Raw genomic sequence first — 72,089 nt, forward strand, 5'->3', positions numbered from 1 at the left:
GAAGGGTCTATCCGGCAACACACCGCCGGGCAGCTCACCGTTTCTTTGTTTCCAGGTCAGACGTCGTTACGTAAAGCTTGAGTTCTAGGAGTACGGAAAGCAAAAGATATTTCACCCCCGTACAACTAACAACATAATAGTTAATAACTAACAACACAATTGCCATAACTAAATGTGCATATGATATACATCCCAAAAGAATTTCCCCCTAATTATGGAGTAATAAATCTTTTTCTTTTTTAAAAAAGAAAAAGATAAAAAAGCGGTAATTTCAATAGCTCATTTGTATTTTTTCACAACCATCCTTTTACATGGTGTGAGCTATTGTTGCTCTCAAAAAGGGTAAATTGTGTTTTGCGAAAATGATAAAAGAATTTTTTGGGTTTGATCTTTGTAATAAACCCTAAATTTTAATTTGTTTAATTTAAATCTTAATATTCTAAACTAGTAATAAATTTAACCATTTATCCATCTATGTTAATTTTTTTAATATAAAATAACTGTGGCATTCCATCCTTTGATATTTCAATTAGTATTAACATCAACTTCTACTTCGTACGTAGTGCCAACCTACTCTTCCCCCACTATCATTGTCTCCTTAACTAAGATTGTAAACGAGATGAATCGAGCTGAGCTGAGCCAAGCTAAAAGAAAAGGTGTTTGAGCTCGGCTCGCAAAGAATTAGTTGAGCTCAAATCGAGCTTACGCTTAACTTGTCAAGCATTTAAGAAACTCAACTCAAGTTTACTCCATTACACATCTGAATCGAACTTGAGCTCAAACTTCAAAAAAAAAAAATTCCAACTTTAATTAATTTGAATATTTAAAGAAAGGGTATGGTTTCTGTCTAGTCCGGGATCAGACTGAACCGTGCTGTTGGACCCGTGGGGGCCCACCACGGGTCCCATTTTGATAATCTGAACCGACAATGTGTAGAACTCGTCAAGTACTATATGCCTGTAAAAAATCACGTTGATCGGATATCGATAGATATATGATCAAATCAGTTTCGTATTAAAAAAAATTAAACGGTGAACAAATTAACGGTTGACAAAAAACTGTTTTGATCACATAGTTATCGATATCCGATCAACGTGATTTTTTACAGGTATATAGTACTCGACGATTTCTACACATTCTACAGTTCAGATTATCAAAACGGAATCTGTGATGAACCCCACAGACCCAACAACACAGTTTAATTCGATCCCGGACTGAACAGAAGCCATACCCTAAAGAAAAAGGCCACAAGCCAGGCGTTCAGAAGTTCGGACCACAGGCAGCTTTGAAGCTTTGAGAGCAACCACTGAGACCTGTCAGCCTGGACATTTTGCTCCAGGTTATCAGGTGTGACTGTCTCATTGGCTGAAAAAGGCATGGTTGTTGTTTGAAGTGTTTAAGTAAAAATTTATCGATTGTAAAGGTTAGGTGTGGTGGGTAATTTGCAAGGCCAACAAAGAATTATTCAACCTGTTTGATTTTGTTTTTTGGGGGGCTATTTGGATTATTATAATCAGGTATATTATTCTACAATTTTAGAATTTAGTATATTTTAATTGTAATGCAACTTTTTATTTTATTTTAGGTAGATTGGTTAGTCTTGTTTGCAAATATTTTTAAAATTAAAATATGTCTGATAGACAATTTGAATATTGGTATTCCAAAAAAGAAAGTAGAAAATTAACGCACACTTGAAAAGAAATAAAATAAAATTTTGTTACAAACACAAAAAAGATACAATAAAAAATTTAAATGAATATGATATAAAAATTATAAATATTTAATATCAATAAACCTTCTTGTCACAAAAATAAATAAATAAATAAAAGGGTTGGGCCAACCCCGGATAGATAATATAGTATAGATAGATAGGTCATATGCCTATCAAATAATGGCGCTGTTTGGGAAGAGCAATTGGAGGCTATTATAGCCTCAAATAAAAAATAAGTCAAAAAGTCCTACTATTCACCTCTTTTTATTAAAAATAAAAAAAATAGCCTCAGTTGCCATGACAGTGTAGGCTACACTGTCAAAGTGTCAAATTATTACATCACTTGGGAAATTACAATTTTGCCCATTTACATCAATTTAAAAAATCATAATATTAGGGACAAATTAGTCATTTTAAATTCAAATATCATTTCAACACACTTTTCAATACAATAACTCAAATAAAAATCAATCCATCTTCTCAAACACAAAATTAAAATAGTCTACTAAAATAACTAAAAAGTCAAAAAGTCTCTAAAATAGCCACTTCCCAACCGAAGCCAATGTCTTTTGCCATTTCTTTTTTTTTTAATTTATTTTAATTTTTAAAAGTATATAATTATTAAGCCACCAAAATTGTTTAAAAAATTTCGAAATATACCCATTGAATAATGTCTTGTCATTTTTTAAAATTTAAAATTATATATAATAATTTTTGGAAAAATTTCATGGGAGTTTTGTCTCTCTCTCTCTCTCTGTCTGAACAGCCGCCCCTCACAACTGGCCACTTCTACGCAACTGCCTAAACTCTCTCTCTCTCTCTCTCTCTCTCTCTCTCTCACTTGTACACTTGTTTATGTTGGTTTTCGTCGGATTTCAAAATCACTATAAAAACTGGCAATCTCTCTCTCTCTCTCTCTCTTCTCTCACCAACTCCTTGCGGAATCCAGCTCCTCTTTTTTTGTCTCCTACTGTAAATGGCATTAGCAAGTTGTTTCCTGCTGCAGGCCTCACCAAGCATTGCTTTCAGACATCGATTTGTGGGACTTCATTGTTCATCGGATTCGGCTTGCTTCCGATCACTCTCTTTTTCCTCTTCCCTCCGCAATTTCTCCCCCAAGTAACCATCTAATGCCTATCTCTCTCTCTCTGTTTCTTTCTTTTTTTTTTTTTTTTGGCTTCAATTTGTACTTCACACTCACACCCTGTGACAAGAAAGAAAAGATGAAAAAATATATGTATATATATATATACATATATACAAGTTTGAAATATTGAATCCTATGAATTTTTTTTTCTTTTTTTTTAACAGCAAAGAAAATAAATTTTATTAATGAAACAGAGAGGTATGACATAAATATGTAAGTGTTTAAAAAGGAGTTTATTTGCTTGATACATGGGATTTTTTGAGATCTGGTTAACTTGTTTAATAATATGTAAGTGTTTAAAAAGGAGTTTATTTGCTTGATACATGGAATTTTTTGAGATCTGGTTAACTTGTTTAAATCAATTATTATTACTAGTGGTAACTCGTGTATATAAATTTTAAAAAAAATTATTCTAACTATCTTGAAATATTTTAATATTTTGTCTTGCGATATATATAAAATTTATAAATTAATTTTTATATTTATAACTTTCTAAATTATTAGTTTAAAAAATTAAAAAATATATATAAGTCTAATTAGTGCAATTTTGATAATTTTTATTAAAAAAAAGTTAAATCTGATTAAATGAGATTAAATGAGTTATGATATATATTTTCTTGTTATGAAAATATACAAATTTAAAAGTTATAATTAAGACAAATATACAATTTTATTATTAAATGCGAAGTGAAGTGATATTTAACAATAATTAATATGATGTTTCTATTATTAATCTAATAATTTAAGTTACATTTCTTTTGATTTCAATTCCATTAAAAATACAATATAAATATAATACACACATGGATTTATTGTTTTTAATAATAAGAAGGTTTCAAAAATATTTTTAAATTTTCATCATTTTCTTTTAATTTTTTTATCTAATTTTATTTTAAATTTGAATAAGATTTTTGATTTTATATGAATTACTTTAACTTTTTCATTAAATTTTTATCAATTTTTAAAAGAATTCATCTTATCCCATTTTTTTTTTTCTTTTCACCAATTTTGATAGAAAAAACAATAATTTTCAACATTTCATCTTTTTAATTTTTTGTCAAATTATAATTTGATAAAAAAAAATATTAAGAGTTGAAAATTCTCTTAATTGCAATTATAGTGAAATAACATCTTGAAATAGTCAAAATTTGAGTATGTGGTTGGTTGAAATGTATAATTTTATTAATTCTCTTCTCATATTTGTATAAAATTGACACTTATGACTACATCATTATAAGTTAGATTATGGAAAAAAATTTGAGGTGTCAAACATTTTTCATTTGTAAATATTCTATATATTAAAAAAAAAAGTGTAGCTTTTAGATATGTGTTTATTAATTTTGTTTTATGGACATAATCGATTGATGCTTCAATTTAAAAATTAAAAAGTAAAAAAAAAAATAGATTGGGTTTCTTAGAGATAAAATAAGTTATCTAACTCTTCTATATACTATTTAAGATGGACTATTCAATCACATAAAAAAATAGAAATTATATTTAGAGATTATCCCTATATATTATGTTATTATATACAACTATAACTATAACAAATTAACTATAATATATATGAAAAGTTATATTAAGCTTTTATTTTCAATTAATTGAATTATAATTAGCGAACTAACAAATAGTTGTAATTATACAATGAGATAGAAAGAAGATAAAAATAAATAACACAATGATATTTAAAAGTTTTAAATTTACCTAATGTTACAGTAAAATCTTAAATTCTCAATAAATTTTCACATTTCCTATAAAATAAAATGACAATAAAAAATAAAAAATTTTGATACCCATTTTTTTTACTTCAATTTTATGGTCTTTATTGAAGAAAATAAAATCCGATCAAAATCCTTGGCATAGAACAGACAAAGATGCTTCGATTGTAACCGTAATCATCAATAATTCTTTTTTACCGCAAACTTGTAAACAAACATATAACCTCACTAAAATCGAAATAGAAACTGAAACCGAAACCAAAACCAAAACCTAACCAACAGTAGAGAAAGAGAATCACATATGGAAAAAAATAAAATTAAAAAACAAATAAATTTATAGAATGAGAGAATGTTACCTTCAACAATTTAGACTTCACCTAATCCAATCCATTAGCTCATCTGTCAGTGCCCGCAAAGTCTAGGAGTTGAGATAACTAATCAGATTATTCTTTAAGTAAGACTTAAAAATTGATTAATTTATCACATTAAGTGATTTAAAATTTTGATAGATATACATAAGAAAAATAAATAATTATATTATTAAATCATAATTCAAATTTAAATATTGTCATATTTTTTTGAGATACATATCTAAATTCTTATCTTTTTATTTTTTTATTTTTGTGTTGTTTCTATTTGTTTTTTTTTTAAATTTATTTAAGATGGAGTTTTGGGTTTCTATTTTTTTTTTCCATTTTAATTTATCTATGGTTTTTATTTGTTTTTAATTATTATTATTGATGTAAGTTATGATGTGAGTTAGATATGTAATAAATATGTGGGTTTATTGATTTAAAGTATGATGATGGGAGATATTTTCAAATTAGATTTGTTTAGATAAACTTTAAAGATTTTTAAAATTTAAAATTAGATATTGAGATGTAAAAGAAAGATTTTAACTAAATAAATAAAAATCAAATTCATAAATTTTATCTGTTTGTATATTTGATTTTTAGTTTTTTTTTTTTTGTTATGTTATAATATAATATATAAGATACAAATAAATATTCACAATTTTCATGAAAATATTATCTAATTTTTTGGAGAAGAGAGAAGGTAGGTAAGTTTTCACTATGCTTGGTCATCATTTTTCAAAAATACTTTTCAAAAAATTTTAATTTCTTATTTTTCGTGTTTTTTTGTTTTTACTGATTTTTTTTAATATTTTGAGCAATTTTTAAAATTTTTAGACATACCTAACATAAATATACTTAAAAAGTAAAAAAAAATTTGAAAAAAATCTTTTAAAAATTCACTAAATACCAAAAATATAAAAAAATACGAGAATTTAGTATATTTTTTGTATTTTTATATATTTATTAATTTTTTAAAATATTTTTTCACAAATTTTTTACTTTTTAGATATATTTAAGTAAGGTGCATCTAAAAAAGTAAAAAAAAATGTTTAAAATTTTAAAAATATTTGCTAAAAACAAAAAAACACGAAAAAAAAAACTCAGTTTTCAAAAAACTTAATTCAAAAAACTCAAACCAAACATACTATTTTTTTTTTTTTTTGGAAATCGGTGAGAGAGATTGGGATGAAGAGATTATGAAATTTCTTTGTTATCTTTCTATTTGAAATTCATAAATTAAAGGATAATTATCATATCTAAAATAATTAAATGAATAAATCAGCCAATAGTTTTTTTTTAAATCTTTTTTATAAATTGAAAAATCAATAATTTTAGAAAATTAATTAATTTGTCCTATTAAGTGATTTAAAATTTTGATAGATATATATAAAAAAAATAGATAATTATATTGTTAAATCATAATTTAAAATTTTGTGTGTGGTTTCTATTCTTTTTTTCAATTTATTTTAGATGGAATTGTGGGTTTTTATTTATTTTTTTAAATTTAATTTATCTATGATTTCTATTTGTTTTTAATCATTATTATTTAGGTAAGTTATGATACGAGTTAAATATGTGATAGATATATGAATTTTATTGATTTAAAGTATGATAGTGGAAGATATTTTCAAATCAGATTTGTTTAGATAGACTTTATAGATTTTTAAAATTTAAAATTAGATATTGAGAGGCAAAAGAAATATTTTAGCTGAATAAATAAAAATCTAATTTATCAATTTCATCTGTTTGTACATTTAATTTTTTTTTTGATTACGTTATAATATAATATATATGATATAGACAGATACTCATAACTTTCATGAAAAATATTATTTGATTTTTTGGAGGAGAGAAAAGGAATGAAAGTTTTATTATTATTTTTTTTTAAAAAAAATTGGCGAGAGAGATTATAATGGAGAGATTATGAAATATTTTTGTTATCTTCCCATTATTATTTCTAAAATAATTAAATAAATAAATCAGTCAATAAGTTTTTTTAATCTATTTTATAAATTGAAAAATCAATAATTTTAGAATGAGAGTTTGGAGCTCTTAGGAGGTTTCTTATTAGAAATCTCATTTTTCTTATATAATATATAGATATAGATATTAATATTTTTTTAGATTTTTTTAATATAAAAATTATTTTTTTTAGATTTTTTATAAAAATAATTTGACAATCTCATCACTAACCCCAGTGTATGGAAAAAGTTAGAAAGGATGTTGCAGTAACTATAAGAAAAGTCAAAAAGGTTTGTGGGTTGGGAGAAGTCAATAAATGTTGAGGTTATTTATTTTTTTATATAAAAAAATTAAAAAATTAGGATTAAAATATTGGAGCTTCCACAAAACTTGTGGATTAAAAACCCCCTTTTTCTTATAATATACTAGTATATCACCCGTGCTATGCACGGATTGTGTTTACAATTATCTATATATGTGAATTGATATTTTTAAATGTCTTCTTTTAAAAAAAAAAATATCTTCTTTTTTTTCTTTTTTATATTATATTAAAGTTTAACATTTTGGTAATAATCATATGTGTTAGACTTTTCAAGGAATTAAATGTTTTTTTATTATTATTATATTATATTAAAGTTTAATATTTTGATAATAATCATATGTGTTGGACTTTTTAAGAAATTATTTTTATGCTTGTTTTTAATGCATTAAAGTGTTATTATGAGGGATAATAATCATATGTGTTGAGACTTTTCAAGAAATTCATATGTGTTGGATTTCAAATAATTTTTTTTATGCTTGTTCTTAATGCATTAAAGTGTTATTATGAGGGTAAGACTTGAGGGTCGAGAGAAGTTAATAAATGCTAAGGTTTTTTTTTTTTTTTAAATCAAAAAATCAGAAAATTTAGATTGAGATATTCTTTGTTAATTATGAAACATAAATCTTTTATTTTTTAACAAATTACAAATATACCATAAAATTTATTTAAAATATGAATTGGTCATATAATAGTAGAAATTACAACTATCGTTTGTGATAAATTTTAATTTAATACAATACTCAAGGAAAAGAAAGAAATAAAGAAAAAAAAAACTATTATCCTATGCAATAATAAATTATCAAAATGGTTTATTGAAAAATATTTCTCATATCATTAAAAAATTATTAATTGACTTAATAATTTATTTATTAACAAAATGGTTAACTGAAATCTTTTTTCATATCATTAAAAATTATTAATTTACTTAATGATTTACTTATTAATAAAATTGATCAGTTGTTGTGAGAGTATGATTTATGTATTAATAAAATTAGTCATTTGTATATGTATATATTTTCTTCTGCTTCTTTATTAGTTCAGTGACTTATTTTAGTATTTTTTTAGATGAGAGAATTATCTTAATATTTGTTTTATATTTATCTGTTGAAAACAATTACACATTGTAATTTTTTTTTTAATGAATTCGGAAGAAATATTTAAAACTCATAAATTCACCCAAAATGATATGATAATAAAATTGGAGTAGACATTATTGGTTGTATAACAAATCAAAAAATCATACATATCATAACACATAATTCTATTATATATCTAAATGTCTTCTTTTTTTCCTTTTTTATATTATATTAAAGTTTAATATTTTGATAATAATCATATGTGTTAGACTTTTTGAGGAATTAAATGTCTTTTTTTATATTATATTATATTAAAATTTAATATTTTGATAATAATCATATGTGTTGGATTTTTTAAGAATTTTTTTTATGCTTGTTCTTAATGCATTAAAGTGTTATTATGAGGGATAATAATCATATGTGTTGGCATTTTTCAAGGAATTCATGTGTGTTTGATTTCAAAGAATTTTTTTTATGCTTGTTCTTAATGCATTAAAGTGTTATTATGAGGATAAGACTTGGGGGTTGGGAGAAGTTAATAAATGCTAAGTTTTTTTTTTTTTAAATCAAAAAATCAAGAAATTTAAATTGGGAGATTGAACCTCTCACAAGACTTGGGGTTAAAAACCCCATTTTACTTAATATATAGTATAGATAGATAGATTATTATTATTATTATTATTATTATTATTATTATTATTTGCTCCTACTTCAATTGGGAATATCTCCATTTGTATGTCAATAATTTTATTTTGGATAAATTACAAACACACCACTTAAGGTTTACTTAATTACAAATTATCCTCTATAATTTTAGAAATTACATTATACCCTTAAGGTTTTTAATTTCATAATAAATCGGTCCTTTTATTAATAAATTAAGTCAATTAACAGTTTTTAATAATGTTAAAATTTTATTTCAATTAATAATTCAAATAATTTTATTATTGTATAGGTAAACAATTAGAAATTTCACTTTTTTGATTAATTCTGTTAAATAAAAAATTCTGACAATAAAATATTTATAATTTTTTAAATTATAAGGGACAATTCATATTTTAAACAAATCTTAAAGAGTGTATTTATAATTTACCTTTTTATTTTAGCTGATAAGAATTGACTCATTTCAATGCGCCCGCGACACCCAAATTGCCTGTCTTGGTATCTGGGGATGGACACATGATTTTAGCATAGAGGGGTGACTGTATATACATATATGTATAATATATATAAAAAAAGAAGTTATAATGAAGCGCGAAATGTAATATCAATTTTTATTAATACAAACTGTATATGTTATTAAATATATTTATTCATGGTATATAATTACAAAAATATGATCAATAGGATATCTGATCAGATAACTTGCTATAAAATCATTCTATATCATGTTTTTACCAATAATTGGCATAATTTAGAATTATTGACAACCTTTAAAATTTGGAATGCTTAAGGATTTCAATTCCTTAGTTTTGCAATTGAAATTTATTTATAAGTTCTCAAATATTTTCAATTTTGAAAGACTTATAACTATTGTGGATCATAAACAAAACTAAGAAACTAACTCCATCACATTCTCCCTAGTTCAATTGTTAAAAGATTAACTCGTTTGAGAACTGTCTGTTTTAGCTCAAAAGCCAAAAAATTATTAAAAAAACCAAAATGTTTATAACTTATACAAAAAAGTCAAAAATTTTATTTTCTCTCTATTTTTTGCACATCTTTATGTAAAAAATTAAAAATTCATTCTAAACATGCTAGTTTTTTTTACCTCATATTTTAGCTAAAAAGTCACTAAAAAGGCATATTTCCAAACGAGGCCTAAATATAGAAAAGAGAAAATCAAAACAAAGAAACAAGAAAAAGGTAAAGAAAGGAAACAAGGAAAATTTGAAATAAATATGGAAAAGATGAAAAAGAAACCAAAAATGAAGATTGAGTTGAAGATAGAACCAAAAAATCAAAAATCAAAATCAAAATCAAAACAAAAGAAAATTAGATGAAACAAGGGAGAACTGAAACAGATAAGAAGAGTAACATAGAGATAGAGAGAAAGGAGCACACAAAGAGTTGGAATGTGACGATGACAACTTGAAAACAAAGGCTGAGTTGAAGATCCAAGTTGATAATAGTCTTTTGTTTTTTAAATATTCCCTCTAAATTATTTTTTCAAATGGGTAACTATGGATATTCGACTATAGATATGAGAAAATCTTAGGGAGGCGAGTATTAAATTTTTCAATAAAATCTTGGGGTGGCAAACCTATACAATATAGGCATATTCTTAACTAATATATTCAAGGAGTTTTTTCAAAACATTGGGGTAGCAGTCTCCCCTACCAGCCCCTCCTCGGTCCATCCTTGTTTGTATCAAGAGGCAAAAACAAAAAGAGATGAGGGTTTGATGGTGCATATTGACAATAATTGTTCTAAAACAGATAACAAAAAAAGAAAAGAAAAGAAAAGAAAAGAAACGAAAAAGTGTTTAAAGCGGAAGCAAAAGGTTTGGTGTGTTTGTTCCTCCTCCTATGCGCATGTGCTGTAACAATCAAGTTGCTATTTTTATTGCCAATAATCCTATGTTTCATGAGTGCACAAAACATCTTGAGGTAGATCGTCAATTTATTGGGGATTTACTACTGTGAAAACAATTTCTGAAGTTGCGACTCATTATATTCGGTTTGATGATCAATTAAGCAATATTTTCACTAAGCTGTTAAGCTTGTCTGTCTTTTAAGTGTTTATCTATCAAGGTGTACATGTTTGATTTGTATGTGCTATCTTGAGGGGAGTGTTAGAATAGTCACGTGTTGTTTATTATTTTATATTGATGGTACTCATGTCATATTGCTACATTATGGTTTTAATATAAATATATAGTAAGGTAACCCCAAGGGGTTGGCCTGGTGGCAAGGCCTTGAGTTTTGGGGTTGTGCTCCCTCCAAGATTCAAGGATTGAAATCTTTTAGGTGCTAATAATTGCTTAGGGCCATCGGATTGGGGAAAAAACTCTTGAATTAACCATGGCACACTTGTAAAAAACTCCTTACCAAGGGCTTGTGCACCTCTGAGGATTAGTCGGTGTAACAACCTTGAACTATGATTAGCCACTAAACCATGATTAAGAATTCTTAATGAGTAATTAAGATAAAATTATGAATTTATTTGCATGTGTATTGCATTATTTATGTTTATATCTGTCTGCTGTAGGAATATTTGTTTGCGTTTTTGTTCTGTTTTGCGAATTGAAAGCCATATCGACATCCAACTATGAAATTGACACAATATATGTGTTATTTAAAAATTTTAGAAAATTATGGTAGGTTTAATTGAAATTCGATTCGGAATGGATTAAATTTAAATAATTAATGTCAATTTGATTAGTTTAAAGATGAGTTTAACTAATTCCCTAATCAAGCCTATATAAGGCTTATACATCGCATGAGTCATCTTTCTTCATCATTTTTGAGCCTACAAAAAAAAAACGTGAGAGAGAGAAAGAAGAGACCAAGAGGGTTTGAGATCAAAACTTGAGGTTGGAAGGAATTTGCTAGAGAATTAAAGGGAATTGGCTTAGAAGCTTGAAGACATAGCAATCTAGAGCCTAATTAAAGAGTTTAGGTAAGGATTAAAGCCTTTACTTGTGTAATTGCGACTTAACACATGAATTCAAGAAGAATTAGAACAAGAATTAAGCTTTGAGAGGTTAATTAGAAGTTAAATCATACATGGACGTTCATTTCCTCAAATGTTGAGTTTGATTCCTAAGAAATTCTCACATGCATGCATTGATCATAGCTTGGCTTTGGAAATTCGCCAAGTTTCATACCATTTTACCTTTTTTGATCATGTTTTTAAAGCTTTGAAGTCAAGAAATTGCATGCATGTTATGTTTTCAACATTTCAAGTTTGATTTTACACAATTAACATGTTTTTGGGCTTTGATTTTGTGAACTAATCTTGAATTCACATGTTTTAGAAGTTTAAATATATTTTCTCAAGTTTTGGGCCCAAAAAGGATGTGTTTTGCTAGTTTGAATTTGAGTTTTGAAGCTGAAGAGCAATATGGAAATTCTAGAATTTTGCATCTCCACTCGAGCGACATAACCTACGCTTGAGCGACCACTCATAGTTTTGCACCTCAGCTTGAGCAAGGAAAAGTTGGCTTGAACATAAAATTCATGCTCTCGGAAGTTTTACAAAATTTTGTAGACCGCTCGAGCGACAAGAGCTACTCTCGAGCGAGGACCCTGTTACTCGGTCATATGCTCGAGCGACCATCGAGTGTGCGTTGAGCGGAAAAATCAAGCAACCAGTACTTTTGCAGAGTTTACAGTCCGCTCGAGTGACGGAAGTTGTGCTCGAGTAACCACCCTTATTTTTGACCCTCTGCTTGAGCAAAGGAAGCTACGCTCGAGTGAGGACCCTATTTTCAACAAATTTGAATAAGTGTTAAACAACATGTTTTGACATCATCATTACATCCTAGGCATTCTTAAACTCTAATTAAGACATAATAAGGAGAAGACTTAGAAACACACAAAGAACGAAACATAATATGTTAAGTATTATTCGAGTGTGTGTTTCAATGTGTGTATTTGTTATGTTATGTAAATCACGCGCCACAAGTTAATTGATTTGTCTGCTCTATCTGTCTGCTTTGGAGCCATCTGTGAGTAATAACTTAGTAAAACTATGTTCAACTTTATTTATTTTCTGTATGATGAAATAAGATCTGTTTTCTGAAATGATATGTTCCATAGAATGAATGATGGCCCAATATCTGACAATGTATTTGTGGTATCCTTAACATCATGTGATATTTGTTAGCTGTTACCTAGTATCAGAGGTTCTATCATGGAACTTACTATGTCTGCAATCTGTTACCCGTACTGGAGGCCCTATAATAAGGTTTAGCATATCTGTCCTCTGTTACCTGGATCCGAAGGTTCCTGTATAGTACTGGTTACTTATGACCCCCATCTGTTCTGTAGCTGTTTTATTAGCGCTAATGGATGTACCACGTATGATGAAGTATGAACTCTGATTTCAGTATATGATTTGAATAAGAATATGAATATGAATACGTTTTTTATATGAATTTTGATTTCTGAATCTATTATGGGACATCATTCAATTAAAACCCTTTACTTTGTTATTATTTACTGGGCTCCCGCTCACTTTATTATCTATGTATGTAGGTGACCAAATGCGTGACCAGGCTCAGTGATGATTGCCTGGACTCCTGTTTTGTTGGCCACTGTACGGGGAGCAAATATTCCGGCGTGCCCGTATTCCTTTCTTCTGAGTTCCGTCGTTATCCGATCACCTGCGAGCCAATAGGGGTGAGCTACCCGGCGGTGTGTGGCCGGAAAAACCCTCCGACGATCAAGTTAGCACACACCTTAGAAGGAATATAGAGAAGGGGGAGAGTTTGTGTGTAAGAATTTCTTACAGAGATGTTCGTGTGTCGCGTATGGGGGGCGCAGACATGCTTATATACCTTCTGTGCCCCATATCCACTCCCTGTCATCTCCTGACACGTGGCTCTGCTATCCCATCTGTCAGCATAAACCATGCCGTTCATCACCTGCTCTCAACTGCCTGCCAGCATAGCTGGAGCTCGGCAGCCGAGCTGCCCTACCTCGGTCATACCATGCTTCATACCTTAAGCGCCTGACCGGATAACAGAATGAAGGACCGGGCTAGGCGGCATCTCGGCAAAGCTTAGCCCGGGCTCCTCCTTTGGTCGGTCTTCTCGCCGGTCAGTCAACTACCTCGGCTGACCGCGCCTTTCCGAGCGCCTGCCTCTCGGTCTGTCTGGTCTCGACAATCCTCGGACCGAGCATCCCGGTATGACCGGTCACTTCCTGGCCGAGCATCTTCTGCACGGTTCGGGGCAGCACACAGTCCAAACTCTGCCCGGCCCAAGTTCTGGTAGCCCATCTCCGGGTGAACAGTCGATCATCTCGGCCCAATGCTCTGCTGGGCCCTCAACCTGTTCGGTTTATACCTCGGCCCAACGCCGGAGCATAAATCACCCTCTCAATTGCCCCTTAATTCCGTCCGCGGAAGCGTGACTGGGATTATTCACCTCGTCCGAGATAACGTTTCTCCGGTCGTCAAGATGCCAAGACTCGACCGAGCTAGTTGACGTAATCGTCCGCAGATTTGACCGGTTATATTCCTCGGCTGACCTATTCTTATTGAAAGTAGCTCGGTTGGCTCTTCGTCTTTTCAACCCGTCGCTTCAGTCCTGCCAAAGCCATAAATGGGGACACGTGGTGTGCTCCCATTGGTTATCGAGAAGCAACCCGCCGTTCTTGTCAGATTTTAAATTTGGGCGGTCTCTTTCGCCTGTACAAACTCGCCCTCCATCGTTCCATTTTTTCCCTACTGCTGCCTCCATCTCTGTCGATTCTCAAGCCCAAGCTCGACTGCCATCCTCCCATTCTTCGTGTTTGGGAAGAACACCTTCAGCCCTTCACAGGTAAGATACCTAATCTCTCTTATGTTGCTATTTGCTCTTATTTTGCACACATTAGGACCCAAAAACGTAGCTTTTAGGGCTTAGACCATAGAAAACGTCCTAAACCTCCCACTGTTCTTGGTGTTCTTCGTCTTCCTGAAGAACATCGAAGAACTGGGGTGAACCGGGCTCTGGGCCTTCTTTTGATCCGAAAAGTTAGCCAAACCGGGCAAACAACGTGTTTGTTCCAATCATGGCAAAAACCGAGATAACCAAAGGACTTGGTCGCTTAACCGGGCTAACATCAGGTCTGCTTGGGCGACCGAGCTCCTTAATCAGACAACCGAGGTAGTTTGGCCCCCTTACCGACCGAGCTGAAGTCTAGCTCTCTTAGCGAAACCCCACACTTACACTTACCATCCTTTTCCTGCAGAGTCCAAGGGGACCCCTGTCATTCCTGAACCTCTCAGGACCGAGCTGCAACAATTTATCACCGTGCCCAACCCATCAACCGGGCTATAGTAAGTCGGCCACAAATGGGGAAGTTCCGCTTCCTTGTGGATACTCCGGCCGCGCTAGCCGCTTTCAGAGAGGACTACGGCGTCCCGGCCGACGTCCATCTCGAGCTGGCCGAAGAAGAGACCACGCCTTGGGGTAGGGAGGAATGCCCCTTCACCGTGCTATCCATCGTTGAAGGGGGTCTTCGTTTCCCACTCAACCCTCTCATAACCGAGTTCCTCCGCCGAACCGGGCTGGCACCCACACAGGTGTCCACCAACACATATAGAATAATCAACGGCGTACACGAATTGAACCAACGGCTAGGCACCAACTTAGGCCTAGCCGAGATATTAAGGCAATACACAATGGGCCACACCGGTGACGGCCTGGCTTACTACTTGAAAATAAGACCGGGCAAGGAAAAAATCGTAACCGGCACCCCGGACAAAGATATGCACGATGATGATTTCTTCTGGGTGTCCGGTAACTACGAAACAGCCGAGGTGCCGGGCTGGTTCATAAGCAAGGACTTCGGTTCTTCATGTAAGCCACTCAAACTTGTTCGGTTAACTTTATTCTTTAGTTTTACTAACCGGTTTCCCTGTTTCTTTTGCAGCTATCCAAGCCTTGCAAGCCAACTACCAATTCCCCAACGTCGAGGCAATTCGGGCCGTGCTTAGGTACCGTCACCGAGACTGCAACGAATTGCTCGGCTACACACCGACTTACAGATATTCTGCTCCGCGCCGGAGTAGAGTAACTGACTTCCTCAGAGCTCCTTCGCCACCTCCAGATCCAACCCTACCAGACGTCCCATTAATCCGGTTAACCGACGAGCAAGAAATGGCCAAAAGATCTCGGATCAAAAACCTTCTAACCGCGACCTCAGCCGAGATACCGAGCGTCACCACCCGTTCCCCGGCTGCCGGTCAATCGAGTGCAGCCGTCGTAGCCCTTGCTTCTCCAGCTCCAGCTGCCGTGCAATCCGCCAGAGAAGCGCGCCGGGCTGGAAAAAGACCAAGGGCAGATCCCTCCGCCGAGCTTGTCACCGAGCTGACAACCGAACATCCTGCTGAAACTCCGGCTCCCGTGCCCGCTTGGCGTCCTCAGCTGAAGCACCGGGGGCAGGACATCCCGGCGACTGCATCGATCAAGGCAGACAAAGAACATTTGCTTGCCTTCGATCTCTCCAAAGCGTTTCTCCTACCGGGCGACGTGGTAGGCAGTGACCACGTCCCTGACACCCGGCTAGTAAAATCTTCCGTGAAGTCGATGGCCAGGGTAAGTCGGCGTTCTTTTTAACATTTAACAAGTGTTTGCTCGGTCCTTCTTGCTCGGTCCCCTTTCTGATGTACTTTGCTTCTTTGTGCAGGCCATTCAAAAACAACATTTGGTCTTGGAGCGCATCCACCGGCTTAGGCAGAAAGCCAACGACACTGCCAGCCATGTTGAAAGCCTTCAAGCCGAGCTCGGCCGGGCTAAAGCTTCTCTCGAGATGGCCAACCATGACAATAATAGGCTGCTCGGTCAACTGAATGCAGCCGAGAAAAAACAAACCGAGCTCCAGGCCGAGGTTGACACTTTGAAGAAGGCGAAGAAGAAGGCTTGCCGGGCTGCCAACAATGCGGGTTTCAACGAGGCCGAGATGAATTACAAGAAGCAAGTCTTTGCAACACAAGACATATACTTCAAGGCTGGCTGGAAATCCGCTTGCGAACAGCTCGGCCAGGGCTCTGACACCGACGTTTTTGCCAATCCTCCCAAAGCTTCACTACCGGTCTACCTCGTGCCATATGCAAATGATGTATTCAGTGCGCTTCAAGCGGAGGCCGAGGAGGGGCTTGAAGAAGGGAGTGATGAGACAGATTCGGAGGCTGAAGACGCCGTAGTGGAAGTGCAGCCCGGTCAAATTGAGCCCGGTGCCCAAGAAGCGAGCCCAACCACCAACCTTGAGACTGCCGAGGATGAATTCACCAATCTATCCCCCCTGATTTAGTTTTCTTTTCTTTGCATTTTTGCTTTCAATACTTTAGATGTAACCGGGCTCTGTCCCCACCTCTTGTAATGAATTTCTTTATCAATGAAAAATTTTGAATTTTCGCCAAGTGTTTGCCCGGTAGTAATTAATTCCGTCTTCAGCAAACTATCTCGGTATGACTTATCATTTGAACACTTGGTCGACCGGAGTCCATAACATGGTCGAAGCACTTGAGCATAACAAAACAAATTCATGCACCGAAATACCCATCTCGGTTGTTGCTAAGTTTGGACAAGATACCATGTTGGACAAGACGCCAACTCTTCCAACCGGAGTACTTCATCACGGTTGGGAATCCCAAGTTGGACAGAACAACTACTCTTCCAACCGGAATACACCATCTCGGTTGGGAATTTTAAGTTGGACAAATCACCAACTCTTCCAACCGGAGTACATCATCTCGGTTGGGGATCCTAAGTTGGACAAAACACCAACTCTTCCAACCGGAATACACCATCTCGGTTGGGAATTTTAAGTTGGACAAATCACCAACTCTTCCAACCGGAGTACATCATCTCGGTTGGGGATCCTAAGTTGGACAAAACACCAACTCTTCCAACCGGAATACACCATCTCGGTTGGGAATTTTAAGTTGGACAAATCACCAACTCTTCCAACCGGAGTACATCATCTCGGTTGGGGATCCTAAGTTGGACAAAACACCAACTCTTCCAACCGGAATACACCATCTCGGTTGGGAATCCTAAGCTGGACAGAACACCAACTCTTCCAACCGAAGCAAATCATCTCGGTTGGGGATTCGAAGTTGGACAAAACACCAACTCTTCCAACCGGAGTACATCATCTCGGTTTTAAACATTGAAAGAACAATCCAAGTGCTAATGCAAAATGACTTCTATAATTTGACAAAAAGAATTACATTCTGCTTTTCAAGCCAAAAAATTGCTTTACAAAAAGAGGAAAGTAAAAAGCTTAAAAATAATACAATTTCAAGTTGGCCGCATTCCATGGCCGGGGTATGGCTCTTCCCTCTAGATCCTCCAAGTGGTAAGCCCCTTGCCCGCCAGACCAGTGATCTTGTAGGGTCCTTCCCAATTTGCCCCTAGTTTGCCTTCTCCTGGCACCAGGGTGTTGCCCAGAATCTTCCTCAAAACCCAATCCCCAACTTTGAACGGTCTGGGGTGCACTGTCTTGTTATACTTCTTGGAGAGCTCTTGTTGGTAAGCGGCAACATGGATGAGGGCTTTCTCCCGGCGCTCTTCCGCTAGATCCAACTCCAAGGCAATAGCCTCGGCATTTAGCTCGGGCTCAAAACTCTCAGTTCTAAGGGTGGGCATTTCAACTTCCAAGGGTATGACCGCCTCCATGCCATAAGCCAAAGCAAATGGAGTTTCCCCGGTCGAACGTCGCGGGGTTGTTCGGTATGCCCAAAGGACGCTCGGTAATTCTTCAGCCCACTTGCCCTTAGCCTTTTCCAACCGTTTCTTCAACCCATCCAATATAGTCTTGTTTGATGCTTCGGCTTGACCATTGGACTGCGGGTAGGCCGGGGTGGAGTTGTAGAATTCTATCTTCAGATCTTCACAAAATCCTCTAAATAGGCGACCGTCAAACTGGGTGCCGTTGTCAGAGATCAAAATCTTGGGGACGCCAAATCGCGTGACAATGTTCTGCCAGACAAATCGCTTCACGTCTTTTTCTTTGATGGTTGCCAAGGGCTCAGCTTCAACCCACTTTGTGAAGTAATCTGTGGCCGCGATGAAGAATTTCCGGTTGCCCGGTGCTGTTGGCAATGGTCCCACTATATCTAGCCCCCACATGGCGAAAGGCCAAGGACTGGTGAGGGGAAGAAGTTCCCTGGCAGGCTGGTGGATCTGATGGGCGAATTTCTGGCATTTCTCGCACTTGCGGACATATTTTTGCGCGTCAGCCTGCATGCACGGCCACCAGTATCCCTGCGAAATAGCTCGGTATGCCAAGGACCTGCCCCCGATGTGGCTGCCACAAATGCCTTCATGAATTTCAAACAAGAAGGCCTCCACACTGTTCGGGTGCACGCACTTGAGATACAGACCGGTAAAGGACTTCTTATACAACGCCCCTGATGGAGAGAGCCAAAACCGCTCTGACTTCACCCGGATTTTGTGTGCTTCTTTCTTGGCCGCTAGAAGAATCCGGTCTCGGAGGAACAAGATCAAGGGGTCCATCCATGAAGGACCTAGCTCGGCGCAGAGTACATCCGTCTGCCCGGCGTTTTCAATGCTCGGCCGCGGAAGAAAGTCAATCAACAGAGGGTTTGGAGACGTACTATCGATCATGGAAGCGAGGCCGGCGAGTTCATCAGCCCGGCTGTTTTCTTCTCGGTCAATCCGTTGGACTCTGATTGCCTCAAACTGCTTGATATGGTCTCTGACCAGAGCTTGGTACTTCGCCATCCTGTCGTCCTTTGCTTCATAAATCCCTGAAACTTGGTTAACCACAAGCTGGGAATCACTATATACCAGAAGCTCGGCAGCCTTCATTTGAATTGCGCTCTTGAGCCCAGCAAGAAGCGCCTCGTATTCAGCCGCGTTGTTAGACGCCGGGAAGCCAAGTGTGATAGAATGCTCAATGGTTAGGCCGTCCGGGGATATAAGAACAATACCTAGGACGGCACCATGGCGGTTGGACGCTCCATCAACAAAAAGCTTCCACATGTCTCCCACAAAAAGCTTCCAGCAGTCAGATGGGTCTTGAGAGTTGCGAAGGGCAATGGGATCACAACTGCTCGGCTGTTTGGTGTTGACCGGTTCAAAGTCAGTGCCCCTTGGTGATTCGACACCGGACTCAGCAAGTTGGTCCGTAATGCCCAAGTCCGTAGGCGAAACACCAGGTTGCGGTGTGAAGCCGGCCGCAGGTTCTGAGATGCCTGGAACCATTCCTTCCCCCCTTGAGGATTCGGCACCGGACTCGGCAAGTTGGTTCAGAATGCCCAAGTCCGTAGGCGAATCATCAAGTTCTGAGCTGTGTGGAAACATTCCTTCCCCCCTTGGCGATGCGGTACCGGACAGAGAGGATTTGTTGGTGATACACAACTCCGTCATCGCAGCACCGGGAGGTAGTACCGTGCAAACTGAGGGAATTTCGAGCTGCCCTACCTCGGTCATACCATGCTTCATACCTTAAGCGCCTGACCGGATAACAGAATGAAGGACCGGGCTAGGCGGCATCTCGGCAAAGCTTAGCCCGGGCTCCTCCTTTGGTCGGTCTTCTCGCCGGTCAGTCAACTACCTCGGCTGACCGCGCCTTTCCGAGCGCCTGCCTTTCGGTCTGTCTGGTCTCGACAATCCTCGGACCGAGCATCCCGGTCTGACCGGTCACTTCCTGGCCGAGCATCTTCTGCACGGTTCGGGGCAGCACACAGTCCAAACTCTGCCCGGCCCAAGTTCTGGTAGCCCATCTCCGGGTGAACAGTCGATCATCTCGGCCCAATGCTCTGCTGGGCCCTCAACCTGTTCGGTTTATACCTCGGCCCAACGCCGGAGCATAAATCACCCTCTCAACCACCCTTTATGCCTCCCGTGGAGGTTTCGAAATGAGTCATGTGGTCATGTTTTGTAAGCGTATAAGACTTTGTTTTCTTTTGTGGAATATAAGCAAGTTTTCTGTTTACTTGTATTTTGGGCTAAGTTTCCTTCTAGTTATATCTGTAATGAATGTGACGTAAGACTAATGTAATCATGACGTCACATGTATGTGTATAAGTTTTAAAATTTATGTCCTATGTATGTCTACACAGCTCAATGGATGTTGTATTTTGTGTATTTGCTTCTGCAGCCCCTTTATTTATAAGATTTTCAAGTCAGAGGCCTTCGGTAATCTCAGAATTACTGGCTGGTTACGACGTTAAACCTATATGGGCGGGTTTAGGTCGTGACAGAGTGGTATCAGAGCACGTGTTATATCGCACACACAAGTCTATATGAGCTATAGGATGTCCTAGAAAAAAATTAGGGACATTTCATTTGCATGTGTGAGTGTGTGTTAATTTCTGTAAATGTGAAAGTTGAATCTGAACATGAATATATGAAATTGAAAAGAATGAACTGGAACTGAATACTCTGAACATTGTGAAAAAGAACTATTTGCGTATGTTTACAATTGCTTTGTTTACCTATAACAAATGGAAAATTCAAGAAGTGACGGTACAAGTAAATCTTTAGAGGCTCACAAGAGCCGAATGGAACAAATGCTTGAAGCCCTAACTGAATCTATGAGACAACAACAAAGACAACAACCTCTACCTCCTTCGCCTCCTCCGGTCCAAGTAGAATCAGATAACAATGATATTATCAATCTAATTCAGAAGTTCATGAATTTAGATACGAGTATCGGGTGCAGATGTGTATTCAAGTATTAGACCTTCATAAATTTAAATTTTATGATCTTGGTGTACATTTCAAAATTAGATATGGATACGGGGACATGTCAAATGCAAATATATATTGCATATTATGTAATATTCTCGGATGAAATGTTGTAAATTATGTAGAAATATATAATTTCTATATCTAATTTATGTAGGAGCCTAAAAATATTACTTTACTTCTTCATGTATTGTCACAAATTAAAGGATTTGAGTGTTTGAATTGAGTACGAGGGTGGTCAGTCATATATTTCACACCCTTACTCATGTATTGTCACAAATTAAAGGATTTGAGTGTTTGAATTGAGTACGAGGGTGGTCAGTCATATATTTCACACCCTTACTCATATCGTATCCGATGGACATGGGATACTATGGAAGAAATAGAAGAGTCCATATGACACAATCATGTTATATTTCTGCAGTCTTACTTTAAATGTATGTTTATGAATTATTCTGTGTAAATATATGGTAATTTTCTTATTATTCTGTTTAGAATCATCTTACTTGCCCCTGGTTCTATATGGGAAAATGTTGTAGCCTATTAAGTAAAGTCAATCCTGTAATTCTAAAGAGCAATTTTTTTCTTCTTCTCTAAATTGCTTTGGAAAACACGATTCCTTTCTCTAATTCTGATTCTATTTCTGTTTTTGCCTAGATCTTTGGAGAACATAAAATCACTACAGACACACAGGGTGAATACAGTTTTGAGAGTTGCGAGCAGCTTTGAGCAAATAGAGGTTGATATCTCTGTAAGTCCCAGAGTGAATTCGGTGAAGCCCTCAACGACGTTGGCTATATCTGACCAGGCAACGGCTTTAGTACAAGCTGGTGTGCCTGTTATCCGATTAACAATTGGAGAATCTGACTTCAATACCCCAGCTGTAATAGCAGAGGTAATTTTTGACAATATGATTCATTTATTTTTAAAAATAAAAATGTTTCCTAGTTCTTGCATCGCTATTATTGTTGGTCATGTCTTTATTTTTGTGATCTTATAAAAGTAGGCTGGGATTGATGCAATTCGTGAAGGTTACACAAGGTACACTCCAAATGCGGGAACCCTAGAGCTCCGATCAGCTATTTGTCAAAAGTTGAAGGGTTAGTTTATTTGCTATTTGTTCAATGCTTTTCTCCAACTAAACTAACTGTTATTCTGGGTAAGAGATTATTTTGACATTTTTATTTTTGCTTTTTATGGAAGAGGAGAATGGGATCTCTTATACACCTGATCAGGTCTTGGTGAGCAATGGAGCAAAGCAGAGCAGCATTCAAGCAGTGCTAGCTGTTTGTTCTCCCGGAGATGAGGTGCAGTGTAGTCCATACTTTCACAATCATCACTATGTCTATAAATATGTTGTTTGATTACCATGTGCTGTGAAATGAATATTAGATTTATTGTTCCCTGTTGACTGGTATGGAGTGTGTACTCTTTCTGTTCTGTATTCAACTCTCATTGCAAATAAATCACGTTAGGGTTTGAAACAATTACATCTCAGTTGACTGTACCATTTCTGTCAGAACTCTTGTTTGTTAACATTGTCAGTTTACAACAAACAGGAAACAAGTTTAAGTTTTTTTGTTTTTTTTTTATAAAAAACAAAAACAAAAACAAAAACAAAAAACTTAAATGGTGTACAAAAATGTTTTGTAAAGAAATAAAAGCAAAAATTAGAGAAACATGTTTAGTGAGTTGCCCATGGTGGTGGCGGCCGATGGTGGAGGGTGGAGGAATATGGTGGCCGGCTCAGAAGCGCGGACACAAACACGTGACATGACATGACATGGACAAGCCGACACACTAATTTTCAAAAAATATAGGACACGACACGTGGGCGACACTGACACGCATGAAATATATAATTTTATATATTATATATGTAAATATATTATTCAAAGATAATAAAAAATGCAATATGATACAAATTCTTATAAATTTATATAGTTTTTGCTTTATTATTGTAGCTTAAGTTGTTTTGTTTAAACTTATAATTAGTTTCATATGTGTCTAATCGATAGACATATGTGTTTAAGTGATAGATATGTGTGTCTTCCAAGTGTCCAAAGAATGCTTGAGTTTTTAAAAAAAATTAAAAATAGGACACGTTTTGAAGAGCGTTGGACACATGTCAAGGAAGTGTCCAAAGAGTGTCGGTGTACAACATAGACACGACACGGATACATCACCTTCTTAGAAGTGTCCGTGCTTCTTAGGTGACCGGCTGTGGTTGCTGGAGTTAGTGGTTAGAGTGTTGTCGAAGGTCACGACGGTGACTGATTGGTTGCTGAAGAGTCACTGGAAGGTGGTCGGAGTTCTCTGATAGAGAGCCAGTGTTGATGGTGCGGGGATGGCTGGAGGTGGCCGCCAAAATTAGTTATTGAAGTGTCGCCGGAGGTCACGGAAGTGACTGGCTGGTCGCCAAAGAATTACCAGAAGGTGGTCAGAGGTCGGCAGTGGGTGGTGACTGAAGGTGGTGGGGGACAGAGGAGACAATGGAAATTTATTTTGAAAAAATGTGAAAACACATATTTTTTCATTTCAAAAAATTTTGAAAACTTTGGAATCAATTCCATTTTTTTGAAAACAAAAACAATATACTAAACATGTTTTCGTTTCCATTTTCCAAAAAAAAAAGAAAAAAGAAAAAGAAAAAGAAACAAAAATGTTAACAAACGACCCCTAAGATATCATTGAATTGCTGAGGATAATGATCTTTTTCTGATTGGTGTGGTAATTTGACATGTTGATTCAGTTGGGTGGGTGTCTATACTGGTAGGACTTTCCTCTAAATAGTACGTTGGTGTTATCAGAATCTCTCATCCCAAGTAATCTTAATAACTAGGGGAAAAGGCCTGCAGTTGGTCATTGCCTGACGCTTTCTTCATGCTTCAAAAGGATAGCAACTTTATTTGGTTCTCTTGACCACAGCGATCAAGAAAGAATCTAATGGGTCTTAAGTTGCAGATCTAATATAGATAATAACTTTAACTATGGGACTATGGCAGAATAAATGGAATGGTAGGAAGGGTACTACACACAGTTAATTACATTGAAGAGTTGAGGTTCAGAGACATTATTTTGCAGAGAGGATTGTTCACTAGTGCATCTTTTTGGCACAATAATTTTTGGCCGGTTATCACTTTTCCATGAATTTACCTTCCAGAAAGGAAGAGGAAGAAAAAAGAAGAAAACTACATAATAGGCATGTTTTGTTCTGATGTTTTATTGCCCCTTTCAAATGTTTGTGTTATGAAGGTTGACACAATGTGGGCACAATCGTATAATCTGTTGGTTACCTAGATGAGGGGTGCTGATTTTTTGATTGTTAAAGTCAAATGTTTGACCTTTGCATTTGATAGACACTTATTAGCATAGTATTTATTCTTCAGGTTATAATTCCAGCTCCATTTTATGTGAGTTACCCAGAAATGGCAAGGCTGGCTGATGCAACGCCTGTAATTCTTCCAACCCACATCTCCAAAAATTTTCTCTTTGATCCTAAGTTTCTTGAATCCAAAGTGACTGACAAGTCAAGACTGTTGATTCTTTGTTCTCCATCTAACCCAACCGGATCTGTTTACCCGAGGAAACTGCTTGAAGAAATTGCTCAAATTGTGGCGAGGCATCCTCGGCTTCTGGTAATATCACTTGTCATGCAACTTTAGGTGCTTGTACTTGTAGAATTTTCAACTTAGTTAACAATTGAGTTTGGGACTATCTTTGGCTGTTCCTTTCAGGTGCTGTCTGATGAAGTATATGAACACATTATTTATGCACCAGCGACTCATACAAGCTTTGCATCTTTGCCAGGCATGTGGGAGAGGACTCTGACTGTCAATGGGTTTTCTAAGGTGCTCCATCTCTGTTTCTTTTAAGCTTCTTTTCTGCTTTCATGATATGTCTCCCTTATAAATCATTTTGATGTGGTCATAAACATCAACTGATGAATCTCAGAAAATGTGGATATTTGCAGACCTTTGCAATGACTGGTTGGAGACTTGGATACCTAGCTGGTCCTAAACACTATGTTGCAGCATGTGGAAAGATTCAAAGCCAGGTATGCCATTTCTTGGCCTCTCCACACCCTTCATTTGTATTTGTAAACTCTTGCCTAGTTGTATTCTGTAACATCCATCAATGTCTGTTAACAACTTAACATATACTTCATTGAGAATCAAGATTCTTGACTATGCTTAAGCTTTTGATGATACATTGGATTGTTTTGTCATGCTTTGTTATGGAGGTTCTGACCTAAAGATATGGAAGATAAAATAATGCTCCTCTTGTTCTTTCTCACTGATGAATGTCGAGATTTGGAGCAATTGGATAGTTGAAATGGCAGCATATCTTAAGAAAGTTATTCTGACTACGCGATTCGTAATAATTCTATCTGTTGCAGTCATTAGTTGGGCCTTGGTTAATCATGGATCAAAATGATTTGGACGTGATGGGAGGACTCCCCTACATCACAGAAGATGCGGAAGAAATGGTATGTGAAACTCCGGAAACTGCTTGTGAATCCGACGGGTTTCCAAAAGATGTTTCGGTTGCCTCTCTGACTCGTGATGATGAAGCTGTGATGACTTTTGCGGGTGAAGCTTCTGTAAAAGGGGCAGCTAAGAATGCTAGTTAGTCTCTCTTTCAAGTTTAACCTTCTCTTTTGTTTCATTTGTTCTGGACCTTTCTGTTTTCCTTGTTTGCCAGTGGTGTGAACTGTGTCCGTTGCTGCAATTGCCTGGGGATCGCCTCTTCTTGCTGCCATGAGTGCCCTTTTCTCAAACTTTTCTCTAATATAAGTACTGCCCTTTGCTGCTATTACATGAGCTGGAAAGAGCTTTCTTTATTTAGACCATATTTAAAAAATACCAAAGGACCCAAAAACTTTTCTTTTGAGGACCTTCAAATTAAAGTCCAAAGCTCCTTTTATAAGGCCAAACCAACAAGGCTTTGATTTCCACCAGCTTAGGCCATTCAAGACTTTAAAAATAATGGTCACTGTTATTTCACTCTGTACTCGTGGCTTTGCAAATGCAATATAGAAGTTTAAAATTCATGATAATTTATAATGGTCACTATTGAAATATAGAAGTTTAAAATTCATGATAATTTATATGATATATCTATGTTATATGGGATAGATTTTGTCACGATATATTGCAATATTTATTGATATTTTAAAAATTGTTAAAAAAATTGATGCAATATATCAATATGTGATATATCGCGATATTAGACAATGCTTTGGTAATAAGTTGGTAGTGGTAAATGTTCAGTAAAAACTGCTTGAAAGCTATTGCAGACTGCAGTGTTGATCATTAGCGCTTCATTGCGATTGGTTATTTTAACATGTCAATTTTAATTTGTTTTTACATTCATGGAAGCATGTTCTCGCCTTATAATCAACAAGTTCAATCTAATTTGTGCATGTATCATTCCAGTTCGCTTCAGGTGCCAGTAGCATATCCCAAAAAGCAGGTGTTGCTGCTTTGGGACTGGGTTATGCTGGTGGGGAATCAGCTTCTACTATGGTTAAAGCATTTCAGGAGCGGCGAGATTATTTAGTTAAGAGTTTTGGAGAATTGGAAGGTGTTAAAATATCAATACCCCAGGTATGGACTTTATTTATTTTGCATACATATTTGGTGTTTAAAACCAATGGTTAAGATTTGGCTTAATTGTAACATTCTTGAAAGCTTTTTTGTATATTCAATTGTATCAAAGATTACAATCAGACCTTAGATTATATAGCCCTAAATCCTAAACCAAAAAGGAAAATACAAATACTACAAATACAATTATAATTATGTCTTTAACAGGACTCTAACACAATCATGCCTCTAATAGGACTCTAATTTGTAAAACACAGGATAATATATTCTATATTCTCACACCTCCGCTCAAACTCAAGGTGTTTTAGCAGAAAACACTGAGAGTTTGCTAAGAAGAAACTGAAACCGAGCGGTAGTGTGAGTCTTGGTGAAGAAGTTCGCAAGTTGCAAAGCCGAAGGAATGAAAGGAAGCGAGATAGAGGCAGACTGCAGATGCTGGCGAACAAAGTGACAATCAATCTCAATATGTTTCGTCCGCTCATGAAAGACAGTATTGTGGGCAATCTGAACAGCACTGCGGTTGTTACAATAGAGAGATGCCGGAGAAGACTGAGAGACACCCAAATCAGACAAGAGACAACGAAGCTAAACAATTTCAGCAGTGGCATGAGCCATAGCACGATACTCAGCTTCAGCAGTAGAGCGAGCAACGACTGATTGTTTCTTGCTTTTTCAAGAGATCAAGGAATCTCCAAGAAACATACAGAAACCAAATGTAGACTTACGATCAGTAACATCACCGGCCCAATCAGAGTCAGCATAAGCCACCAAGTCCAAAGAGGAAGTAGAGGACAACAATAAGCCCTGAAAGATGGTACTCCTGAGATAGCGAAGAATGCGAATCAAAGCAGCCTAATGGGTAAAGCGAGGAGCAGAAATGAACTGACTAACCACATGAACAGCATAAGCAAGATCAGGGCGAGTGACAGTCAAATAAACTAAACAACCCACAAGCTCGCAATATAAAGTGGGATCCTCCAAAGGGACACCATCAATAGAGTTAAGCTTCACGTTAAGCTCAATAGGTGTATCAGAAACCTTAGTATCAGTAAGACCAGCACGATGAATGACTTCATTAGCATACTTAGCTTGAGACAAAAAATAGCCTTTGGGAGAAGAAGCAACCTCAATACCAAGAAAATACCGTAATGGACCTAGATCCTTCATTTCAAAGGTGCGAAAGAGATGCTGCTTGACCTCAGAGATAGCAGAAGAGTTTGAGCCAGTGATAATCATATCATCCGCATAGAGTAAGAGAGCAACAAAACCAGCCGAGGTATGTCGCAGAAATAAAGCAGAGTTGGAAGTAGAAGGATGAAACCCGAACTCGGTAACAACAGTCTGAAATTGATCATACCAAGCACGAGGAGACTGCTTTAGACCATACAGAGCACGCCGAAGACGACAAACTTGACCAGAGGGATGGTGAAGGCCAGGGGGAGGACGCATGTAAACCTCCTCAGTGAGATGGCCATTAAGAAAAGCATTATTAACATCTATTTGATAAAGAGGCCAAGAACGAACAGCAGCAACAAAGATCAAAGTACGAACAGTAGTCATTTTGGTAATAGGAGCAAATGTCTCCTCATAATCAATACTATACTTTTGAGAGAAACCTTTGGCAACTAGACGAGCTTTGTAACGCTCAAGAGAACCATCAGAATGAGTCTTGACTTTATAGACCCATTTGCAACCAACCAGGTTCTTATCAGCAGGCAAAGGAACCAACTCCCAAGTACTAGTTTTTTGTAAAGCAGACAACTCATCCTCCATAGCTTGAACCCAATGAGGATCTTGATAGGCCTCCTTGTAAGACTGAGGTTCTACAAAAGGGTGAATAGCAGACAAAAAGGTACGATAGGAAGTAGAAAAACAAGTATTAGACCAACCCAACCTGTTTGGAGGATGACGTGCTCGAGAAGGATATCGGTGTGCAGTAGGATCAGGGTCGTTAGAAGTAGAGGGAGCAGCAGCAGGGGCAGAGGCAACTGGTGGAGGAGGAGTCTTGCGACGAGAATAAACTAACAACGGAGGAGGAGAAGAAGCCGAGGGAAGAGAAGAAACCGAAGAAGGAGAAGCAGCTAGAGGTATAGGAGGAGAAGATGGAACAAGCTCAGAAGGAACAGTGGAGATGTACTCATCGGACGAGACCTCTGAAGGAAATGGGTCAATGTGAACCAAATCCTCTTTGGAAACTGGAGCAGTGAGAGGGGGAAGCTGGAAGTAAGATAGACGTTCAAGAAAGGCAACATGACGGGAGACATAAAGACGACGGGAAACAGGGTCGTAACACCGATAACCTTTATGAGTAGGACTATAACCCAAAAAGACACAGAGGACAGACCGGGCACTAAGTTTGGTCCTATCTTTGCGGGAAAGAAGAACAAAAAAGGCAGACCCAAACACACGAAGGAGGGAATAGTTAGGAATTTGGGAGAACAAAGCCTCATAAGGAGACCGACCGGAAAGAAGGAGAGTAGGCATGTGGTTGAGAAGAAAAGCAGCAGTAAGAACTGCCTCCCCCCAGAATGGAGTCGGAACTGAGGCAGAGAGAAGAAAAGACCTAGCGGTCTCAAGAAGATGACGGTGTTTACGTTCGGCTCGACCATTTTGGGCAGGTGTATCTGTACAGGAAGTTTGGTGAATGGTACCCAAATTGGCCAAATACTCACAGAACTCGTTTTTAAAATATTCCCCACCCAAGTCAGACCGTAACACTTTAATTGTAGACCCAAACTGAGTAGTAATCATAGATTGAAAAGTACGGTATATCTGATAGAAATCGGACTTATGAGTCATAAGATAAACCCAAGTGTAACGGGTGCAGTCATCAGCAAATGACACAGTATGCAGAATCCCCTTTGGTGAGAACAGGAGAAGGGCCCCAAACATCAGTATGAACTAAAGAAAACGGTGTATCAGATATAGAAGTATTTTTATGAAAAGGTAAGGCTGACATTTTGGCAAGTTTACACCCCCGATATTCATCAATTTGACTAGGAGAAACTTTACTCAACAATCCTGACTGAGCTAAAGACCGTAAGCGGTCAACAGACAAATGACTGAGACGAGAATGCCATAAGTAAAACTGACTCGACTGAGAATCTAATTGAAACGAGGAAAGTGCAGCTGGAGAGGTGGATAAGGAGAGATGCAAACTTTCAACCACATAGAGATCTCCAATTCTACGGCTGGTCCCAATCTGCTTCTTGGACACTCGATCCTGCACACAACAGACAGAAGAGGAAAAGAGAACATCAAAACCACAAACGCATCAAGTTGACTGATAGATAACAAACTGACAGATAACTGAGGAACATAAAAAACAGAAGGAATAGTAATAGCAGACATGGCAGAGGGTAAGACAGACCTAACAGACAGAACAGACATACCAGATCCATTAGCAGCATTGACAGTAATAAGAAAGGAAGGAGGAGTACAATTTTGAAGTAAGGAGAGATGGGGAGTCATATGATGAGAAGCACCAGAGTAAAAAATCCAAACAGACGAAGAAATACCTGAAAAAGAACCAAGCAAACCTGAATGAAGAGAGGAAATAATTGAGGCAAATGGGGACGGCTGGGAGGTAGACAATATATGCTGAAGCTGACTAATCTGAGTAGTTAAGGAAGCCAAGTCAGGATCAGGAGCTGGAGCGGATGTAGTATAGGCAACGGGATCAGGAGCTGGAGACATCGTAATAACCAGAGAGAAAAGTGAAAGGGACTGATGGGGCAAAGTGTAATAATCAAAATCTGAGGGGTCAAACTATAATAACATGGAACTTGTTTGGGCCAAACAAGAATAAACAACTGGGTCAAGAGTCGATCCACACAGACAGAGAGACAAGAGTCGAAGTCGACTCTGGAGCAAACAAGAGTCGAAGTCAACTGAGAGACAAGAGTCGAAGTCGAAGCCGATCAAGAGGAACATGGGCAGACAACTCTTCGATCGTGTGAATCGATGCAGGAAAGAACTCGGGATGTCGACTGCAGAGGGGTTACGAACCAGACTGGAGAACCCACGACTCACGACTTCAGAGACGAAGTTGAGAGAGACCGAACCTGAGGTTGCGAATCAAAAGACGACTCGATCAGAGAGACTGAACGAACCATACCCAATCTCAAACCAGATGGGTCGCATGAATTCGGAAGGCTGAAACAAAGAACTCAACGAGGCAGAGAAGCTTTGACAATGGCTGCTAGGGTTTCGAACCATGCTCTGATACTATGTAAAATTCCTGAAAGTTTTTCTCTATATTCAATTGTATCAAAGATTACAATCAGACCTTAGATTATATAGCCCTAAATCCTAAACCAAAAAGGAAAATACAAATACTATAAATACAATTATAATTATGGTCTCGTTTGGGAAGTGGCTATTTTAGTAGGCTATTTGGCTTTTTGGCTATTTTAGTAAGCTATTTTAGTTTTTGTGTTTGGGAAGTTGAGATGAATTTTATTTGAGTTGTTGTATTGAAAAATGTGTTGAAATGATGTTTGAAATTAGAATGACAAATTTGTCCCTAAAAATATATTTTTTTAAATTGTTGTCAAGGGATAAAACCGTAATTTACCATTGATGGAACAAATTTTGTAGCTGACAGTGTAGGCACACAGTCTACACTGCCGGCTGTGCAGCCTCTTTTTTTTTTTTTTTTTTTTTGAAAAACAAGCAACAGTGGGCTTTTTGGCTACAAGGCTATTTTAGGCTATAATAGCCGCCCAAACCACTTCCCAAACAGCCCCTATGTCTCTAACAGGATTCTAACACAATCATGCCTCTAATAGGACTCTAATTTGTAAAACACAGGATAATAAACACAGGATAATATATTCTATATTCTCACATTAATAACCTTGAGGTTATGATTTCAAGTTTTGGAACCACCACTTTGTGTATTATGCCAAAGATTAGGTGTGTACTCAATCTTTTCCCCTTCAAACACACATTAATGTGTACTAATTGGGCGTTATTTTTTATTTGGTGTTTAAAACCATGTGCTAGCTTGCTTTGTCCTGTCCTTTTTCTTCTCTTTCCTTTTTTTAATTTTTTATATTATTCTGTCCCCATGCTATTGCAATATTGATTTTGAGTGTTATTACACTTCTCATTTGCAGGGAGCTTTCTATCTCTTCCTTGATTTCAGCTCCTACTACGGAGCAGAGGCTGAAGGCTTTGGTATGATCAAAGATTCAGAATCTCTATGCCGCTATTTGCTGGACAAGGCCCAGGTAATCTTTCAAGGGTTGCCGTGTCATAATCAAATGAAAAGAAAGTAGAAAGAGATGTAAATTGAATAACATTTAAGGGAATGTAGAAAGTAGGTCAGGAAGAACTCACAAGTAGATGAATTAGACCTAAGCGCTGGACAGTGCTATAAACTCTCTTTTCGCATCTACTCATTAATTTATCTGGGTATAAAAACATGGTCGAAAGCGGTGAAGTTCATTTCTTGCTTTTACTTCACATTATTATTATTATTATTTATAATAATGACTTAAGGTTACGATTCTCAGGTGGCTCTTGTCCCAGGAGATGCATTTGGGGATGACAGCTGCATTCGCATCTCGTATGCAGCATCTCTTTCCAGCCTAGAGGCTGCAGTGGACCGAATTAAGAAAGCATTAATCACTCTTTGACCTGCTATCCCTGTTTAACTTAGAGACTAGCTATCATAAGTTATTCTTCTTGTACTCATTTTCAGATCCAAAATGTGTATTTTGTGGTTAATTCATATTATATAATGAATAAAACTTGGGGATAGTTAATGTCATTCCATGAATAAAAGTCCGGGACCTCATATTCCATAACCTATTTCAATCAATCCGCGCTTGCTATTGTACTCGTTATAATCAAGTAGAGACGTTGGAAGACTAGTACACTGGTAAAAGTGGGGTATATTTTTAAAATACTTTTTGTAATTTGATGATTAAAAATTTGTTTTTCTCTCTTTTAGATGAACATTATTATTAGATATTTAAATTTATTTATTTTTATATATATTTAGGGGTCTTTTTTGCAGATGATATCATGCTAGTGGATGAGACTAGAGAAGGAGTTAACACAAAATTAGAGATTTGAAGAAAACCTCTTGAATCTAAAGGATTTCGGATAAGTAGAACTAAGACAGAGTACATGGAGTGTAAATTTAGTAATAGTAACAATGAAAGCAGGGGAGAAGTAAAAATTGAGAACCAAGAACTGTCTATGAGTAAACATTTTCTTTATTTAGGGTCGATTATCACAAGAGTGAGGGAGATTGATGCGGATGTGGCCCATAGGATTAATTTGAGATGGTGCAAGTAGAGAAGTGTGTCTGGGGTACTATACTATAAACGAATACCCACTAGACTAAAAAGTAAGTTTTATAGAACGATTATTAGACCAATGATGTTGTATGGGACGCAGTGTTGGGCTTCCAAGAAATAACATGTAGATAAGATGAGTGTTGCTGAAATGAGGATGCTAAGGTGGATGTGTGGCAAGACTAGACAAGACAAGATAGAATTATGAATGAGTGTATTCGAGAATGGGTACGAGTAGTACCGATAGAAGATAAGTTAAGGGAGAATTGATTGAGATGATTTGGTTATGCTCAACGGAGACCAACAGAGGTAGTAGTGAAGAGATGCGATACTGTAACGGTAGATGGAAGTGTTAGGGGACGGGGTATGCGTAGATTAACGTTGGCTAGCGTTTTAAATAGAGACATGGATATACTTAATTTGACTAACGAAATGATCTTTGATAGGGTCGTGTGGAGAAGAAGGATTCATGTATCTGAGCTCATTTGATGGGACTTAAGGCTTGGTTTGGTTTATGTATTTAGGAGTCTAATTGATATTTTGAGCATAGTTTGGAAAATAAATTGAAATTTCAATTGAAGTTTCGGTGCCATATATAACTAATAGTTGGGGTAAAATTGATCTAAGAATGAATAATTTTAAGTATAAAATTGATATTATTAAAAGAACAGATGTCGAATTAGTTTTTAAGTGATAATTTGAATGATAAAATGGAATTTTCTCATAAAGATTTGATCTTCACCAAGTCTTTCTGACTCACAAGTTATGAGTCGCTTGGCAGAAAGAAGCTACCTAATTATTTTTTATTTTTATGGTATACCTCAATGAAAGCAATTTTACTATTTCTTTAGGTGTGAGTGTAGTAAAAAGAGAAATCTAAAATATGAAGGACAATGTTGAATAAAATGACAACGATAATGATTTGTTATTAATGAAAAGTGACAATTAACACAGCAAAAATTAGTTAAGATGTTGAATTGAATGATAATGATAATGATTTTTATTAATGAAAAGTGACAATTAAAACAGAGTACAAATTAGTTAAGATAAAATTATTTGCTACCTTTTTAGAACACCAAGTGACTATTTTGTTCACAAATTACTAAACAATATATATTCTTATTTTTTATTATTATTATTTTTTTTGTGTCAACAGAAAATTGTGAGTCTCACTTTTGCATCATGACAACTCTCCTAAAACCACTTGTTCATTTCTAGTTAAGAGTTAGAAAGAAATTGAAATTGAAATTGAAATTTGAAATTTGAACATGTGCTTGGACATAAAACAATTGGAAATGATTTTTTTATTGAATTGGTTGTGTTGTGTCGCGTGGTTTATCATTGGCCATTTTCTTGATTGGCTTGGAGTCTGTTTTTATTATTATTATTATTATTATTATTTTATTTTTTTTTAATTTTTAATACTAAGTTCTATTACAAGATCAAGATGTGTTCAACATATTAGTCATTGTCCTTTTTTTTAATTTATTTTTTATTTTTTAGAACCAGTAAAACAGATTATATATTAATAAAAAGGATATAAGTTTAGATACAAAACAATCACAAAACGCAAAAGAACTAAGCCACGAACATATAACTAACCTGAGCTATTAATTATTAATTATATGCAAGAGTTTGTACTTAATTAATTCAGAATAAAGGCAATTTGGAAGCTGTGATATATATGTAGGGAAATGTTATAGTACACACCTTTAAAGGGAGTACCACATGTAAGATATATTATTTGTGAGTTTGATTATCACAAATGGTATAATTAAATACTATGAGAGTTATACTAAAAAAAAAACTGAGTTATAAACAAACATCACATGAGATAAAATCAATTACTCTTTGATCATAACCAAAATAATATTATAACCAATATCACAATATGTCATAACTAACAACACGATAGTTCATAACTAACAACACAAATGCCGTAACTGAATGTGCATACGATACACATCCCAAAAGAATTTCCCCCTGATCAAGAAGTAATAGATTTTTTTTTTTTTTTTTTTTAAAAGAAAGGGCTAAGTTGTAATTTCAATAGCTCATTTTTATTTTTTCACAACCATCCTTTTACACGGAGTGAGCTATTATAGCTCCCAAAAAGGATAAATTGTGTTTTGCAAAATGGATATAGAAGAATTATTTGGGTTTGATCTGTGCAATAAACTTTAAATTTTAATTTGTTTAATTTAAATCTTAATATTCTAAACTAGTAATAAGTTTAACCATCTATCCATCTCCGTTAATTTTTTTAATATAAAATAAATGTGACATTCCATCATTTGATATTTCAACTTAGTATTAAAATCAACCTCTACTCTTCCCCCACTAGTACTACCATCATCTCCTTACCCACAACTAGGATTGCAAACGAGATGAATCAAGCCAAGCCAAGAGAAGATGTGTTTGAGCTTGGCTAGCAAAGAATTAGTTGAGCTCAAATCGAGCTTACACTTAGCTCATCAAGCATTTAAGAAACTCGACTCAAGTTTACTCCATTACACATCCGAGTTGAACTTGAGCTCAAACTTGAAAAAAAAAAAAATTCAAACTTTAATTAATTTGAATATTTAAAAAAAAAGAAAAAAAAGAAGAGAAAATCAATTTACAATTTACATGCCTTTAGGCGAAAATCTCACTTTTTTTTTTTTGATCGGCAAAAAGAATACTTTATTGATGGAAAAACAAAGATTACATCAATAAAGGGGAGCTTGGAGCTAAAAACAAGCTCCAACCTCCAAGTTGGTGAGGAACCAACGAGCCAACAAAACAAAGGAAAAAAAACAAGGAAAACCAAAACAGAACAGATAGCCCACATTTGAAGCACCAATAACACCAAAACCAGAGCAGACAACACAGCCCACAGTTGAAGCACCAATCAGATGAGGACCTGCAGTTAGTTAGCAACCAAGACAGAACAGATAGCCATGCTTTAAACCAACATTGCAGCAGGATAGATCAGAAACAGCAGCATTCCTACAAACTGATTAAGTACAGCAGCATCAGCAGTTCACCCACCAAGATTGTTAGCTCAACACATCTGCAGTTCACTACTACAGCCCTACAAAACAGATCATCCTCTGCAACAGTTGCACCAAAACAGAATCAGTCAGAAACAGCAGTACACAGGTTATAACCTCAGGGCAGTAGGCAGAATTTCACATTTTGCAAATTATACACCAGATCATCAACAGAATAGCAAAAAGAAGGACTAAAGGCCCTGAACCACATTGCAACCCGTGTTTTGATAAGATCACACAACTTTCCAAAATCCAACTGTGACTCGTTAAAGATGATTTCATTCCGTAGCTTCCATAACGACCAAAGCACTGCCAGTGGAATTATCTTCCAAATTACCTTCAATCTGTTTTTGCATCTAAACCCAGCCCACCAATGAATAAGACCCACCACTGACCCTGGCTGTACCCATGATACGCCCCACCATCCAATAATATTAGACCAAACTCTCCAACTAAATGAACAACACAGCAGCACATGGGATATAGTTTCCCTTTCCTTTCTGCAGAATACACAATTAACATCAGAGTTGGGACTTAGGATTCGAATACTTTGCAGATATGTAGAAGTCTTGATCCTCCCTTTCCATGCTAGCCAAGCAAAAATTGCGCTTTCGGAGGTGCTGCATTCTTCCAAATGAGCTCCACCACTTGTGTAGGCATGGTAGTTGTTAACTCACTCCACTTGTACACAGACGAAACGGTAAATATTCCAGATCTGTCCGCAGCCCAAGACAACCCATCTACCACCCCGTACCTAAGCTCTGGAGCAGTTTGTAACAACTCCTTCATTTTCCTCAATTCTTCAACTTCCTATTGAAACAATGCTCTTCTGAAAGACAAGTCCCACCCCCCACTACCAGTACTCGTACTCTTAATTACTGCCACTGATACCCCTTGCTGCATAGACACAGAGTATAATCTAGGGAATAGGTTCTTTAAACAGTCACCACCAACCCATTGATCCAGCCAAAAACTTATGAGCCTCCCATCCCCAATGGTGATCTTTGAGTTGGCCTTAAGTACCTCCAACAGCTGTGGACACTTAAGAGCCACCTTCAAAATATCCCTCCATACCATAGAATATCTGGAATTTACATCTTGAGCTGGCCACCTAGATCCACCATTATGTGGGTACTTGCTGATAATCACTTTTTTCCAAATAGATTCAGATTCACTCCCAAACCTCCACCACCATTTGAGAAGAAGACATTCATTCATGGTTCTCACCTTTCTAATACCTAGACCCCCGTTACTCTTGCTTTGAGTAATTTCTTCCCATTTTACCATATGTATTTTCCTTCTAAGTTCATCACCCCCCCACAAAAATCTGGACTGAATTTTATCAATTTCTTTGGCTACCCCTTCAGGCATTCTAAACAAGGATAAATAAAACACTGGTAGTGAAGATAGCACAGACTTGATCATTGTCAACCGACCAGCGAAGGAAAGAAGCCTACGCTTCCATGAAGCAAGCTTTGATTTGAATTGATCTATGATAGGTTGCCAAGACCTTCTCCTCCTTGGATTAGCCCCCAATGGCATCCCTAAATACTTCAAAGGTAATTTGTGATGCAGACAATTCAGTATGGCAGCAAAATCTTTGGTAAGGTCTTCATTAATACCAACACCGCACACTACACTTTTGTGATAGTTTATCTTCAACCCAGACAAGATTTCAAAGCATCTCAATATTCTTTTGATATTAAGCACCTCCTCCCTCCTTGCCTCACAAAACAAGATTGTGTCATCGGCAAATTGTAGGTGGGTAATAGTAAGATCATTAGAACCAACTGATGCACCCTTGATTAGTCCAGCCTGGACAGCTCTATGCAACAGAATATTAAGACCCTCAGCTACAATGTTAAATAAAAAGGGGGATAAAGGATCACCTTGTCTGAGACCCCTTTGAGGACTAAACTCAGCTGTAGGTGATCCATTCACCAGAATAGAGATTTTGGCAGTTGAGACACATTCCTTCATCCATCTGATCCATTTTGCACCAAAACCAAAATTTGATAATATGGAGAATAGAAACCCCCAATTTATTGAATCATATGCTTTCTCGAAGTCAAGCTTTAATACAACACCTTTCTTTTGCTTCTTCTTCCAATCATCAACAATCTCATTAGCAATCAGAATACCATCAAGGATGCTTCTACCCCCTATAAAAGCTGATTGAGACTCACTAATGATCCTTGTTAAAACATTTTTGAGTCTACTAGATAACACTTTGGAGAGCACTTTGTACAATGATCCAATAAGACTGATTGGCCTAAAATCACTAAGAGAATAGGGATTTTCATTCTTAGGAATCAAGGCAACAAAGGAGCTATTAATACCAAAGACCAGCTTAGAGTTAGTATGAAACTCACTCATGAACTTCATCACATCCCCTTTAATTATATGCCAACATTTCTGGAACATCAAAAGGTTAAATCCATCCGGGCCAGGGGCCTTATTTCCATCACAACTCTTAATAGCTGCCATAACTTCATTTTCTGTGAACTCAGCTTCCAAAGCAACACGCTCCTCTTCTTCCCCAATCGACTTAAAAGGACCATTTAAACTTGGCCTATCAAACCATGATTCTGAAAACTGCCTCTGAAAGTGATTAAGCACTTCTGTTCTAATTTCCTTAGGGTCTTCAGTGAAGACCCCATTAACCTCAATTGAGCAAAGTGCATTCCGATTCCTTCTCGTGGAGGCCATGATATGGAAAAATTTAGTATTTCTATCGCCTTTTAGTGACCAGTTAGCTCTCGACTTTTGTAACCATACCCATTCAACCATTTTACTCAAATTCCATGCTTCGCCTTTTAATTCCCTAAATTTAGATCTCTCTGTCTCAGTGAGTACTCTTTGCTCAGTTAACAAATCCAAGTCATGTATCTCCTCCTCCAGTTGCTTTAGCTTTGAATCCACCTTACCAAACACCTCCAGGTTCCATTTTTTCAATGCTGCTTTAAGTAATCTCAATTTCTATAGGCATTTGAATCCAGCCCAACCACTGACATGAGATTCAGTCCAAACTTTCTGCACAAAGTTCTTAAACTTCGGATGAAGACACCATGCATTTAGAGACCTAAAAGGCTTTGGACCCCAATCTCTTTCATCTTCCATCATTAAAATAGGACAGTGGTCCGAGAGACTTCTTGGTAAACCCCACAGTTTAAAATTAAATTTTTGCAACCACTCTGGGCTGAGTAAAAATCTGTCCAGCCTGCTCCATTTGACACCATTCTGAGAATTACACCAAGTAAACTTTCTCCCCAACATTGGTAAGTCACACACTTCCAGGTTTTCGATTAGCTCATTAAAATCCTTCATACCGCCACATCTTTGGGAACAACCGACCCTCTCAGAATAAAACCGAATCTCATTAAAATCCCCCCCCCAAGCACCAAGGGTTAATAAAATTTCTCTTTAAATTCTTCAGAGTTTCCCATAGTCCCTTCCTCTTAACACCATCGGTCGGGCCATAGACATTGACAATAACACAAGCTATACTAGAAAATAGAGTGCCAGACAAAATGATAAAATACCTGTTACAGCAACAGTCCAGCATTTGAAAAGCTTGTGGATTCCAGACACACAGTAGTCCACCAGCTGCACCCTCTGAGTCCACCGCCATATACTCCATCTGATCCCCAGGCCAACAAGATCTGACAAATTCCTCAGTTATATCAGGTCTCTTAGTTTCCTGAAACAGTGCCATATCCACCTTCCTTTCGAAGAGAAGTTTTTTGATTTTTCTCTTTTTCATGGGCTTGCCTAGCCCTCTAACATTCCAAGATAAGATCTTCATTAACACCAATTTGCCCACCAAAAGCTCCACGGCAGATACATATTATTCTGCCTTGCTGCCCCTTTTACCCAGCACCTCCTTATCCTTAACTTCCAGTTCCATCAATTTGCTGATTACTTCCTCATCCTTACCTTTACATTTCAGCCCAAGCAGCTTCCCTATCTTCAGAGATGCTTCTGCCTCATTAAGAAGCAACTGGCTAGAGACTGATTTGCTGGCCATGGACAGTGAAATAGCTGCAGCTGCCGACCGAAAAATAGCTCCCTTCTTGAAATTCAACACTGATCCAACCCCTATTTGTATGTTTCCTTTTCTCTTCCTCTGGTATTTCACCATCCCTTTACCTTTCTCTTTTATGGTAGTCTTCCTCGTTTGATCTGCCACTGCCAGAGAACAAGTTGCTACACCGTAGGTCTCCTTTACCACACTGTCAAGAGCTTCTTTATCTTTGCTATTTTGGACTTCATCCTCCTCTATTAGCTGATCCTTTGGATCACTTAACTCTGAATATCTATGGCCCAGGTTGTTACCACACTGTAGGACATGGGCCTTATGTAATAACACCTCTAAGTTAAGCCCATGTGCATTTTTTTCTGGCCCACTAAGACTCTTCATAAAGCCTGAAGTAGCAACAACATCTGTTACAAGCTGGTTGCCTTCAATTTGAATCTGAATGGGAGTTGGCCCTGATTTGACTGACAGACATCCGCATGCTTCCCCTCCATCTCCAGGTTGCTTCGGCAGACAGTCCAGCTGCCCTATCGACATGATGGACTCCTCAACCCTAGATGTACTTAGCTCCCTCTGTTGACCATCAGTAGCCGTATGATCATCATTTCCTACCCTTAGCCCCTTTGCCCCCACAACATCTGTGTTATCCAGCTCACCACCACCGTGGCCCTCCACATCAGCTACATCTTCACCCTCTTTGCTCCCTACAACGGATCTCTGCTCTTGATCCTGCTCCTCACCATTTGAATTTGAATTTGCCATTTGGGTGATATACAAGTGAAGAACAGGTGGTAATCTCAGAGGTGATATACAAGCAATGTAAAGGCGAAAATCTCACTTGATTTTGTGTTTGGCCTATTTACTAAATAAACGAGTTGCTTTAACTAGTTTATTTGCAGCTCTACCCACTACCACCATAAAAGTTGGTTTTCAATGAAGTTGGAATTTGTACAAAACTTGAAGTTGATATTTTAAAGCTCAATAAATTGTTTTGTGTGATTTTTTTTAAAATTTATTTTTTATGTGAATTAGAAGGGATGACATTGGAATGGAAGGGAAGAGAAGGGGAGGAGAGGGATGGAGCTGGCATTGGGAAAGATGAGGTGGGGTGGTGCTGGGAATGGAACAGAGGGGGTAGCATACTGGTGATGGTGGATGGGTGGCAATATAGTGGTGGCACCATTGATGTCGGGAGAGGCAGAAAAACAGGTGGACAAAGAAAATAGGTGAAGAGAAACAAGATGAACTGACAGAAGAAAAATATCGTTAAGAATAGAGTTAACAACTTTAATTATTCGTTTACCATTAATTTTAGTAAATTTATCTACACAAATAATTGAGAGTGATATCAATTTTAAAATGTAAGTTTTAAATTGAAAAAAAAAAAACCAAAGGTTAAACCTTTAATTTTAGGAAAATAATATACAAATCCACTTTGAAGTGATATGACTGGTTGATGATTAAAGAAGATATGAGATAGTGTTACTTTTAATATCCTAATTGATTAATCACTGAGTTTAAAAATTAGATCTAATTTTTTATGTTCAATAACAATGCTCTTAATTTTTTTTAGTTTTAGTTTTAGTTTTATTATTATTATTTGTAATTTTTTCTTATGTTCTTTACTCTAGTGATTTGAAGTGAAGTGTTTATTATAATTTTTCATTTAGTTTGAAGTGCATATAAAATAAGCAATTTTCATGTCTTTGTGGTTCTATCAAATTAAAATGAAAAACCTACAAGTTTTTTCAATGTCATAATTAAAAAGAGAAATGTTAGGAATCATGAAATTTTTTTTTATGAAAATGATCATGAAAGATTTGTGACTCTTAGATTACCTTGATTAGTGTGTGGTACACTATTCTAAATGTAATCCAAAGGTCACAAATCTTTCATGATCATTTTCATAAAAGACTTTTCATGATAGTTACCATTATTGAATTAAAAACTACAATGATTAAAAAGATTTTCTCAAGTTATGGGTTAAAAATGTAATTTATACAAAAATAAAATAATGATATTAGCCGTTACGATGCGGCAAAAAGTGTTAATAAAGGTAAGAGTGGTGAGGAATAAAATAGAATATGATATGATGGTTTGTATCTGTGTCTCTTCTCTATGACTTTCTCCATAAGGTTGGATATTCTCAATCTCATCAAATCAACAGTTTTTTAGTTAAAAATAGAAACAATAACATATTAACACGTATACCACAACCCCACGTATACGTGCCCCACATCATTAGTAATACTATTCAATTTACGAAAGGACTCCTTTCTTCCTTGTATGACTTGGCTTCACTTTCTTCCTCCATTGTACCAACTCATTCACCATTTGGTCAAGAAATCTCAAAAACCTCTTCCAAAGGACAATGCTTCACCTCAAAACGCCCCAATAAAAAGCAAGAAAATTTTATTATTTTGTGATAAATTTACGTATTTTTATAATAATATTATATATTTTCTTACTTAAGTAGTTTTTATCTTAAAAATATTACTATGTATAATTTTATTTTTGAATCATAAATTATCATATAACTATCAAAAAAATATTCATCATGATAATCCGTAACATATATCACAAAAAATGAGTAATAAGGATGCATATCACACACCCATAACATTACCCTAAAAAGTATATACCCATATATGTATTTTATTATATAAAATATCAACAATGCTACATACCCCTAAAAAATACCACCCCCCACACCCCTGTGATTTGTTCAGGAAGAAAGAAAGAAAAAAAAAAACATGATTGGTCCACATCATTTTGGGATCAGCGGAGTCCCCAACTTTGAGGTCCTAAGCATTTTTGATAAAATATATGTTTCATTAACTTTTTACTTTTACCTTCTCTTATAATTGTTACATTTAATAATTACTAAACAAATTTTCACATTCATTAAACTGTTCAAAACTTCTGAACTATTTTCCTCATTCAAATTTATCATACCGTCTAAAAATTTAAATTTATTAAATGAATCGCATTGTTTGTGGCAATAAGATTCCTTGCTGTTCTACGTGGAATAGCTTTAGAAAGGTAGGACATCCTCAAGACGCCAAGGACACCTTTGTCCAAAGCCCCAAACATGAAGTTTTAACTTGAACTACAAGACAATCAATCTCTAATCTCTAATTAATGAGCTTAACAAGAATATTCTTCTACCCAGGCCCCATTTCATTTCTCTTTCTCTTCTCCTCCCTCTCCTTTTCTCGGTTTATATAAACATGAACGAGAACGACAAAGCGGACATAACATAACCTGCCAATCTTCTTAACAACAAAGTTGGTACATATTAGAATTTAGTTGCCAATCTCAATCACAACCAGAATATTAATGGCAGTTCCAAAATCAAGAAATGTTACAGCTGAGATTGTTTTCTTCGACTTGGAAACAACGGTGCCCAATAGAGTCGGACAAAGGTTCTGGGTATTGGAGTTTGGTGCAATTGTAGTCTGTCCTCGAAAACTCATTGAGCTGGAGAGCTATTGCACGCTGATTAGACCTGGGGATTTGTCGGTAGTTTCTGTGAAGTCAAGCAGGCCTGATGGCATAACTCAACAAGCAGTCAAGAATGCGCCTTTGTTTGAGGAAGTTGCAGACAAGATATTTAGCATTCTTGATGGGAGGGTTTGGGCTGGTCATAACATACAACGATTCGACTGCGTTCGTATTAGGGAGGCCTTCAAGGAGATTGGTAGGCCTGCACCACTGCCTTCCGGGATGATTGATTCGTTGGGTGTTTTGACAGATAAGTTTGGCAGAAGAGCTGGTAATATGAAGGTATGTACAAATTTTGAAATCTTAACGAGAAATTTCTACTCCTCACCATTGTAATTATTTGTTATTTCTGTTGTGAGGTTTGGCTTCTTTCCAATCATTTCTATTTCGGGTGTGTTTGCTTGAAGCATTTACTGGGTTTGTCTCAGCGATGCTTATTCTTGCACTCCTGTTTCTGATCTTGTAACATTTTCATTTATTAACAAAATGTTAATTCTTTTTCTGATTAAAAGTAAAATAAAATTGCACCTGATTGATCGTGTAGTAAATATCAAAACTTAGCACATACAATAATGCAATATTGTCAGATATTTTTCGAATCAATAATAATCTGAACGAGGTTCTTTAACAATGGCATCCAGGAGATAGCATGGCAGTGTATGTATTATTCTAGAGTTCCAATTTCATAGAGCTGAAATTCCAGTTACTTTTCCAAAATGACAGACTTTTCAAAAATATTTGAATTTCATAATTTCCAATAGGACAATGATAAAGGCAACATATAGACAGTGACGTATGCCTTTGTTTTGTACATAATTTTTAAGAAAAATGTCATTATTTAAGAACAACACTGCTGGGACCCCCAGGACCCCAGGACCCCCCACCTTCACGTGGGGTTGTGATTGCAAGTCAAAAAAAAATAATAATAAAATTTCGACCAATCAAAAAATAGTGGGGTGGTGAGGGTCACCTCCACTGGAGGTCTCAGTCATTATGCATTTAAGAATTTTAATACATAATTTGGTAGAAAATTTTCTAATTGAAAGTATCTTGATGGGTTTTTTGTTTTAAAATGAAAAGCCTACAACTCATCGACTTCATTCTTTCTAAATAAACTTTTGATATATGTTATAACACTGCTCAATTGTTAAGGTCAACAACGGTCGATCTATTTCGTTTTATATATGCACAATTCCGACTTCAAGGGCAAATATAATCTTTCTATCATGCAATGTGACAGATATAATATTTTAATGCAAATGCCATTATGCTGATTACATCTTTCAAAATTGGTTTAGATGGCAACATTGGCTGCTTACTTTGGACTTGGGCAGCAAAAACATAGGTAAGAAATCTCCCTTTGTAGGATTTTCTAATCCCTTGGCTTAGCTTAGCTCAGCTCAGCTCATGTTTCTCAATTCTTTTATAATTCTTGCATACATACAGGAGCCTTGATGATGTGCGCATGAATTTGGAAGTCCTCAAACATTGTGCAACTGTGCTGTTTCTGGTATATAATTATTCATAAACACTCTACTAATTATGCACCACCACCACATAAAGTTAATGCTATGTACTTCCTTATTCCTTAATATACAAAACAATTCATGCAAACATGAAAGTAAACAACTTCAATTTTAATTCTATCTGCTCATACATGGTTGCTTATTCATAGGAATCAAGCCTCCCAAATGTGCTGAACGGGAAATGGCATGGCTCTCCCACGGTGACAACAAGAAGCAGAAGTATGTTGGTACGTATGTAGTGTCACAAACATCAAACATCCTCAGTGTTGTAAGATTAACTCTTTAATTGTCCTTTTAGATCAACAATGCTTGGCTGAGCAAAGAATGAGATACTAAATTTATGTGATCTTTAATTTCTTGAATGTTATGTTATGGGTGGATTTGTAATTAGGAATCAAATCTCCCCAATATGTCGAATGGAAGCTGGGACGGTCATCCAAGCATCACCCCAACAAAAAGCAAGAGTTTTATTGGGAAATTTCCATGCAGAGAAGAAAGTAGCAGCCGCAAATCTCCTCCAACTTCTCTGAGTTATCATAGAGCTGTTCCCTATGCAAGGGGAAGTTTAGGAAAGGTTTTATTACTCAACCGTCTTTTATTCCATAAAATGTGAACAATTCATTATTACATACATATATATCTAATCAATGCCATTCACTAACAATAACCGGTTGTAAATGCAGATGACCGAAAGAGTGGCAAATATACTTTGTAAAGCCCAAAATAAACCTCTCAGTAATTTATTGAAGCATTCCCATTCACTGCTTCGATAAGAAAGAATGAGGTGGCCTCCTATTGTGGCATCTGTCTTTGGATCCTTGTTCCATTTCTGTTCTATCACGAGAAAGGTGGCTGCTGAACCTATGTGAGGGGATGTAAAATCCACACACAAATATGTGATCTGAGACTCTGTTGGGGGGGAAATTCCTGATGACACTGACTAATTTTTCTACAACTTATCATTATTGATGTCCCTTCACAGTGGGAAAATAAACATATTGAGGAAGTTTGATGGTCATATGTTGGCTTGTTTGGTGACACTTTCTTGGGAATTGGACAAATGATTGGAAACCGGGTGCAGATTCCCTCAAAAGCTGACTTTGTAGCCACAGAAATTCACTTGTATATGTCCTTCTAACATATTTATTGATTGATTGATTGTTCATTCTTTGTGGCATTTCTCATCCATGGTCTATATGGATCATTTGCATGAGATTTTGTCTTGTACATGTCGAATAATAAAAAGAAACTTGGAACCTTTGCACCTTTATTTGTGTGTGTGTGTGTGTGTGTGTGTGGCATATAGCTACCACAAGCAGACAATGTGCGCTGAAAATATGCTCTTGTGCAATGATGCTTTTTCCTTGGCCCTTTTATTGATGTAATCTTGATATACTTTCTTTATACTTACTGTGTATCAATAAATTTCTTCCGCGGATCAAATGCATATATTTTGGTGAACTATTCATTTCTTTATATGCAAATGCATATAAAAATGCTCTTGTGCAATGATTTTTTTATTTTATTTTTATAATTTCTCTATAATTTTATTTAGGAGTTTATTTCCGAACCAAAACAGAGCTGTGCACTGGGAGGAAATGATACGTGAAAATAGAAGCTCTCTAATTATTATTATTATTTTTTTGATCAGTAAAGAAAATGAACTTTATTGATGAAATAGACAACTATTACATCAATAGAAGAAAAAGGAGAATGAGTGAGAAAAGTATCATAACGAATCAATTCAATCCCAACTAGGTTGGCATTAATAAGATCGCCCAATCATATGGTAGCACACCATCAAGAATTGATAAGGAACCAACCACAAACACCAAAATCAACCTCACCCAAGTAAAATCTAACCATATCTAAAATAGACCAAATAACCCAGAGCTACCAAACAACCAAAAAACAGGACAACAACAAATAATATTAGCTACAACAGCCAGATGAAAAGAGCATTGTCCACACAGACCAGCAGCAACCCATATCTGCAGAAAAAGGATATCAAAGAAAAACATCAGCAGCAGTAGAGTCCAACATTGCTAACAGAGTCTAGCATCAACCAGCAAGAACTGAGCTTCAGCTTCCTTGAGTCCCACTGTCTACACACAGTAGCAGATCTGCTTGAGGTTATAAATCACATCTTGTATTGAGTAGTTAAACTCTTTCAAGAAGAAAATAGCCCACATAACAACTCTAATTTTTATCAGCTCAGCCAAATCATGCAAAGCTGGTTGTGCCTCAATAAATATGCACTCATTCCTGATTTTCCACACTGACCCCATTACTGCTAATGGAATCATCTCCAAATCTCCTTCACCTTTTTCTTCATATTTGAACTTGACCACCAATGTAATACTGCCTCTATTGAACCAGGAATAACCCAACTCAGGTTCCACCAATTCACAATATTGATCCTTATTCTCCATATCATAGGGCAGTGAAGAAGGACATGGTTCAAAGACTCCACCTCAGATTTACAAAACATACATAGTGCATTGACGTTAGATTTCAATACACTAATCCTTTGCAAAAACTCAAAGGACATAATCCTACCTCTCCAAGCCAACCAGATCAGAAACTGTACTTTGGGAGGGGCGAAATTATTCCAAATGCTATTAGTGAATGTAATATTTGGCCCTTTACATGCTACCACCCACTTCTAGATTGATGCCACAGAAAAAAACTCCAGAGGAATGAGCTAACCGTGAGCAAGAGTCTTCGATCCCTTTATTTAGCCAAGGTGCACTCTGCAGCAGGTCATTGAGATTCAGTACTTCCTCATTTTCCTAAGCAAATAGAGGCCTTCTAAAGGCAAGATTCCAATCTGTACCCACTCTTCTTCTATGGAAAAACTCAACCAGAGTGCCATCTTCATCAACTAATAAGATGAATAATCTAGGGGATACCACACTCAAACTTTGATTATTAAACCATCTATCAGTCCAGAACTTCACTCTTCCACCATTTCCAACAACTACCTTAAAATTTTGCAAAAAAAAAAATCTCGCAAATTAGGATTTACTACAGCCACTGATAGTATACCCTAACACATATTAGACATGGACACTGGATCTACTAAAAATGGGCTCCATCTGCCACCTAAACCTTCATACTTACTATAAACCACTTGTTTCCACAAAGCTGACTCCTCTTTGCCATACCTCCACCACCACTTCATTAAAAGGCACTCATTAACTTGCCTTAGATTTCTTACACCTAGCCCACCTTGACTTTTTCTTAGACAAACCTCATTCCACCGAACTAAGTGCACTCTTTTCCTTATTTCTGAACCTCCCCAAAGAAAATTAGCTTGAATTCTGTCTAGTGATTTTGTAATACTGTAGACGTCCCCGAACATCCCGGGAGGATGAATCCCCCGTTCTGTTCATATGGGCTCACTACAGTTCAGGACTCAAAGTTACGGTCCTGTATCTAACCTCGCAAAGTGTAATGCAAGACCGACGAATCATCAAAGAGTCCAAATCCGGCAAATCGTTTTTGAAAACAGATTTTTTTGAAAGAATTGCCAAACATGGACTGCTTTGCTAGATACAGAGTCGCCACATAAATATTTTATTTTTGGGAAAATTTAGGAAACCCTGACTCGTTGCCTAAGGCCACGTGTCCGTCATCACCAAAGTTGCCTCGGCTCGGGAACTTGGGTACGATTGGGGAAGGTCACTTCGTGAGCACCCCCGCTCGCCCGATCAAAGATCGGCCTCTACTAACCATGATATCTAGTTTTGAAAACACTATGCATTCTTATTCCGGTTATTAGCCTAGATTTACTATGTGATGCGCACAGCATACAAGTATAGACTGGATCGCCTGAATTGGAACGAAACATCTCATGTTTGTTTTGAAAACGGTTTGCTACTCGCAAGTAAGCTAAAATGTGGATTTGCCACCCTCAGGTGGGCTTAGAAAATATGGTTTTGCCACTATCTAGTGGGCTTAAAACTCGCAGTCGATAAGTTGTTCCAATCCAAATAACCCAACCTTCACCCACAGGCATTCAGGCAGGTATATCACATAAGCACATAGCCTCATAGTAAGCATGCTATCATGGTAGTCACTCACACACATGCAAGGATGCTAAAGCATAAAACTTACCGAGTACTCCAAGCCAAAACAAAAGCTATGTTAGAAATCCATGCATGAATCCTAACTATGCTGAAATGCCTAATGCAACACATGCAAAATGCAACTATAGTAGGCTCGACTATTCTAAGGATGGCATGTGAAATGCTACAACTAACAAGTATCCAACTCGGAATTGAAATACAATGCAGTTAGTATGATGCGCCGAGCTTGGTGCATGCAATACACATGAATGAATGCAAACATGCGAGCATAAGTATGCTAATTGAAACATGCCCTAATCTAACCATCATAAGCTGGTAAATAAAAGGGAGAAAGACGTGGGGTTGGAAGACATACATCACACACACGCACACTTATTACAACATTGCCCTCGTTCGAAGGGTCCGAATAAATAATACAGTCCGAAAGTAATACAGTCCGAATGAATAACGAATTACAATTAATTATTACACAACCACTAACTAATTAACAAATTAGCTAAGTAAGCAAATAAATGAAATGAATGTGGCTGCCTCGGCTCTGTTTTGGATGATGATGGATGCATGCATGCTCGATGCGCTTTGTCGGTAAATTCCATCGCGATGCCTCGTCTCGCCTTTGTTTGCAGCTGATTTAAGAAACTTACACAAAGCTCCAGAAGGCTGAAGCTCCACCTTGGAAAAGCCACCGACCAGGTATTGGCTTGGAAAACCCTTGCCGACCACCCCTTATGGTGGAAACCAAAAAAGGTGGTCGGCCTACCAGGAAACCTAGTCGGCCGACCACTTTCTGCCCCTGGACTCTGGTTTTTCTGCAACAAAGGCAAGAAGGAGAGAAAGCAAGGTATTTTCAACATATGTGTGCGCGACCACTCCTCCCCGTCCTTGCACAAGCTCTAGGGAGTGTGGCCCTCGGTCCTCGGGCCATCAACCACGCATCTCAATGCATGATGGCCGAGGAGTCGAATTGTACGTTTTAATGTGACATGAATACACAAATACACACTTAAGGCCTAAACTCCATCATGGAAAATTCGGAATGTTGGCGACCGAGAATTGAGGCACGTTTCGTCACTTGGAGTACGAAACGTCCCTCGTTTCCCGTGCTTGGACTAAACTCTACTCCAAACACAATGCAACAAGCATTGCATGGCACGTGTAAATGCGACTAGCATGCAATCCTAAGTGTAATGCAACCAAGTGATGCAAGCATGCAAGGGATAAAACGCAAACATGCACCTAGCATATACAATGCTAACACTACATGGCATGCGCAATGCTCGTGAACTAAGGCATACTCAATGCGACTATCAACCTAGCATACACAATGCAAGGAATGACATATCATGGTATGCACAATGCTTCTAACAACCTAGCATACGCAATGCAAAGGCTAAACATGCAACAACATCAACTATATGGCATGCAAGATGCAAGATGGACTTATACCAATGTGAGTGGACCTCAGCCACACTCACATCAGTGGCCATGTGATGAAAATAAGAGAATCGAAATGCATGCACACATGCACGAATGCCAAGGACTGAACCTAAGGCATGAAATACCACTCTACCAAAGCATGGAAAGGGATGAAAGATGGCATACAAACATGCAATTTGCAGCTCTGAAATATGATGCTCAATGGTCCCGAATCCTGCAAACATGGCACACAATACAAGCTAGGGGGCCCAGGTACCGAAACTAGTGAAATGCGTTACACTAGAGGTACCCAAAGCAATGCACCAAAGGCAAAACCAACCCCAAATAGACACTAGGCAGGTCTGAAATAGTGGAAAATTGGCCTAAAATGATGGCTCAACAAGCATGAAAATGAAGCTCATTCAATGGTCGGTAAACAAGGCATTCAAGCCCGACTCTCAAGCACACTTAAAGAGATGAAAACATGGCAATATGGCATTCATATAGGCTCTAAAATGTGATGTAAAATGGCCTCAAAACATGAACACACCTCAGCACATGCATGCAATGGACCTCAAATCTCAAAGTTAAGTATGGGTATTGAACTACAAGCATGCCAAAAAAACATCATTCAATCATGAGACCTAAAAACAGAGCTAGGGAAGTCCAAAATAAGCACATTATCAGTTTAAGACATGTCCAAAAAGTGCTAAAATCAAGGGCCCACAAAGCATGCAAAGAAAGCTAGTGAACCATGAGTTGTTCTACAACTATATGAAGCATATGAAAGCTCATTAAACCAGCCAAAAATAGATGTATGATATGCCAAAATATGCCCAAATAACCACTGAAAATCAGTCAATGCATGCAAAAATGATGAGCTCCTTTGGAGGGCCATGCAAGGGGTTACTCTACACCTATATGATGGACACATAAAAGGCCAAAACCACCTCTGGAAATGAGTTATGACAACCTTAAAACTCACCAAATAGGCCCTGGAATTAGTCTAGGAAGCATGCAATGAAAGGCCCCTTTGAAAGGCCTTGAATGGAATTGTTCTACACATGCATTATAGACATAAAATATGGCCAAAGGGGCTCTGGACAGAGCTAAGGCAGACCTTGAAATTCACCAAATTAGGCCCAAAAGGTGACTTCACAACATGCAAGTGAGGGGCCCTTTGGAAGGCCAACAAAGCTAGTAAAAAGAATGAGGGGTGAGAGTGTCACGACCCAAACCCGCCCCTATGGGTTTAGCACCGTAACCAGCCAGTAATCCGAGATTACCGAAGGCCTGCTTAACAGTAATACAGTAATACAGAGTACAGGGGTTGGCGAAAGCCAATACAGTAATTAAACAATGTCCAATGAGCTGTGACAGTCTGTATGCAAAAAGACTTTTCATTCAAATATATACAGTCAGATAAAACAGTATGTACATATATACAATCATTCAGTTCAGGGACCTAATCCCTATTAAACAGTACCGTAATAGTCTATACAGTCGTACAAAACAGATACAGAGACAGACGGGGAAATTAAAAACACCCCTAAGCCGTAGCTTGACAGGCTCGGAACCTCACATTGAGGCACATAGGTTGGCTCGACAAAACTGGAGTTTACCCCAATGCTTCTAGTTGCGGTCTGGTGCCTGTACACCTACATATATATATGAGCAGTGAGCTAAAGCCTAGTGAATAACACAATGCATAAAGGGGTTAAGAATGAATGTCCTTACCGTAATGAAAACAGTTCATTAAATCAGTATTTCAGTCGTTCAGTCGATACAGTCATATGTGGTACATCCATTAGCATAACAGTACAGTAAACAGTAGGTCTTAAAAGACCGGACAGTAAATGATGGCCATCAGTCAGTAACAGTAGTGGTTCCAACGAGGAAACCGACAGAGATCTCTGTAACAGTAACAGTAAACAGCAGTTGCTAAGGATGCCACAATACAGTTCAGAATATAGGACATACATTCATTCAATTAACAGTAACAGTTCAGAAAGCAGTACAGTTCAGTTGTTCAGAAGATAATCATTTTGAACATATCTTTATACAGTTGTTACTCACAGAGTTCTGGGCTACGGTAAAGCTAGAGCGCGTCCCCAGACGCCAACCCTACACAGTTACAGATTGAACACACACTAAGCTACACAGTTGGGAAAGATAACAACTTAATCCCTAATTTGCCTCGGTGTGTTCTACATCTATATCCTCATTAAGATGCCTTAAACTAGGCCTAATAATGCCTAGGATGAGATGAGGATGCAAAGATGCACTTTAAATACATTTTCAAAATTTTCAGAAAACAGGGGTCACGCTCGAGCGTAGGTTACTCCGCTCGAGCAGACATGCAGACAAAGGTTTTCGCTCGAGCTTAGAATTACCCGCTCGAGCGTTCTACAAAACAGTCGAAAGTGCTGGATAGGTGAAAATCACGCTCGATTGGGCGCTCGACACCCGCTCGAGCATGAGACACAATGTCCCGCTCGAGCGTCAATTATTCCGCTCGAGCGGACTTCAAAACAGAACAAAATGCTGGGAGCACGATTTCCACGCTCGAGCGCCAGTCACCTCGCTCGAGCGTGAGTCCAAATTCTGGAAATTCCAGATTTGAACCTCAAGCTCAAAACCAAGTTTTAAACCATAAATTTCGATCCTCTTGGGCCAATTTTTCCAGAAAACATCCCAAAACTCATACTTTAACATGATTCAAAGCTCAATTTGTAAAATCAAAGCCCAAGGGTGTTTCAAATAAATCCATTTCAAACCAATTTCCATGAATATGAAGAACATGCAAACATGCATGAATTTAAACACTTCAAAGCTTCAAATGCTAGCTCAATTGAGCCAATTCTTTCTAAAAACAAGATGAAAGCATGGACTTAACATAACTATGAGCATGCATGTGACAATTCTCCATGGAATCAACTCAAAATTCAATAGTATAGGCATGCATGCATGAATTAAGCTATAATTCAACAATTAAGAGTCATAGCTTGGCTCTAGACTTCAACTTGCTCAAAACCATGCAAGAATCAATTCAAAACATACACAAGAGGCAATGAATCTACCTTAGGTCTTGTAGTTCAAGATGTACAAGCTCAATTTTGCAAAGAACTCTTCAATTTACTTCAATTACCAAGCAAAACTCAAGATGAAGCTAAGCTTTCTCCTTTCTCTCCCTCTCTCTCGGTTAAGTGTCACTTAATGGCTGATGAAATGTTTTGTATAGAGTGTAATAAGGCTCAACAATAGTCCAAGTAGTGGGCCACTAGGTGGCACCAATGTAAATAAGGCCAACTATGCAATTTATCAATATTTAATCTAATTTAATCATACCTAACCAGTTTTCAGATAAATATGCTATAAATTCACATTAATTCTAACGATCATAGAACATCAATCAATTTCAGATTTGGTCGCCGATAAGGCCTTCAATTCGCAATTTAAACACAAAGGCATGAACAGATAATCAATTAACAGTCAACAGATAGCAAATGCATTTAAACAGATACAGTCAATCAATCAGTTTCAGATTTCAGTCAGTCAGTTCAGTATTTCAATCAGTTCAATTACTTCAGTTATCAATCATAATCGGTCTCAGTTTAGCAATAATCAGTGGTTATTCGGTAAACAGTGACGAGGGTTGTTACAGTCTCCCCTCCTTAAAAAGAGTTTAGTCCTCTAAACTCGAGTTACCTTCGTTTTGGAAGAAAACAAGATTCAATGGAAACAGTTCAGGATATCTTTTAGCCATGTCATCTTCCCTCTCCCAAGTGGCATACACGCCACCGTGGTTTTTCCAGTCAACTTTCACTAACGGAATCTCTTTGTTTCTCAACTTCTTGATCCGTCTGTTTACAATCTGTATAGGCCGTTCCTCGTAAGTGCAGTTATCACTCAGCACTACACGAGTAGGCTCTATTACATGGAAAGGAGCCCGGAGGTAGTCCCTCAACATAGAAATGTGGAAGACGTTGTGCATATGCTCCATTTTAGGAGGAAGCGCAACTTGATACGCCACCGGATTGATTTTCTTAATAATCTCATATGGTCCGACGTATCTCGGCGCTAACTTGCCTTTGACTCCAAAACGAGTCTGGCCTTTCATCGGTGTCACTTTCACAAACACATGATCACCCACTTCATATTTTCTATCCTGTCTTCTGACATCAGCATAACTTTTTTGTCTGCTCTGTGCGATTTTCAGTCTCTGTTGTATCAGTTTCACTTTCTCAGTTATTTCGTATACAATCTCGGGCCCAAGCAAAGGCCCATCTCCAACTTCTTTCCAGCAAATCGGAGATCTATATTTTTTTCCATACAATGCCTCGAAAGGCGCCATACCAATACTTGAATGATAGCTGTTGTTGTAGGCGAATTCAGCTAAGGGCAAATGACTTTCCCAGTTTTCCTGAAAATCAAGGACACACATTCTCAGTAAATCCTCCAGAGTTTGGATGGTCCTTTCTGACTGGCCATCGGTCTGAGGATGATAAGCACTACTCAGTGTCAATTCAGTACCCAATGCAGTCTGTAAGCTTTGCCAAAATCTCGATGTGAACTTCGAATCCCTGTCAGAAACAATGGACACAGGCACTCCATGCAGTCTAACAATTTCATCAATATAGAGTATAGCCAATTTGTTCGCATTATAAATTGTCTTAACAGGTAAGAAGTGAGTAGATTTAGTCAATCTATCAACAATAACCCAAATTGAGTCCATACCTTTACTAGAGCGAGGCAATCCCATAATAAAATCCATGGTGATATGTTCTCATTTCCACTCCGGTATGGGTAAGGGCTGCAATAAGCCTGCGGGTCGTTGATGTTCGGCTTTGACTTGTTGGCAATGAAGACATTTCGATACAAAATCAGCAATTTCTTTCTGAATTCCTGGCCACCAGAAACTCAGTTTCAGGTCTTGGTACATTTTCGTATTCCCTGGATGGATAGAAAATTTCGAATTGTGGCCCTCTTGCAGAACTCTTCTTTTCAATTCAGTATCATTTGGTACACATAGTCTTTCTTGAAATTTCAGTACATTATTTTCAAATTTGAAACCCGGTCTTGGTTTAGTTTCCTTTTCTTCGATGATCCTCTTCAAGAAGTCATCCAGTTGCTATTTCTCTTTAATCTCTTTAATTAGTGCTGGTTGAGCAGAAATAGCAGCTATTGTTCCACCTTGTTCTCATAAAACAATTTCAATTTCAGATTTTTCAAGGTCACAAAGCAATTCCTTCTGCCCGGTAAGCAAACAAGCTAAATTTCCAATCGATTTTCGGCTCAGTGCATCGGCAACGGTATTGGCTTTTCCCGAATGGTACAAAATCTGTAGGTCATAGTCTTTAATCAGTTCTAGCCATCTCCGTTGTCTCATGTTCAGTTCTTTCTGTGTGAAGAAATATTTCAAACTCTTGTGGTCGGTATATACTTCACATGTCGCCCCATACAGATAGTGACGGCAGATTTTCAGTGCAAATACTACTGCAACAAGTTCCAGATCATGCGTCGGGTAGTTCTTTTCATGCGGTCTCAGTTGTCGGGAAACATAAGCAATAACTCTCCCATTCTGCATTAAAACACATCCCAAACCCTTATGAGAAGCATCACTAAATACAGTATAACCATCCGTACCTGAAGGTAGGGTAAGAACCGGTGTAGTCACAAGTCGAGTTTTCAACTCCTGGAAAGCAGATTCCCTTTGGTCAGTCTAGTCAAATGATATCCCCTTCTGAGTTAACTGAGTCAATGGTAAGGCGATTTTGGAGAAATCTTTGACAAATCTTCTGTAATACCCGGCTAGTCCCAAAAAGCTTCGAACTTCTGTCACATTTGTTGGTCTAGGCCAGTTTACTACAGCTTCAATTTTCTGCGGATCAACAGAAATTCCATCTTTGCTAACAACATGCCCCAAAAACATAGCATGATCAAGCCAAAATTCGCATTTAGACAGTTTAGCATACAGTTTCTGTTCTCTTAGGGTCTGCAGGGCAAGTCTCAGATGATGTTCATGTTCTTCTACACTTTTGGAGTAAATCAGTATGTCATCAATGAATATTACAATAAAGTCATCAAGGTATGGTTTAAAGATTCTGTTCATGAGGTTCATAAATGCAGCAGGTGCATTGGTAAATCCGAAAGGCATAACTAAAAATTTGTAATGTCCATACCTCGTTTGAAAAGCAGTTTTGTCAATGTCCTCTGGTTTAACTTTCAACTGATGGTATTCTGATCTGAGGTCGATCTTAGAGAACACTTGAGCACCCTGTAACTGATCAAATAAGTCATCAATGCGCGGTAATGGGTATTTATTTTTCACAGTTACCTTGTTCAGTTCACGGTAGTCAATGCACAGTCTCAGTGAGCCGTCTTTCTTCTTCACAAATAAAACAGGAGCGCCTCATGGCGAAGTACTAGGCCTGATGAACTTTTTGTCTAGCAGTTCTTGCAGTTGCACTTTCAGTTCAGTTGGAGCCATTCGGTAAGGAGCTTTAGATACTGGCTACGTTCCCGGAATCACATCAACGGTAAATTCAATCTCTCTGTCAGTCAAATCCCCTGGCAGATTATCTGGGAAAACATCTGGGAATTTTCTGACTATAGGAATACTGTTCACGTTAGCATTAGCATCAGTAGATACAGTCAATACAGAACACAGATATCCCTTACACCCCTTTCTAATCAATTTAACAGCTTTCACAGATGAAATCAAATACGGAGGAGGTACTACTCCAACCCCATTAAACACAAATTCGGGTAAACCCGGTGGATGGAAAACTACTTGTTTTGTTACACAGTCTGTGGTGGCATAGTATTTCGTTAACTAGTCCATTCCCAGTATTACATCAAAATGATCAATGTTCAGAGGCAGTAAGTCAATAAACAAATGTGCATCTCCAACAATAATTTCACAAGCAGGGTACATATATGCACAGGTCATAAATCTCCCAATGGGTGATGATACAGCTAACAGATAATTCATGGGTTCTAATGGTCTATTCAGTTTTCGCGAAAAAGCATGCGACACATATGAATGCATAGACCCCAAATCAATCAGTACATAAGCATTTTGAGTACAAATAGAGAGAATACCTGACACAACGGTCTCGGTATTCTGCATGTCTCCCAGTACTAGGGCAAACACTCGGCCCTGCCTCATGGGCTCTTTCCCGGTAGCTTTGGAGTTCGGTTTTGGTGCAACAGTTGATACTGCCACGCTTGGTGCAGCTTTACTACTGGTTTGTGGAGCAGAGGGGTAGTCTTTAACCATGTGGCCCACCTTGCCACACCTGTAACAGGCTCCAGATATTTTATAACAGACCTCTTTGTGCTTTTTGCCACACTCAGAACAGGGTGGTATGAAACCACTCCCTTGGCTGGGGCTAGTTGTTGACCTCGTATTCTGTTTCTTGTTCAATGGGTTATGCTTGCCTTTCTTGAATTTAAAACCCTGCCTTTTACCACGCCATTCAGACGCTGGTGTTTCAATTTTCAGTGCTTCGATGTTCGATTCAGCCATCAAGGCTCGGTCAAGAACATTTACATAGTTCGGTAGCTTCAAAACATTAATTCTGTCCAGTATTGCAACATTAAGGCCGCCTTCAAACTTTCTGGCCTTCTTGTAGTCAGTGTCAACCATATGTGGTGCATAACGGGCAAGTTCGGTAAATTTTGTTTCATATTCAGCAACAGACATTGTGCCCTGTCTCAGTTGTTCAAATTCAGTCACTTTTCTATCCCTAACACACTGAGGGAAATACTTCTCGAAGAAGGCTCCTTTGAATTGAGCTCAAGTCATTACGGTGTTGTTATCACGAATAAGCATCCACTACCTTCTGGCTTCTTCTTGCAGAGTAAAGGTGGCCAACAATACCTTGTGTGCTTTAGAGCACGGGAACACCTCAAATAATTTTTCTGTCTCAAGAACCCATGCTTCAGCTTTTAACGGTTCAAGGCCTCCCTGAAAGGATGGCAGTTTCATTTTGCTGAACTTATGGGTAAGAGCAATTATGTCCCCATCATTAACATTCACATTCTGTTCCGGCTGTACCGGAGGAGGAGGTGGGGGCTGTTGATTCTGTTGTTGATCTAGTCTTTCAGTTATTAGTTCCATCATTCTTTCTAGTCTTGCCATTTTTGCCTCAGAGGATGAGGATTCAGATTCATTTATAGTTCTCGCATTATCCATTTCACTATAGGAAGTTATAACAGTTATTAACATAGGCAGTCATTCCTTTAAATAGATTAACACATTAGGATATATTCAGTCATGTCATAACCACACACTTATCATGCTCATGTGATGCCCTATTTACTTTTCTAGGACACCCTATAGCTCATTTGGACACGTGTGTGCGGTAGAACTCGTGGTAAGTATCGCTCTGATACCACTCTGTCACGACCCAAACTCGCCCCTATGGGTTTAGCATCGTAACTGGCCAGTAATCCGAGATTACTGAAGGCCTGCTTAACAGTTATACAGTAATACAGAGTATAAGGGCTGGCGGAAGCCAATACAGTAATTAAACAATGTCCAATGAGCTGTGACAGTCTGTATGCAAAAAGACTTTCATTCAAATATATACAGTCAGACAAAACAGTATGTACATATATACAATTATTCTGTTCAGGGACCTAATCCCTATTAAACAGTACCGTAATAGTCTATACAGTCATACAAAACAGATACAGAGACAGACAGGGAAATTAAAAACACCCCTAAGCTGTAGCTTGACAGTCTCGGAACCTCGCATTGAGGCATATAGGTTGGCTCGACAAAACTGGAGTTTACCCCAACGCTTCTAGCTGCGGTCTGGTGCCTGTACACCTACATATATATATGAGCAGTGAGCTAAAGCCCAGTGAATAACACAATGCGTAAAGGGGTTAAGAATGAATGTCCTTACAGTAATGAAAACAGTTCATTAAATCAGTATTTCAGTCGTTCAGTTGATACAGTCATATGTGGTACATCCATTGGTATAACAGTACAGTAAACAATAGGTCTTAAAAGACCGGACAGTAAATGATGGCCATCAGTCAGTAACAGTAGTGGTTCCAACGAGGGAACCGACAGAGATCTCTGTAACAGTAACAGTAAACAGTAGTTGCTAAGGATGCCACAATACAGTTTAGAATATAGGACATACATTCATTCAATTAACAGTAACAGTTCAGAAAGCAGTACAGTTCAGTTGTTCAGAAGATAATCATTTTGAACATATCTTTACACAGTTGTTACTCACAGAGTTCTGGGCTACGGTAAAGCTAGAGCGTGTCCCCAGTCGCCAACCCTACACAGTTACAGATTGAACACACACTAAGCTACACAGTTGGGAAAGATAACAACTTAATCCCTAATTTGCCTTGGTGTGTTCTACATCTATATCCTCATTAAGATGCCTTAAACTAGGCCTAATAATGCCTTGGATGAGATGAGGATGCAAAGATGCACTTTAAAAATATTTTTAGAATTTTCAGAAAACAGGGGTCACGCTCGAGCGTAGGTTACTCTGCTCGAGCGGACATGCAGACAAAGGTTTTCGCTTGAGCTTAGAATTGCCCGCTCGAGCGTTCTGCAAAACGGTCGAAAGTGCTGGATAGGTGAAAATCACGCTCGATTGGGCGCTCGACACCCGCTCGAGCATGAGACACAATGTCCCGCTCGAGCATCAATTATTCCGCTCAAGCGGACTTCAAAACAGAACAAAATGCTGGGAGCACGATTTCCACGCTCGAGCGCCAGTCACCCCGCTCGAGCGTGAGTCCAAATTCTGGAAATTCCAGATTTGAACCTCAAGCTCAAAACCAAGTTTTAAACCATAAATTTCGATCCTCTTGGGCCAATTTTTCCAGAAAACATCCCAAAACTCATACTTTAACATGATTCAAAGCTCAATTTGTAAAATCAAAGCCCAAGGGTGTTTCAAATAAATCCATTTCAAACCAATTTCCATGAATATGAAGAACATGCAAACATGCATGAATTTAAACACTTCAAAGCTTCAAATGCTAGCTCAATTGAGCCAATTCTTTCTAAAAACAAGATGAAAGCATGGACTTAACATAACTATGAGCATGCATGTGACAATTCTCCATGGAATCAACTCAAAATTCAATAGCATAGGCATGCATGCATGAATTAAGCTATAATTCAACAATTAAGAGTCATAGCTTGGCTCTAGACTTCAACTTGCTCAAAACCATGCAAGAATCAATTCAAAACATACACAAGAGGCAATGAATCTACCTTAGGTCTTGTAGTTCAAGATGTACAAGCTCAATTTTGCAAAGAACTCTTCAATTTACTTCAATTACCAAGCAAAACTCAAGATGAAGCTAAGCTTTCTCCTTTCTCTCCCTCTCTCTCGGTTAAGTGTCACTTAATGGCTGATGAAATGTTTTGTATAGAGTGTAATAAGGCTCAACAATAGTCCAAGTAGTGGGCCACTAGGTGGCACCAATGTAAATAAGGCCAACTATGTAATTTATCAATATTTAATCTAATTTAATCATACCTAACCAGTTTTCAAATAAATATGCTATAAATTCACATTAATTCTAACGATCATAGAACATCAATCAATTTCATATTCGGCCGCCGATAAGGCCTTCAATTCGTAATTTAAACACAAAGGCATGAACAGATAATTAATTAACAATCAACAGATAGCAAATGCATTTAAACAGATACAGTCAATTGATCAGTTTCAGATTTCAGTCAGTCAGTTCAGTATTTCAATCAGTTCAATTACTTCAGTTATCAATCATAATCGGTCTCAGTTTAGCAGTAATCAGTGGTTATTCGATAAACAGTGACGAGGGTTGTTATAGAGAGGGTCACCCCTCTATGATTTTAGAGCTCAAAGACACATCAAAGCCACTGAAAATCCACTGGATTTCAGTGGCTAAGAGGCCAAAACAAGGCCAATGTAAATGCTCAAATGCATGGCTCAAAGCATGAGGAAATAAAGCATGCAAGGAAGAAGATGACCCCAAACAGAAAAGAGTCCTTAAACAAACATGTTTAGAAGATCAAAACAAGGCTTTTCTAGTTTATGGCAAATCTCGAAAATGCTCACAAGTAGGGCTAAGATATGATGCAAAATAAGCCTACAAAGAGGGATAGAGCATACAAGGAGGTAGATGGTCTGAAATAGAAAAGTGTCCTTAATCAAACTCCAAGACGAGCTCAAAAGAAGACACTTTTCAGTTTATGACAAAGCCCAAAAATGCTTGCAAATAGGGCTAAGCTATCATGCAAAATAAGGCAAGAAAAGGGGAAATGGAGGCTTACCCTTGTAGCACAGCAAAGCAGCAGCTTCTGGACCAAGTTGGTGAACCTTCAACCCTTGTAAATCAGTCCCAAAGTGTTGGAATGGATGGTGGAGGTGGTAGGCTATGAGGTGTAGTGCAAATGGTGCAAGAAAATTAGGGTTTGGAGCTTGGAATAGTGAGTTATGGAGGGTGGAGTGTATATGCCTTAAACAAATTTGTTAAACCCTTCAAATGGAAGAGGAGGGCCTCTCTTATAAAGAAGAGAGGCCAAAGCTTCTCTTGGAAGTTTCAAATATTCTCCATACACGTGTATGGAGGATGGTCCAAATGCCTCATAGCTGGCACAGCTGTGATGCATTCAGAGAGAGCAAAAAACAAGAAGCAGGCCGACCAGTTCAAGTGGTCAGCCGGCCACTCCCCCTAGTCGGCCGACCAGGGGTCAAAAGGTTCAAAGAGGAATGCTGGCCGGCCACCCCAAAAAGGTGGCCTCCTAGATAAGTGCAACACAGCTGTATGGGGAAAAACCAGAAAATGTGACCTAGGAGAGAGGAAAACCAACTTTTTAGCAAGGTTCAAAAGGGTCAAGAAGAATTACTAGTCGGCCTACCCATATTGGTGGCCTCCCAGATGAGTACAACACAATAGTGGTATGAAAAGCCAGAAATTGTGGCTCAAAAGTGAGAAAAACCAGCTTTCTGTCAGAAAAATCGGCTTTAGGAGAGAGAAAAAGAGAAAACTTGTTTTCAAGGGGAAAAGGTGGCCTCCCACCATACTACCACCTCCCTAGCAATGAAAATAGGGTCCCTGCCAAAAATGAACCCTAACCGATGCAAAACGAGGGTTCGGGGGCCAAAACGTGCAGTCTAGGGCCCCGAAAACAGGCTGTTAGGCACCGAAAGTGGCGTATGACCATGAAGGTGGTCCCCCGGGCCACAGTGTCCCTCTAAAGGGAGGAAATAAGGTGTGTGCCAAAAATCAGAGCTAACGGAAGTAATTAAGCGGTCTCGAATCGAGGCACACGACCGACGGCTCCGAAAATCGAAAACTGGGCTCCAAACGGAAAAAATGGCCTATGACCACAAAACGTAGCCTACGACCATTGAGAGATGGTATACGAGACCTCTCCCTCCCTTCAGGAAGAGAAATCAGGATCCGGTTCACAAATCGAGGCAAAGCACAAAAGAGCCCCGAAGTCTGGAGGCAAGGCTCGCAGCCGAGACTCCGCAACCTCAGAACGAGCACAATATGCAACATCACCGAATGCTCAATTGGTGACGTCTGAGTCTTGAGGTCAGTCAAAAATGGGGTGTCTACAGTTGCCCCTCTTTAACAGAACTCGAAAGTCGTAATTGACGGGAGTGAATGTCAAAGCCCAGAGACGACCTATTTTTGACAAGGCCGAAGACTTAGACAAACAGGCAAGGTAACAAGGATGTGCCCGTAGGCATGCCCGCAGGTAGGGGGCAAGATGCAAAATGATATGCACAAAGCCGGACGTAACTCATGATCATGCAAAGCAACAAGCTGTAATGAAGCGCACATGCAACAGTTTTAAGCAAGAATGCAATGCGACAACTACATTTCATGCAGTTGAAGAATGCGGAGAATTATTCAATTCTCGGCATGTCTCACACGGAGAAGATACAATACCTGCGTGATTTGTCTGGTTGCACCAGCTTCAAATGAACCGTACATACAATATTGTGCCTGCAAAAGAGAGAAACTTAACAAGCACAACATAGTTAGCAACACATGTTCAACGCTATATCGAACATAGACAAACAGGGTGCCGATGGGAAAGTGCATCGCAATGCGAGAGACACGCGCGTGTCAACGCAAGCTAAGTGCGAGGGTATGACAATACCCATGAAACGTGCATGATAATGCAAGTGGTATGCCTGAGAATGCAAGTGACGTGGATAACAATGTAGGATAAGTGCAAACTCGAATGCATGTTTGACACGAAACAACGAGCAGAGAAATGCAAGTTTTGACGATGCGACTCAATCGCGACCTCCGGTTTAAATCTCGGAAGGGTCACAACGTGCTCAAAAAGGATACATTTTGCTCTTGACGAGTGACGATGAAACACGCATCGAAAGTTGGAGTTGAAGTTCCCGCGGAGGGATTTCGCGACAAAAAGTGCACTTTTCTTGTACTTTCTCGGGTGCCGGGGACTCCGATCACTACCAAAATTTGCAGAGACCTTGGAGACCATCTTGGGAACACCACCGACCAGGTTTGGGCTTCATTGGAGGCCACCGACCAGGTTTGATTGCAGGGGGTGGTCGGCCTACCAGAAAAGGTGGCCGGCCGACCACCTAGCCCAAATCCTGGGCAGTTTGGTACTTTCACCCTCATTTCTTTAAATACATTCGGCCAAAGCTTGATTCCTCACAACTTCAGATCCGAAATCACCTTCTCCTCCTTCCTAGAGCATTTTCCCTCTCAGATCTGCGCTCTATATGCGTTTTCCAACGCCCCACGCAAAGTTGTTTTGCGAAAACTTTCAGTTCTCTTCACTTTGAACCGATTAAATTTTGATTTCGGAGTTTCTTTTCTCATTTTCACCACTTGAGGTAACTTTGTCTCAACATTTGGAAGATTTCCTCAGGTGTTGACTTTTGTTGACTTTTTCCTTTCCCGAGAGTTGACTTTTGTTGACTTTTTCCAATTTTTGCTCATTTTGCTCAGTTTTGTTCCTTTCTGCATATTTCTTGAGATGGTGGGTCATTTTCCCCATGATGGAGGTTCTCCAGGTGCCGGAGGCGATCCAGATATCATGTCTCTGCCGCCGAGGATTCGCCTCTTTATTCCCGAGAGATACGACCCCTCGACGCACATTCTTCCACGGGCAGTTTTCTATCATTTTACGGACTTCGACGATCGAGCCCCTTGTGGATTTACTATTGCGAGAGCCGGAGTCCCATCTCTCCTATCAAGCACGGGAGGTATGTACTTCACTTTTTTACATTTCCTGCCTTAATTCTGCATTTTTCGTGCATTTTATGCTTCGCATGCTTATTTGCTCGTTCTGAACACATTCGCATGCCATACTTCTGCTCATTCTAGCACACAGCCTGTTCTGAATGCTTAGTTTATAACATAGTACTCTGTTTGCATCGTGAACATACAACTCAATCACTTGAATTTCTGAACATGCAGCTCATATTTGATGGTGAACATGCAGCACACACTATCTCTGAAATCTGAACACACAGCTCATATTTGTTTGTGAACACGCGGCACACATTTCAATTCTGAACACACAGCTCATATCTTGATTGTGAACACGCAGCACACACTATTTCTGAAATCTGAACACACAGCCCAAATTTGTTGAAAGTTGAACACGCAGCCCAAACTTTGAATTTCTGAACACGCAGCTCATATTTGATGGTGAACACGCAGCACACACTATTTCTGAAATCTGAACACACAGCCCAAATTTGTTGAAAGTTGAACACTCAGCCCAAACTTTGAATTTCTGAACAAGTAGCTCATATTTGTTGAAAGTTGAACACGCAGCCCAAACTTTGTTTGTGAACACGCAGCACACATTTCAATTCTGAAATCTGAACACACAGCCCAAACTTTGAATTTCTGAACACATAGCTCATATTTGTTGAAAGTTGAACACGCAGCCCAAACTTCGAATTTCTGAACACGCAGCCCAAACTTTGAATTTCTGAACACGCAGCTCATATTTGTTGAAAGTTGAGCACGCAGCCCAAACTTCGAATTTCTGAACACGCAGCCCATATTTGTTGAAAGTTGAACACTCAACCCAAACTTTGTTTGTGAACACGCAACACACATTTCAATTCTGAACGCACAGCTCATACTGAACACGCAGTTCACAGCATTGTATTTGAATTGATTTGCACACAGCTCATACATTTCATTTGCACGCAGCTTATTCATTTCATTCTGAAACTAAAGACATGTGTTCATTGTGAATGTAGGTGTCCTCCCGTGTTACACGGGGATACGACTCCATTGTTGTGAGGGAGTGGTATGCAGAGCTCCCAGAGGCCGTCTGTGATTGGGTCGATCAGGCAGGGTTCGGGCCTTTCTGTACTGGGATATCTCGCTATCCTGCCAGTAGGACGTTGATGGGCGCCCTTGTGGAGAGGTGGTGGGACACCACCAATTCCTTTCATTTCTCAGCTGCCGGGGACATGAATATGACCCCATTCGACTTTACTGTATTGACAGGCCTCGACGTGGGAGGCTGGGCGATCCCTTATGATGAGGGCATGGGCGAGTGGGAGGCCGCCTAGATTTATCTATTGGGAGCTCGCCCACCAGTCGATCGGTCCTCGGGCCAAGTCCGGTACACCTGGTTTTCTTCATATTTCAGACAGAGGGAGCCCGAGACTCCCGAGGAGATAGCACAGTACACCCGAGGGTTTTTGATGTTTCTCTTCGGGACCACTCTGTTCGCCGATAGGGGGAACACCGTTGGGCTATATCTGCTGAGTGCCCTGGTAGACCTTTCGCAGGTCAGTCAGTATGACTAGGGTGGCGCCGGCTTGGCTACCCTCTATTGCTACATGAGCGCGACCTCCCGCGGACGGGGGAACATAGTTGGCGGCTACTAGAGAACCTGGGAGGTACCTTCTGCCCTCTTGATTTACATTTCTACTTTTCGTTATCTGTACATTGCACGCACGGCACACTTTACATTTTGTACTCATATTCTGCACTCAGCATTCTGTATTCTGATTCTGTACTCAGCATTCTGTATTCTAATTCTGCACTCAGCATTCTGTATTCTGATGGCTTTTGCCCTATTTTCCACAGTTATGGGTTTTTGCGTACTTCCCGACGCTAGCCCCAGAGCTCGAGGTGGAGGCGCCCTTCATGACCCCCTACTCGCTCGTTTTCAAGGGCCAGTACCGGCCGCGGGCCCGGGAGACTCTCCCCTACCTACGATAGTTTTTCGACATAGTATGGCCGACAGAGGTAATTTAGAACTCTCCGTCCTCCACGTTTTCATCTTTGATTTATTTTGTACATCTACGATTTCTAATCGACTTATGCATTGGTTATCTGCAGATCACCTGGCAGCCCTGGGTGCCTTTGGGTGGGGACCTCCGATTTCAGCTTGCCGGAGGATGGGCTGCCTCTCGGTACAGGATCCTGTTTGAGGGGCCGGTTGGTAGGGCCTGGTTCCTGGTGGAACGTTTCATGCGCCGGACGATGGGCTACCCTCATCAGGATATCCTCTCAGCACCTCCGGTCGATATGCGGACTACCGAGAGCCTCATTCCCCAGGAGGTTACTAGTGCTATGCTGGGTACTGACGTATTGCTACATTTGGAGGAGGGGGAGTACGCGACCTACCGTCACACATACTTGATGCCCCCGTTGACAGGTGTTCGTACTCCCACGAGGAGGTCCGCTGACATACCATCTTCGAGTCAAGCTCGGGCTACAGGTGCTCTTTCTACTAGCAGAGCCGGTACGTCGAGAGGTGGGGCTGGGCTGGTCCCCCCGATTCCTCCGACTTATCATCACACTGGATGGCCAGATATCCCGACTGAGTTGACGAGATGGCGTTACGGGACTTCCTACCCGATTCCAATAGAGCCTCCTATGCCTGATCACCGATACGTCAGTGACCCTAACTTACCACCGGTATGCTCCACTGCTTTTCATTTGTCACCTAGATAGTTAGGCATTCATTCAGTCACTGATGATCTGAGCTTGTATTTGTAGCCACCCAGAGAGTACATGGACGGGATGCTCGGATTGGTGGCCTTGCTCGAGGGCCTGGTCTTGCGGAGAGAGGCGCAACTGTCCATCCTCGGTTTTCAGGTACTCTTTAATTTTCTCGCATTTATCATACTTCTAATGACATGTTGAACTTGAACATCTTACTGCATTGATTAATTGTATGTGTAGAGCACATCTGACATACACCACATTCATGTACTATAGCTGCCTGCACCCACTTCATGTAGTTTTCTTGCATCTGTATCTGATATACATACTTTGGCTGATGTATTGCATTCTTTCTTTTCAGATGCCTCCGCTACATACCGGACCACAGGCTGGGCTATCTGGGCCTTCCCGAGGAGCTGGGAGAGGGGAGTCGTCTCGCAGACGAGCCGGACGCAGAGCGCATGTCATAGAGGAGGGGTCCAGCAAGGAGGAGGAGCCTACGCATCCCCAGTCAGAGACATCTGCTGACAGAGAGGGTGGTTCCGGTTCCGGTTCCGGTAGTGGAGATGAGGCCGAGGAGGATCCCAAGGATGACAGCTCTGACTCAGATGACGATGATGGTGCTGAGGCTGTTCTGCAGAAGAGGACGAAGAGGGCCTCTTACTCCTGTGCTTGATAGCATTGATGCAGCTGTTCCCTGCTTTATTTGCCTTTTTTACTAGTAGTTGTAGCACATTGTACATTTATTAGGTAGTTTTATTTTCTGTAAAACTTGTACCCTTGTTATAAAATGTTATAACAAAGGAAGCATGATGGAATGAAACAGCTTTTGTTCAAAAAGTGTTGCATTTTATGTTCTTGCATCGCATCGCATCATTTTGCACAAAATGAGATTGAATGGAATTGTGCATTTGAAAATTGCCAAGTCCGGTAGTGAACCAATGCAACAAACAAAGCAACTTAACTTACTAAGAAAGAACAGAACCTTAGCAAGTTTGCAACTCGATAAGTGAAACACAACAATGTTGATTAAACAAAGAGTAACAACTCAATATACAAGACTCAACGGCTCGACAAAACTTAATAACTCGATGAACTAAACAACTTGATAAACAAAACAACAACTCAATAAGCAAAATAACAACTCGATAAGCAGGATTTAACAACAACTCGATAAACAAATGTATTTCGGGCGATCTGGGTGACGGAACGCATCTGAAACGGAGGAAAACTCGCACCTTCAACACCCCCAATGCATGGAAATGCTAGGAACTTTCTTCTAGAAGCTAGAACAAGACCAAAGCCACCTTCCTCTCTATGGCCAACCATCTAAGGGAGCTGGCCGACCAGCTTTTTGCATTGGAGGGGAGAAGGGTGGTCGGCCTGCCAGAAAAGGTGGCCGGCCGACCACCTAGCTTGGCAGCCACCAAATTTTTGACACGTGTCCCCCGAATAGTGTCTTATCCTCTTTAAAAGCTCCAGCTTCGTGGCTCTTTCACTTTATCTTAGTTTTGCATCAAAATGGAGGCGTTCTTCACCCAATATCTCACAGCTTGGATTGCTTCTCTAGACGGCTCGGAAAAGTTAAACTTCTGGGGCTTCGGCTTGAACACACTATTCATGCTGGGCCGTACTCCGCTGCATCTTCCTTTCCTCTATGCCGCGACAAGGTTTTGGAATCCAGTAACACACGTCTTTAGCTTTAGCGGGTAGGAGATGTGTCATACTTTCGAGGATTTCCAAGTTTTGATGGAGTCTGAGCGCAACGAGGAAATCTTGCCTCAACTTCGATTCGGCCACATCCAAGCCTTAGGACAAATGTGCGACCTCACTTTGCATGACGCTCGATCATTGATTCATGATAGGGAGCTGGACATCCCAAGCTTGGTTTGCCAGTTTTCTGATGCTGGTGACCGCGGCGACCATCATTGGCAGGGCTATTAGCAACACGCGCTTTGCCTATGCTTGCTATCTCATTTCTTACTTACCTCAGGTTCCGGAGGATCCAGTGTCCGGTTGATCGAGGTTGCCCAAGGTTTGAAGGAGGGCAAGAGCTGCAATGCTATGACATTGGCTAAGACATTGATAGGCTTAGACGCTTTTCACCGCCGGGAGACGGCTAGGCTTGCGGAGAGCCCACTACTATTGCAGGTAATGTTTCCCACCCAATCTCACATATGTATTGCTCACATCACTCGGCCCTCAGGCTCATTTTTTCTTGCAAAGCCCTTTTCTTACTTTTCTCTCATCGTACACTTCTCTATTCTTTATTCTCTCATTTTTCAATCCCTCCCCAGGTGTGGTTGATGGACAAGTTACAGATTGTGGAGTCTTGCCCCGCATACTTAGCTCGCGGCTACTTTTTTCGACAACGCCTGGTCGATGCCCTTGATGAGGGGTGGTGGTACAATTGGATGTGCAGTTTGTCTGCAAACCGCATCACTTGGCGCTGCCCTTGGCTCAATCTGCCGGCAATGAGTTATAACATGACCCGTCAACCTAGGATTCAATTGATTGGCATGACACACAGTGTCTTTTATTTTTCGTTCTGGTTCTAGCGCCAATTCGGACATGATCAGACTTGCCCGCTAGAGGGGATAGAGTATCCTGCTGCATTCCCGGCTCGAGGCGCACAGCTTACCCGGTATGCCACATCATGGAGGACGCGAGAACTCCTGGCCCTCGCTCCCACTTTCAGTTGCACTTTGTCTAATGAGTGCTTGGATTAGCTCAATGAAGAGGCACAGGAAGGGCCCACTTTGGCATCAGAGGTTTCGACCAGCTCTGGGAGGGGGCGCAGAAACACCTGACTTATCTATGCCTCAGATTTATTGCTTTATTAGTACTTTCAAGTTTTCTTTATGATTGTAATAAAAAACAACTTCAATTTGTATGCAAGAGCAGGAGAACTCTGTATTGAAATCAATGAAATTGAAGGTTGTGGGTACTGAAAATTTTTCGCTTTGGTCCAAAAATGGTCTAAGTTGTAAAAAGATTAATTTTGAACAAAGTCAACTTTTATTAAAACTTTTCAAAACCATTTTCGATATGGATCAGAACTGGACACGCCTGAAATCTGTCACTGAGATGCACAACCCTGGATCCCAGCAACTGGAAAGTTGCCCCTAGTCTAAATAGTATCGCAACACTGCGCAACAACGAAAAGTTGCCCCTAGTCTGAAGAGCACTGCACCGGAGATCATAACCGAACTCTTGAATGCTGAATAGACAAAGATGGCCGAGATGATCAAATGGACAAAGTTGATCGGGGAAAAGTTCATGGTTGAACTTCAGGATGAAGTTGCCTACGTATCCCAAAGATGGGAATCAAGCCTTACGTATTTTAGGCTTGGGTTCGCTCGAGTATTTTCGCTCTCCTTTTACACTCTAACTTTTGCCAAGGCCGCCCTTTGCGGGTTTTCAACCTTGCGAGCTCAGTTTTTATAATTTCAAATTTTTTGTGCTCTGGCTTTTGCCTAGGTCGCCCTTTCGGGTTTTCGGCCTAGCGATCCTCTCAGGGGTAATATTTCTTCAACTTGTCCATGTTGATCGGTTGCGAGAACTCTAGGCCATCTAGGTCCATTAGAACCACAGCTCCACCTGACCAGATAGACTTAATGATGTAGGGACCAGTCCAATTAGGTCTAAACTTGCCCCTAGGGTCATGAATGGGAGCTTGGTTGTCCTTGAGCACCAAATCTCCTTCTTTTAAATTCCTGGACTTAACTTTCTTGTTAAAAGCCCTGGCAATTCTGCGCTGATAGCCTTGAACATGGTACAGTGATTTTAGTCTGCGCTCGTTAAAAAGCATGAATTCTTCAAATCTGCTCTGTTGCCAATCTACTTCGGCTATCTGACACTCAGCCAGCACTCACAAAGATGGAACCTCAATTTCAATAGGTAGAACGGCCTCCATCCCATAAACTAATGAATACGGAGTC

At 38.7% G+C, this 72,089-nt stretch overlaps 2 protein-coding genes across 9 annotated transcripts; both read left to right on the forward strand.

The window, feature by feature from the left end:
* Positions 1-2,476: 2,476 nt before the first annotated feature.
* Positions 2,477-33,103, forward strand: LOC114322129 (bifunctional aspartate aminotransferase and glutamate/aspartate-prephenate aminotransferase). 8 transcript variants are annotated; one of them, XR_014327866.1, is made up of 13 exons: positions 2,505-2,830; positions 13,494-13,549; positions 20,804-20,857; positions 22,325-22,562; positions 22,674-22,767; positions 22,871-22,974; positions 25,057-25,305; positions 25,405-25,518; positions 25,641-25,724; positions 26,067-26,295; positions 26,372-27,276; positions 32,397-32,510; positions 32,796-33,103. XR_014327866.1 is itself a non-coding variant. In XM_082866827.1 (12 exons), exons 1-12 carry the CDS (start codon positions 2,567-2,569, stop codon positions 32,916-32,918), a joined length of 1,644 nt encoding a protein of 547 aa, XP_082722953.1. In that variant the 5' UTR covers positions 2,513-2,566; the 3' UTR covers positions 32,919-33,103. The 8 variants fall into 8 exon arrangements, 6 of the variants coding, with proteins under 6 accessions (XP_082722955.1, XP_082722956.1, XP_028125184.2 ...); XR_014327865.1 differs by having other exon boundaries at positions 2,506-2,830; positions 27,106-27,276; XM_082866827.1 differs by lacking the exon at positions 26,067-26,295 and having other exon boundaries at positions 2,513-2,830; positions 25,057-25,284; positions 27,106-27,276.
* Positions 33,104-43,807: 10,704 nt separating this feature from the next.
* LOC114322159 (Polynucleotidyl transferase, ribonuclease H-like superfamily protein) lies at positions 43,808-46,952 on the forward strand. The gene is made up of 6 exons (XM_028269421.2): positions 43,808-44,438; positions 45,455-45,501; positions 45,603-45,666; positions 45,832-45,909; positions 46,074-46,256; positions 46,366-46,952. Exons 1-6 carry the CDS (start codon positions 43,992-43,994, stop codon positions 46,453-46,455), a joined length of 909 nt encoding a protein of 302 aa, XP_028125222.1. The 5' UTR covers positions 43,808-43,991; the 3' UTR covers positions 46,456-46,952.
* Positions 46,953-72,089: the final 25,137 nt, after the last annotated feature.

The sequence above is a fragment of the Camellia sinensis genome, chromosome 4 (assembly GCF_055761805.1).
Source record: "Camellia sinensis isolate YWXY chromosome 4, ASM5576180v1, whole genome shotgun sequence".
Taxonomy (NCBI): Eukaryota; Viridiplantae; Streptophyta; class Magnoliopsida; order Ericales; family Theaceae; genus Camellia; species Camellia sinensis.

Coding starts and splice junctions, on each gene's coding strand:
- LOC114322129 (XM_082866826.1), top strand. CDS start 2,567: ATGTTGGTTTTCGTCGGATTTCAAAATCACTATAAAAACTGGCAATCT. Junction 20,858..22,324: donor GAGTCATGTGGTCATGTTTT/GTAAGCGTATAA, acceptor GTTTTTGCCTAG/ATCTTTGGAGAACATAAAAT. Junction 25,519..25,640: donor CTGTCAATGGGTTTTCTAAG/GTGCTCCATCTC, acceptor GGATATTTGCAG/ACCTTTGCAATGACTGGTTG.
- LOC114322159 (XM_028269421.2), top strand. CDS start 43,992: ATGGCAGTTCCAAAATCAAGAAATGTTACAGCTGAGATTGTTTTCTTC. Junction 45,667..45,831: donor GTGCAACTGTGCTGTTTCTG/GTATATAATTAT, acceptor GCTTATTCATAG/GAATCAAGCCTCCCAAATGT. Junction 45,910..46,073: donor CAAGAAGCAGAAGTATGTTG/GTACGTATGTAG, acceptor ATTTGTAATTAG/GAATCAAATCTCCCCAATAT.